General features: G+C 36.0%; 3 protein-coding genes across 3 annotated transcripts; all 3 read right to left on the bottom strand.

Annotated features, from left to right (window-relative positions):
* Positions 1-13,338: 13,338 nt before the first annotated feature.
* On the bottom strand, positions 13,339-20,985 carry LOC149803636 (uncharacterized). Its single transcript, XM_089951430.1, has 2 exons — positions 20,803-20,985; positions 13,339-13,791 (listed from the first exon to the last, which is right to left on the bottom strand). The coding sequence occupies exons 1-2, from the start codon at positions 20,865-20,867 to the stop codon at positions 13,488-13,490; spliced, it is 369 nt and encodes a 122-aa protein (XP_089807556.1). The 5' UTR covers positions 20,868-20,985; the 3' UTR covers positions 13,339-13,487.
* A 15,878-nt stretch (positions 20,986-36,863) lies between these two features.
* Positions 36,864-44,455, bottom strand: LOC149803635 (uncharacterized). Its single transcript, XM_089951429.1, has 2 exons — positions 44,297-44,455; positions 36,864-37,312 (listed from the first exon to the last, which is right to left on the bottom strand). The coding sequence occupies exons 1-2, from the start codon at positions 44,359-44,361 to the stop codon at positions 37,009-37,011; spliced, it is 369 nt and encodes a 122-aa protein (XP_089807555.1). The 5' UTR covers positions 44,362-44,455; the 3' UTR covers positions 36,864-37,008.
* A 15,910-nt stretch (positions 44,456-60,365) lies between these two features.
* LOC149803634 (uncharacterized) lies at positions 60,366-67,951 on the bottom strand. The gene is made up of 2 exons (XM_089953387.1): positions 67,793-67,951; positions 60,366-60,814 (listed from the first exon to the last, which is right to left on the bottom strand). The coding sequence occupies exons 1-2, from the start codon at positions 67,855-67,857 to the stop codon at positions 60,511-60,513; spliced, it is 369 nt and encodes a 122-aa protein (XP_089809513.1). The 5' UTR covers positions 67,858-67,951; the 3' UTR covers positions 60,366-60,510.
* Between the last annotated feature and the right edge of the window lie 4,138 nt (positions 67,952-72,089).

The raw sequence follows: 72,089 nt of genomic DNA, 5'->3' as shown, positions 1-72,089 counted from the left end.
ATTAATTAGTAGTCTTTTTCTAGCTCTGAAATGAAATTTAAAAATTGAAATTGAAAACCAGGCAGAAATAGGAATAAGAAATCTTCAGCTTCAAAAAGAAGAAAAAGAAATGAAAATGCAAATGCAGAAAGAAAAAAGAGAGATGCAGATGAAATTGCAAATGCAAAAAGAAGAAAGAGAAGTGGAATTGCAATTGAAATGAAAAGAATTAGAACTGGCAAGCAAAATGCATTCCACTCAGGAAAATACAGTTTTTTATGTTACAAAAAATATTAGATTTGTAGACTTTTAGAGAAAAAGATGCTCATCAATATTTTTCATATTTTTTAAAATGTAGCCGAGAATTTCAAATGACCAATGAGCATTGGTGCTTGTTATTACAGAGCGTACTTACTGGCAAAGCTCGTGAAGTTTATACTTCACTTAAGAAGAAGCAAGCGCTGTTTATGATTTGGTCAAATATTGTATCTTGAAAGGTTATGAGTTGGTACCTGAGGTATATCGATAGAGGTTTCGGAATTGCAAGAAAGAAAATAGCCAAACCTATGTCGAGTTTTCGAGGGAAAAGGAACAACTATTAGACAGGTGATGTGCATCTGCAACGATTGATATGAGTTAAGACAAACTTAGACAACTCATATTTGTCGAAGAGTTCAAGACCTGCGTAGATAGTGAAGTCACGACTTACCTTGATGAACAGCATGTAGACACTTTGCAAAACGCTGTTCGTACATTTGATGACCATTCCTTGACTCAAAAAATTTCATTTGTCAGCGAGTACTTACAAATATCATTCTGGTTCAACTTATAAGAATCAAATGTCTGATAAGACTGACTAGAAATACTTATCTCTTCCATCATGCACTTATTGCAAGAAACTATGGCACGGTATTTATGTTGTTTTAAGTTACAAAAATAAGCAACAGAATAAAGACAGAACTGTTCCAAATGCTACTGTTCTCAGAAGCCAGATCATGGTTATATATTGGAAACAATAAATTTTGGGTTAAACAAACACCAGTCTAGTTTTATTATGGAAAATTATGAACCATTCATGTCGAAAGGTTCTATATAACTTACTGATGATTCGTCCAATCATATTCCGATTAAAATACTAAGGGATACAGGAGCTTCTCAGAGTCTTTAATTATTATGCACTTTGCCTATGTCTAAGCGGTCTTCTTCATTTGAACGTGTTCTTGTTTAGGGAGTAGAGTGCGGTTTGATTCAAATTTCACTTATTAATCTTAATTTAACATCAGCTTTAGTTTCTGGACCAGTAGCTATCGGTGCTATGAATTCTTTGCCCATTGAGAGTGTTCATTTATTGCCAGGAAATGACTTAGCTGAATATAAGGTTGTGGTCAATCTACTTGTAACTGACAAGCCTTGTTTAGATCAAAAGGTCGATCATATTGAAAATGAAATCCCTGATTTATACCCTGCTTGTGAGGTTACTAGAGGTATTGCATAAAAGCTCTTAAGAATGAAGTTGATCAAGACATTCTTCCTTTGGCTGAGGCAAAATCCTCAAACATCTTTCAACAATTGAAAGAAAATATTAGCAGCATGTCCCGTGTGTAAAAGTAAGTTTAAATCACTTATGAACATTTTGCACACTGTCCTTAAATATGAGGACATTTGTCGTACAGAATGCATTTTCGCATACAGGGTCGTGGTGACCTTAACATTTAGATGCCAAAAATAAATAGATCTTTGTCTCCTATGGTATTCTACTTATAGTGATGTATATATATATTATGTGCTTCACATTTATCCATGATTGAAGCTAACGTGAAGGTATCTTTCATCTTGGATATGAGTGAGCCTCACAAATCTCAATAGGACAATCAAAACTAATCGAGTGTCAATCCTTGTTGTGTACAGTGTTATGGACAGAAATAAATTAATACCAGTAACTGTATGATTTTTTTTAATTAAAAAAACAATTCAGGTTGCAAAAAATTGTTTTAAGAAACGTCAACAAAACGTTTTAAATAATTCATAAAAGAGACCGCTCTGGTGGCCTATGTGGTTAGAGCGTCCGCCGTGAATACGGGAGGATGCGGGTTAGAACCCCGGCCGAGTAATAAAATAGACTCATAAAAATGGCACTAGCAGCTGCCTCGCTAGGCTTTCAGTATTAAGAGGTTAGTGTTAAGACTGGTCGGACTGGTGTCAGGATAATGTGACTGGGTGAGTCATGATGCTACATGTCTGTGACATGATGCCCCAGTGCTAGGCATCACTATAACCTGCCACATTGCAGACATAGTAGGTATATGACTGAATAATTGTTAAACCTACGTCAAAAATCCACATCACACATTCACACATTCAGAAAAGTTTTAAAAAATATATTTGTTCATCATTTTGGGTTTATAAGGTAGCTTTTTAAAATAATCAGCATTACCGCTACGATATCTGCAGTATGACAGTTTATTGTTAAGCATCATACCGCAGACATGTAGCATGATGTCCCACCCACTCACGTTATCCTGACACCAGGCCGACCAGTCCTAGCACTAACCTCTTGATGCTGAGCGCCTAGCGAGGCAGCTGCTAGTACCGTTTTTATAAGTACTTGGTATGACTCGGCTGGAGTTCGAACCCACGACCTCCCGCATCCGATGCGGGCGCTCTAACCACTAGGCCACCGGACAGGTCCACAATTAAAATGGCATAGCAAATTAATGTATATAATGTATATAGAATTAGTTATTATTACTAAAGGATAGATATCGGACTCTGCTCTCACAATTAAGCCTCTGCAATGTGAGCAATTAGTCAATATCTTGAACTAAATGTTGGATACGTGACCACATTCGGCTGATCAACAAATAACTGCATAGCTCCACAACGCTGCTCAAATGTTAATATACCAAAATCATAGGTTAAAAAAATTCACGTTTTATTTAAACAAATAGCTCAAACAAAATTCCCTTTTTAGCTTAATTACTCTGTTACTAACTAACACTTCATTGGCATAAAGCATCACACAGGTCTAGTAATAATCCATTCTTAGCGTACATACTTTATACCCATATCATTTAAGACAAATCAATTCCAAAACTTATCTAAGATCCATTCCAACGATAAATTATGTATGAAATTAAGACTTTGTTGAGGCTACGACATCGTAACTAAGAACAACTAAAGTTCGTTTTGCACAGCATCGCGAATTATATCCACGTCTGTAGCTCAGTGTAGCATCATTAAACGTAGCTAAAAGTAACTAGTTCGTTTCGCACAAGTATTTCAACACCATTCGAATCGACATAGAGAGTAATGTATCTCATTAAATACATACGAAGCCAGGGTGGTCTGTTTACATCAACAGCTTTCGATGCCGCCATGATTTCTTTGCAGAATAACAAATGGACACTTCCAGAACTCAGAACGAACATGGCGGATTACATTTGCACAGACCAGTCTTTTTCAACATGTATCCAATGTGATGGTGATGCGCTGCGTGTCAGTATGAATTATGCTGAAATCATTCATGCACGAAACGAATTTGGTAATTTTAGTTGCAGATTGAGACGATGACGTACAAATTCAAGGAGAAGAGACGCGGATATAATTCTCCAGTCTGTATGGAACGAACTATACTGACATCATTCCTTCTGAAAAACTATAGATCCGACATTACAATGAACCCATACCCAAATGTTCACTTCACTGACTCATGGCATAATGTTTTTGTACCCATAACCCATAACTCTGTACACATTAGTCTAACGCCTTATCAATAAAATATGAACAAACATTTGTGACAACACGAAATAACTTTATATGTATAATAAATGTACACAAGTTGTACACGTTCAAACGAGACACCACACCGCAGCATCCGTCTTGTCCTTGATAATTTGTAGTTCGATGGTGTCCCCAATCGCCCTTTCTATTATCAGAATTTTAACGAAATTTTCCTCTTCTGGAAATTTTTTAAAAAGTCTTATATGATAAAATCTGAAATAAAAAGTAAGGTAAATATTTTATTTTGTAATATTACTTTCAAGTGTTATTCGACCCGTAGTAAAATTGGCTACTTTCACCTAATCGAGTCCTGTAGAAAGACATTATGATGTGTAATGCTGAAAGGTTGATTCGCCATATTAGTATTCATGTGAAGTTCGCCAGAGAGTTATGCGTAGATAAGTTTGTGCCATTGAATGGAAATGTGTAGATTTTTCAATCTTTTTGCAATTCTGAGGCGAGAAAAAGACACACGAGACGAGAGTCGAATTGAGTGGTGACGGGGGCTCGCTTGTACTCATTGTGTACAGATACGGTTTTTCGTGTTGTCACAAACTATCTTCGTATTTTATTGATAAAACGGCCGACTCATGTGCTCTGTACGAGCACATGCCACCACATTTCTGCATCGTCCTGAGATTTCATATGTTCTTACGTTGCGAATAAAGATAAGCATTACTATGCCCCTTTAAATCCGAGGCAGTCATTATTTATATAGAGATGGACAATTAGAAACAAATCGTGTGTTAATTAGCACTTGTTTTGTAAAAATCAGCTTTTAACATTTCTCAGCTTATCTCTTTTGCCAAATTGTGGCTACAGGAACGTATCGATTAAGTCGCGTCAAAATGTAGAACGCTGATTACGTCACTGTGGTTCAACTAAAGTAACTTCGATCACGATTTAGTTTAATATTACTAACTATAGTCATTACTCGATCTTACTGAATTATTGTATTCAGAAAATAAAACAAGCTGTGATTGGTGCATTGTGTAAGAGTTACAGTTATGTTAATTCCTATCTAGATCATATTTTGCATTTTACTTTTTTTTAATGTGATCCACATCACTGCAATTGCATCTGTTGTGCCTGGATAACTCTTAGCCCTGTTTAGTTCCAGCAGAGTTATCTCTCTTAAATGAAATGGCTGGAGTACCTGGTTCTGTCCTTAGCAAATTGACAATCTATCATTGTTCCCTATGACAGTGTATGACGCGCATGCTAAAGTAGGATAGCATATTTATTTCACAAAGCGTTGGCATCGAGGTCTATGCAAAAGCAATTGGTACTAAAATACCAGAACAGTGACGTAATCAAGATGGCTTCTACAACGTGCTCGTGCAGCACTTGCAGAGCCTATTTTTTCACCCGAGCAACGGGGTAAGGAGCATCAATTACTGTCATTTTATCTTTGAAGATTTCTATGATGGCAGATTTGTGCCAACCATTTGCCACTTGTCCCCTTAAAAACGACGATATATTCATTCAAATATGTTAACATAACTATAAATAATTCGTCTTAAGACGAGAACTAAATCAGTCTTTGTATAATCTAAGTCGACATATCCACTTATTTATGTCGACTTGATAAGTGCATAATTTGACCAATGACCACGACCATGACAATGCCCACTTATGCCATCTCTGGTTGCATATTTTTGCCACTTATCCACTTAAAAAAGCCAACTTAATAATTTGTGTCTGAGGTGCGAACAGCACGCTTGGTAACGCCGCCACGGTGTTAATTTCGAGGATCTAGTGGTATCACAATAAACGTTTAGCTGACATAGATCAAAACTTTGTATACCCCATAATTTTACGACTTTCACCCCGATCGTCACGCAGGAGTGTATGCGCTATGGGGCAATACAAACTAGTTCTAACGCAATCGTGAAATATGTTTGCGTAGCAAAAGTCGGCTAGCATAAAAGTATGTAACTGTTATGAATATGTTGGAAACACAATAATTAACTTGTCGAACCTTATGCTACATTTAATTGAATGGTTCCAGTCCAATATACCTATCTGACTTCACCCATGTGTAGACTCCATCTAGAAACTTACGCTCCTCTTCCGACACGCGTATTCTCATTCTAAAACGCTTTTTTATGATACTACTGGGGTTCGGCTCGCCCTTCAAACACAATAATACAATTTCGTCATTGTATATACGGTGTCGTTGTTGTCGCCGTTTATATTTGTAAAAACATACGCTTTGCAAACACACTGGATACTATTCGCTCACGTTCATGGTTCTTACGCAGTAAAAATCTGCTAGCGTGTTGATTTTACCCACTGGCCATGTATACGATTTTGCACAGCAATATTTGCTGGCTAACAATTACTCGACTTTTACTGTATGTAAATCAGTTAACTGTTTTGGGTCACTGAAGCCTCGGCTTCATACCTGTTCGATGAGACGTCGATGGTCTTCCTTTCCCGCCAACATGGCAATGCTAATTATTTTATCGACAATAGCCATCGAGTTGTTTATTATTTGTACTAAAGCTACTGTGTGCTGCCGGGGTCCCCGAGTTGCCGAGTGGTCTAAAGCACTCACCGTTACGGATTACTGCCGTCTCACCTCTGTCTGCGTGGGTTCGAGTCTCTGGTTCGGCCAATGTTATTACGTGAGAAAGCTTGTCATTAGCTTCTCGTGGATCGGTGGTTATTTCTGGGGTTTTCCCGGCTTCTTACTCCACCCCATTTATACTGCCTGCCATGTATAGCCTATCTTGTGCCGAAAAATGGCTTTAAACCCTATAAAAACAACAAATTTGTGCTCCCGCGAGAGCATTTGAATAGACACGCATTCCATAATATAATCGAATTGAAATTATTTTACCAGCATTAATGCCAACCGCACTGGATATATTAATAAACCTCAGACAACAAATCCTATTGGTGCACCTGTAATAATAGTTTCAATTCCAGAAACACCAAGCCCATAGTGGTCGCGGTCGCATGTCCATTAATAGCATCTACAGTGTTACACATATGCTTGTATTTCACGAGGCGTATGGTTTTCTTGATGGCGTCATCTTGTAGGTATTGTTTCGCTTCGACTGTTTTCTCAGATCGGTAACATTGAGATCTTTTATAGTTCTTCCGTTAATAATGTTATCGCTAAGCATAATTGATTGACAGGTTGGCTTTGATCAGGTGACGCATGCACATGCACTTCTAACCAATTGCCCACTTTTACTTGTACAACAGTCATACATCATACAGTCATAGAAAATATGTACTTGGAGAATATTTAAGTCTCCGGCAACTATGCGTTCTGGGACACCACATTCACTTAAAATCATATTGCTTACATCCAAGGCTTTCATGGCTGAAACGACTCTACTCGTCTTCGCCAAAGAACGGCATCACGGACAAGTGCATCCGAAATCTTTCACTTCTTGGTTGAGTGAATGTGGTTTTAACATAGTCAACAGTGAATGGTGGTCGAATATCAATTTATTAACAGTCTGTCCACTGAGTCCTAGCTACAGTCTGAAATGCCTTGAACAAATGTCTTGTTGTGCTGATACCTTGTTGGGTAGTTATTTGCTATGATAGCTGCTGAACGTTGCCTTCATAAACGTCTGCGGTAAGTGGGTAAAATGACTGTGGCAATATACCCAAAGAATTCATAAACGACAACGAATGTGTTTCTACAGCCACAGAAGGGATTATCACGGACAACAACAATGCTAATTTCAACAATACAAACTTGCCATCAAAACCTCCATGACGCCAAATTGCAGTACTGTCGGTGGGAGTTCGTTACAATGTAAATGTGTCTTGCTCCGAAAGTTACATGAAAACAATAATGAACTTTTATGAAGTTGTCCTCGGTGATGTGCGAATCCAAGCGCGTTTCTGACGTTTCCAATCGAATACGGGTTTCTACGGGGGTTTTGTGGTCACGAATTGAAGCGAGGGCTTGCAACACATTCTTTGCTTGACTTGCAACAGTGGCCTTGATAGAGTCCATGGCATGCGGGGTCAAATTGTTTGATGTGACTTCGATGAAATCTCCCAGTGTCTTACCACAGTGTACACGAAAAACTGGCCAATGGGTGCCAACGACTCCTACTGATAATATGAGTTGTATAGTTATCATTGCCAAATAATGTTCCCCATGCAAAGGAGGTTTGAAAGCCTTTAACGTACTTAAAACGAAGGACAATCTTAGAAACAGAGGCCAATGGTGAAAGGAAGTCGAACAGGTTGTCATTCTAGTCGGTCAGCATAAAGAGCAGATGTGGGGATTTTCGTATGGCTTGATTACAGGCAAGACTGGTGCAAATGCCAAGAGCCAGCATGGACTCTGATCAAGATTAACTCTACAGAGCACGCAGGGAGAACTAGCCTCATCACTGGTTATCGAGTCTATGTAAGACTGGCCATCCCAACAGCTGGTACTGGTTTGAGTTTGCTATGCCAACGCGATAGGAGGCTCAGCTGACTTCTACTTGCTGTCGAAAGAGGTGGCTCGTTGGCAACGATGCTAATTATTGTGCCGTCCCCTTTCAGGATTGCAATCTGCCTCTGGATTTCCTGTTTAATGGCTTCTACTTCGTAGGCATCTGCTAGCACTTGTACAGTATTTGGGTGGCCATTATGTCGGAGGAAAACGCCAGAAGACCAGAAACAGATATTGGTTTAACTGTAATAGACTCGGACAGACACCAACAAAATCTCAATATCGCACCCCACGTTGCCCGAAAGATGCAGCAAACGTCTTCTATATTCCAGGCTATGAGAAATGTTACTTTATCAATGTGTGTGCAGTTGTATGCTGCCATTATTCCGCTAAAGTCAAAATGATACATTTAGATCACTAATGATTTTTCTGTCTCTAATATCAGGACATAATTTGTCGAAATTCTGATTTGGCGCGCTCGATTGTTATTAGATATCCTGGCCTGCGAGCAGTGTGTGTGTGTGTGTGTGTGTGTGTGCCCAAGTCCGCGAGTAAACGGCACCCATCGCCTTGCCTGCACGCACGAGTGCACAGAACACCGATTTAGTAGCATCATTTTTTGGTGATGTGTGCTTAGTCATCATGGAATATGGACTTGTGTGTGCAGGCAAGACGATGGGTGCCGTTTACCCGTTGACCTGGGTTCGAATCTCCGTAGAGTACGAATTATAGATTCTCCATCCCGTATAACAGTAATATTTGTATTAAATATTAATGTGGCTAGGTTTTATAAAGCATTCTCCTTTAGAATGAAGTGATAGTACTTTGTTGTATATTTGTAATTTAATACTATCATACAGGTTAGAGTTTTTTAAATCGTGCTCTACGGAGGTTTCAGCGGGTAAATAATAATTCTGCCTAGTATTATCATGCATTCTCCTGTAGAATCCAGAGACAGCACTATCCGTTTTGTTTTGTGTATATTTGAAATTCTCTCTCTGGGTGAAAGTCGTAAAATTATGGGGTATACAAAGTTTTGATCTATGAATGAATCTCTCTCTCTCTCTCTCTCTCTCACACACACACACTACCAACAACAACACCAAATGCAGATCTAAACACTTTTTGTCATCTCAGTTCTGTAGATTACTCCTGAAATCATTACAGTGTTGCAACTTGTCTGAGCTGTCAAGGGTACATTGTGTGTGGATCTGTCCCCTTATAATGATCTAGATATATAGCAACTTGTTAAATTTAGGGGTACATTGGCAAACCGGGCGTGGAAAAAAATGCCCCCTGTGTTCACTCAAGTTGCAACACTATATCGGGGTGGCCATAATCATCTAATACCACTTAATAAAATCCTTCATTAAAAGAACATGTGCCTTATATCGGGCTGCCTAGATTGTTCCAAAATACATAATACAAACATTAATATCAGTAAAGAACTTAGCCCGACAGGGATGAGTCCGGATTTTTTTTCTTTTTCTTAGAAGGTACGAGTTGTCAGACAGTTGTTCGCTCTGCATAAATGACAAAAATTCTTGTACACATACAATTAAACATTATTTTAAAAATTCAACCCGACCCGACCCTATATCCCGCAGAAGCCCTTCTCCTCCGTAGCCTTGTATAAAAATACATTATAATGGCACTTGCATGGGAAGTAACTGCACTTGGTCGTTTAGACGATAGCGTGTGTATTATCTCCCTTTCCCTAGATGCAAGAAACAAACGTCAAATCAATAATAGTTTTTTTCCACGTTGTTTCCATTTCTCTGGTAATTTTAAAATTATCGATTTCTGATTGGTTTGTAACAAACATGACGTTCATAATATCTCTGTCATTGGCTTCTACGGCACATTCAAGACATTATTGGCTATATCCTGCCAAGGCAATCAAAGCAAACTTGCTTTCGTAAAGACACATAGTTTCCCACCCGGACTGTCCTGGGCAGGTATCGAATTTACGACTTAAAGATTACAAGTCAAATGTTCTATCAGCTGATAACATATTAGATAATTGTGTGATTATGCATTACTGAACGAAAGATTTAACGTGAATTTGGCGTATCAGAGCACGTATAGCAGTGTTTTCAAAGACTCATGCTTAATACTGATAGAAAAGTCAATCCTTATTGTAAAAACGTCTGCGGTTCCTAATCACATAGCATATGGATACAACATTAAATCTGTACCGTGTATAATTCATTCGTTCTAAAGATATTTAATTTATAATCAAAACGCCATCCGAATGCCAACGGCGGTAATTGAATGAATTGTGTTTTTCCCATTTGCAATTATGTTCTGGTCAACGTAGATATCGACACTTCAAGCAAACTGGAGAAATCAAAAGAAGTGTTGAACTGAGTTTAAACTCTTTTATAAAATCATGCATCTTTGAGAATGATTTGTACGAATCTGGATCGCGTCGGTTGCCTAAATGATTAGAGCGTCCACCTCGGAGGCGGGAGGTCACGGGTTCGAACCTCGGCCGAGTCTTACCAAAGACTTAAAGAAATTTACTAGCAGCCGCCTCGCTTGACGCTCAGCATAAAGAGGGTAGTGCTAGGACTTGTCGGCCTGATGTCAGGATAATGTGACTGGATAGTACATCATTCTACATGTATGTGGCCTTTTTTATGCACCAGTGCTAGACATCACTAAAATCTGCCACACTGCAGACATCGCAGCGATATGACTCACATTGTTAAAGCTACGTTAACAAAAACAAAGACACACACTTAAGAATCAGTTATTGAAAGTTATGTTTACGACTTTGGCTAAAAACGACATTACATTAAACTATTAAATAAACTCTACCAGGTGCGAAGTTTATATGTTCATGGGCAAGTTTTTTCTGGACAAGAACACAAAATATAATCAAAAACACCAGCGGTATCTATTACTTAACTAAATTTGTGTTTTTCCACGTGCAGTAGTAATCTTCTCAGTGACGATATCGATAATTCAAACAGATTGTTTGAGAAAGGGTCGTTGGAGCCGTAAAAGTGCTGCCTAATAAACCCCAGTGTAAGTTTGAGGTATTTGTGGTTTACTGGTGTTTGTTTGAACTGTCTTGAACATTCTCTATTTTCTCTTATTAAATCACCTAAATTTTTAAAATAATATATATGATTTTATAACCAGAAAAAGCTTAATTAGATGTGTATGTATGTATGCATGTATAAACAACATAAAAATTTATTAATAAATAGAGATAAACAGTTTTGGTACCATTTGTATTATGTATAATGCACACTTATTAGAGGTATAGAAAATAAATAAATAGAAAAGAGAAGGAACAAGAAGAAGAAAATAAAGAAAAAACGAAAAAATATTAATACAATAAAAAAAATTAGATAAATATATAAAATATACGTACTACTGTAATTTGTACAGATATTAAATAGGTTATTAGAACTCAATTTATATAATAAAAAATATGGTGTCCATAACGCTTTCTATGAAGTATTTTATAAATAATTAATTATATTTTATCGAAAATTAATGTACAGCTCAATTTCATTTTTAAAGAATTAGTAAACTTATTTTTATGTTATTAGATTATACTTTTACCAATTAAATTTTTTTGTCTAATTGTACACAAGGGACATAATTCAGAAGGAAAATAAATATTAAAAACTTTTTCACTTAATGTCATATAGTGTTTTTGAATTTAGACCTTTTGGATATACCGTATTAAGACGGTGAATCCAATAGGTTTCCTTTAGTAGACGTTCCATTTCAGGATCAGTTTTAACAATAGGTTGGAAGGAGAAATCTTGCAATGTATGGGAATTTTTGTTAAAATGTGCGGCAACATGAGATGAAAATGATTGATCGATATAATTTTTTATATCTGATCTGTGTTGGTTCATACGTTTAGATATTTGTTGACTGGTTTGTCCAACATATTGGATGCCACATTTTTTGCATGTTATCAAATAAATAACATTTGATGTTGCACAATTAATATCACAACGTATATTAAAAGTTTCTTTCGTATTATTACTATTGAAAGAGGCATTTTCATTAATAAATGAACAGTGTGAACATCTAGGTCTATTAGATTTAGTTGATGATCCTATTTTATATGATGGTTTTTCTAATTTAGAATTAGTTAGGAAATCTTTAAGATTTTTTAGTCCTTTTATAAGCAAGTGTAGGTTTGCTTTCGTGTATCGATTTAACACTTGCTTTACATGATAAGTTTAATAAATCCCAATATTTATTGATAATCTTACCTATATTAGGCAAACATGGATTATATTCAATAACAAAAGGAACGATATCTTCATTTCTACTTTTGATATTATATTGCAAAGATTCCAGCTGTGTAAGAGAAGATACTTTTTGGAAAGCAGTATTAATGATGTATAAACAACACATACACGTAGAATGTATGACCGGTTTCGCTCTACTGCTTCATCAGACTGAATGGAAAATGAATTTAATAAAATTGCTTACGTCATTAAATTTATTCTGTTTCTAAGTGATCAATAAGATAAATAATATGACATAAACAAGACGACGTCATAGCTTACATTTTTAACCTAATTTTCCTATTCTGTAACGAGTAATTGACATGGAGATATTCATATATAGCACAGATTGGTGATATTTTAATACATAAAAATATATTAAACTGGATCATACAAATACATATATCTCTATTGATAACTATCACTAAAATTGATATATAAAGCCCTCGCCTTTACCTATCACTGCCATCTCATCTCTCCGCGTGGTTAAAATCTAGGATTCGGCCAATGTGACATATATATATATGTGTGTGTGTGTGTGTGTGTGTGTGTGTGTGTGTGTGTCCGATAGACTGAAGATAGGATAAAGATTGATCGATTGATCAAGGGACCAATACATACATTTTCCTGAAACATCAGAGAACGTCCCTAATCAATGTAAAAACTTTATAAGAAAGATGTTTAGCATGAGTATGACGCCAACATAGTTATTAAACGACTACAATTGCAAGTAATATACTGCTGTTATTATTATTATTATTATTATAGAATTATGGGGAGTATTGTTCAATAAAAAATACCATTTTCATTTTCTTACATCACCTTGTCTATGTGATGCTATGGACCTTGCAATATACTGATTTCTAATGCAAGCCTCGACACAATAAAAAAAAGAAATCGGTATGATCTACTTCTTTAATTATGCAAATATCTTCATGGTTTTAATTTAACCTGACACTGCACGTCTGCAAACAAAATAATTTTTTCCAATTTGTATTTTGTTGTAAGCTTCGTAGTATTTATTGGTGTTTGTTGCCGAACAAGGATCATGTTGGATCAGGTTGTCTTCTGCACAGTGCATCGCCAGAGGCTTTCTTAGCATTTTGGTATTCAGCGGTATTTTTGGATTTAGCAGCTTTCCATGCTGCTTTATCCTGCACGTCATCTAGTGTCTTGTACTTGTAGTGACCACCGTATTTTTGGTACACAACAGAGCTTACAGTATTAGGGTACAGAGGGGAAGCTACGCGATTAACCACTGAGTATGCAACAGCAAGTTGTCCCTGGGCTGGCTCGCCTCTCGCATCGCCAAATACAATTCGAGCCACAATTTCGATGTTTGCATCCGTGCTGCAAAAAAAATAAAAATCAACATTCAGAAGGCTGCAATACCATTAATGCACTTTCACATCACTGCCATTCTCAATAATACAAACATACTGTATAAGCAAATATCCCAGTGTATCGCAGTAATTAACTATCGCAGCTTATCAACAAAATTCCAACACAGGCCAATACCCAGCCAATACTTTCGCTGGCAAAGGTTTGTGACACTGTGTGATTTACAGTGGCACTGGCAGCTTGTCGAACATTTAGGCCTAATGTTCATCAACATTCGACTGGCACTGTATGTCATATACAAATTCTCGTCGTCATGGCTGAACAGTTTAAAAATAGTTTTGATGAAATTTTCAGTATGCACTAAAACTGAACACTAATTCACATAAGTGTCAACATAAAATACTCTTATCTTATATAATGTGCTATGATAACGAATTGGCGTGGTTATCTGTGCTCCTTCGACAGGTTAATTAGGGTTGTTGTTGTTAAGTTTAATTATAATGGCGTGCGCACAATTGTGCATGTGCCACTTTTTTCTGACTGCACCGCAGCCTGCTAGTTGTTCCTGGGGAAGGGAATGGTGCCACCTCCCCCAGGCTTTTATGAATTCAATGAACCCTGATAGTTTGGTCTCAATCTGTGGGTCCATAAAGGTCCCTTACAGTTGAATGGTTGGCTGTCATTAGTGGGAAGGAGAGCTCGGGAACGGTCCTGTTTGCTTTACATAGCTGGTTTCTTGTTGCATTTGCCTGGTGTTTCTTGCGATTTCTTTTTTCGATTTTTTTTTCTTCTTCAAAATGTTCTAAAAGGGTGGGGGGGATGTTCTATGCTGTTTATAGAGGTTCTTAGTAGAAATCATGTATGAAGAGAGATTTTCAAGGTTATTATGGTATTACTAGTCGAGGTGTTTAGGGTGTGCTTCCTACGTTATGTTATTTATAAGTTTTTAGATATTGCCTCTTTAAGTTATTTATTAATTAATGTTTTTAGAGATTGAATGTTATTTATACTTTATTTAGCAAGAGACTGGAGTCCTAGCCAATTACACGGTTCGTTAAGGACATCTAGGACATCCGATTTTGTGGTTTCCTTAGTTTTTTATAGGTGCTTCGTAAGTGAATTATTTAGTAATACTTTTATAAAATTGAATGATATGTTAATGGATTTTATGTGGTGGCTTCTAAATTTATTTAGCTAGTTACTGGGTCTTTTGGTTTTGTGGGGATAGTAATTATATTTTGTTCCTAAGTCCTGCTGAGTCTATGAATTGATTTATATTTTTATATGCTGATTGTTTATTTTTTTATTAGAGTCTATAAGTAACTCTGGGTTTGTGTGTGGTGATCCAATCTCTTTTTGATTTTTGATAAATATTTTCCGAGCGGGTTGATATTTTGGGCATATATTGAATACGTGGTGTAGATCTTCGGTGGTGTGGCAGTTAAAGCAGTTAATGGTTGCTGGTTTGGGTCCTGTAAACCTTCCAAAACTGCTTGCTAGTTTAGTTTTTCCAGTTATTATCCTGTTTATGGTTTTCTGTTCTAAATAGTTACCCTTAGGTAGCTGTATTTTCCTATCTACGTTTTTTTTTTTTTTGGTTTCATGGTGCTTTTTACCTTTTGTGGAGGAGTTCCAAAAATCTTGCCATGTTTGGTCTATATATGTTTGTGCGAAGCTTATTGTTTCTGTAGAGCTATAGTTAAGCTTGATAGAGTTTTGATCTCCTAGTTTGGTTTTTGCAACTTTGTCTGCTGTTTCGTTGCCAGAGATTCCAATGTGCGACAGTATCCACATGAGCTCGACTAATTGATGTGCTGTGGTGATATCGTCGATTAATTGGCATGCTCTCTCCCGGAATTGTTCCCCAGAGTGTGTATTGCGATTTTGGATCGATTTGATAACGCTTAGGGAATCGCTTACAATGACTGCTTTAGGTATTTGGTTGTCTTTGATCCATTGTAGTGATTCAAGTATAGCCCAGAATTCAGTGGTGTAAATGGAGCAATAGTCAGGTAATCTGGATCCCGTTTGTATTTTGAATTCAGGGATGACTATTGCTGCTGTAGTTCTTGGTAGGTTGTTTGTTTTTGATCCATCGGTATATATTTTAACATAGTCCAGGTATTTTTGGTTGATTTCATTTACCAGTGCAGGTTTTAGTAAGTTTTCTTGTCCTTCTTTATTGCCTAATTTGGTAGCTTCAATGTTAATCCTTGGTGGTTTTTGTAACTACGGTGATTTGTTCTGGTCTGTATTGTTTGTTACCTGTTTTTTTAGTAGAGGTATCTTTTCTCTTAGTTCAAGGATTACTTTGACACTTGGTGTGGTGGGTATGATTTTGGGTTTGAAGACAACTTTACACTTATTTATAGCTATTTTGTTGGGACGGTTGTCTGGGTGGGTATCTAATCGAATGGAGTATCGGAGGAGCAGTTCTTGCCTACATAATTTTATGGGTAGTTCTCCTGTTAGTGTTTGTAGTTCTTCTAATGATGTTGAGGGGAGTGTTCCTGTGCATAATAGTAAGGCTTTTCTCTGGATAGTGTCAAGTTTTTGCAGTACCGGCTGCTTAGCTGAGTTATATGCTTGGCAACCGTAATCCAGTTTTGATCTAATTAGGCTTTTATATATCGTGAGGAGGGTTTCCTGGTTGGATCCCCAGTCAGTCCCTGTGATGTTCCTGAGTAAATTGAGATCTTTGTTACAATTCTGGGTGAGTTGTTCAATGTGCTGTTTCCATGTGAGGTGGTTGTCAAAGAACATTCCTAGGAGTTTTACTACTGTTACGTATTTGATTAATTGATTTTATATATAGAAGTTTGGATAGACTAGGTTGTTATTTCGTTTGGGGGTGAATATGATTGCCACAGTTTTTTCATGAGATATTTTGAAACCCCATTTGTCCGCCCATCTTCCTATATTGTCTAGGCTCTGCTGGATTTCTTTAACTACTGTGTTATTGGCAGGATTTCCAGTCCTCCATAGGCCACTATCATCTGCAAATTGTAACAAGTTTATTTTTGCGGAGGCTGCATTGAGGTCAAGGTCGTTTACCATTAGGTTAAATAGTAAGGGACTTATTACACTGCCTTGCGGTGTTCCATTTTCAAGTGAAATTTTTTCCGAATGGGTGTTGCCTATTCTTGTGGTAATTTTCCGGCCTGTGAGGAAATCGCCAATCCAGTTGAATAAGCGTCCAGTTATTCCAAATTGGTTTAATTTGGCCATTAGTCCACTGATCCATACTAGGTCGAACGCTTTTTCTAGGTCTAATAAAAACCGCTATGAGGTTGCGATCGGTTTTCCTATGTGCGTTAAAAGCGTGTTTGATGTCTGTTTCCAGTCTGAAAAGTTGGTCAGTGGTGGACTGTTTGTTCCGAAAGCCACATTGATTTATGGAGAGTAGGTTATTGGTTTCTAGGTGGTGTTTTAACCTATTTGCGATTATTGTCTCCATTATTTTGCAAATATTGTTTGTAAGGGAGATGGGTCGGTACGAATTTATGTTGTTGGGATCTTTACCTAGCTTGGGAATTGGTATTACTATGGCCTTTTTCCATTTGGTGGGTAGTTGGCCTTTATCCCATATCCTGTTAAAGAGTTTGATTATGGTTATTGTTATATTGATAGGTAGTTTTTTGTAGATAATGTAACCTAACTGATCCTTACCAGGGTATGTCTCGTTTTTGGATCGAGGGCTATCTTCCATTCATGTACTGTGATGTCGCTATTTAGGTGAGATTCTTTTGTTCCTTGGTCTTGAAACATTTGAGGTTGGGTTCCCTTCATTAGTTTTTTGTGTTCTTGAAAGTTTCTGGTATGATTATTGTTGCTACTCATGTTCGAGAAATGCTTCGCTAGGAGGTCTGCCTTATCTTTATTTGTTATGACATTTTTAATTTTTGGGGCTGAGGTAGTTGCTTTCCCTTTTATGGCTTTTATCTTGTCCTATATTTGTTTTGAGTTTGATTTTAGACTCAGTTTAGAGCAAAAAGTTTTCCATAGATTAATTTTAGCAGTTTTTATAGTTTGTTTTAGTGCTTTTTCTTTATCTTTATATTGCTGGAAGTAGATAGAATTTTTGGTGCGTTTATATTTATTTAAGACCCTTTTTTGTCTTTATGTGCTATAGTGCACTGTTTAGTCCACCATGGTACAGGGTTTTTATTTTGGATATTAATTGTCTTTGGGATGCATCGGTTAGCTGCTTCTATAATTGTGTATGTTATGTTATCATAATACATGTCAATACTTGGGCTTTCTAAGTTTTCTGGATTTACTCTAGCTAGTAATAATTGGAATTGGTCCCAGTCTGCCTGTTGGTACCTCCATTTAGGTGGGGTTTCGTTTGGAATGTGTTGAGTTTTTGTTTGAATACTGATTGTGATCGTTAATTAGGGGGTAAACCGAAACGTTGATGATTGTGCAGAGTGGGATACAAAACGTTATTTGTGAAAAACTTGTGCAAGCGATCGCAAAGATTTGGATTGGTGCTTCGTAGATTTGCTTAAAATAGCCTTTGAAATTATGCCCATCGCAAAGGTTAATGAAGTGGATAATTTCTTTAACATATCACTTGAATAATGGTTTATCCTGAATAATAATAATAATAATAATAATAATAATAATAATAATAATAATAATAAAATTATTATTATTATTATTATTATTATTATTTAATATGATGATCGAGTTTTGTTTGACCGAGAAGAAACACTAGGGCTGGTTAATCGGACCCCAAATCTGTATCGATTATCTGTTGAGATATATCAAGAAATAATCGAAATTCTATCATTTAATAATCGAACATTAATCGTTTCCGACGAGTTACATAAAAGGATTACAAAGAGCAGAAAAGTATTTGCATTGATAATGCACACTCCAACCAACGATGCTCTAGATAAGCCTTCAATGACATTCCAGGAACTTGATGACATTCCAGGAATTTCGATGACTTTCCAGGAAATCCTTCAATGACATTCCAGAAAACTGGCTTCATAAAAACTCATAGCAATAGCTATTTTAAAAAATATTAATTTTCAATCACACGTCATATTATTACACTGCAAGGGAGATAAATACGCCTAGATGCACATTATTTTCATCTAAGGTAGACTCGAACATAATTTTCAGCCTCACAAAAGCTTCATTCATATTTTTTTCTTCCTGAAATGGACTCAAACAGTGCACTTTGTTGTAATACGTTTGAACGTATATTAGACAATGTGTATATAGCTGAGGTCTGCAGCATGTCAACGCAGGGTGAATGGCATGCTCTGCTTCCTCTGGTCCATTACTGTTGTCACTTCATGTCAGGATCCGTGGATGAGACTGAGCAATTCTAGTTCTTATTTCAACGCGAGAGGATGGTTTTCATGGTCGTAAAATGTCTTAAAAAACATCGTTTACGTACGTTTTGTAACCATAATGATTAACAGATTACTCAGGTAATGGTATCAGTACCGTATAAGTCACATTACTTGGGATTAAATTAATCATGTTTTGCTATTAAGTTTGCATTAATTGGAGACAAATACTTTTTATTTTACCTAAACTTAAAATGACCTTATCGACAATTTTAAAGTTGTATACGGCTGAGTACACATCCATAATCTTGATTCAATTAAAACAATAACTCTTCCATGCTATGTATATTATATACCAAACGGATTCGATTGGAGATGTCTACAATGACACGTCATAACATATAAAGATTGATAATACTTGACGTGTTGTTGTCTTCCTGGTTGAAACTTAGAACAGTGTTATTAATCATATTTTACTTCGAACTTTCATGAGAGACCACCTGTCTTTAGACCATGATCCTATGTATATTATGCATATTTGGATCATTGCCAAGCATCTCATGCATTTGATTACAATATAGTATCGTATCAGCTAAAACATTTCATGTGTTTTGACTCTTTTTCAACCGTTCGTATTCTCTCTTTTCTTCATTCACCTTATCCATTTTTGTCATTGCTATGAGCGTCTACGAGACGGGATTGTCATAAGCTTCAGGTGGAATTACTTTTCTGCAGACGGCGAAACATCATTAAACCTGCCCCTTTACAACCTGGAATCCTCTGCAGATTGGTCAATATTTTATTACCAATAAAACCGTTCTTATGATAATCGAAATCTGTAAACGTGCTACTTTTACTGAACTACCAAATGCTTATGTTCTAACAGTGACAAATATAGGCAAACTTTCCTGTATTTTATTTTCATCCATAGTTCATATGTATTAGGACCTTTTCGGCCCATTAAACGTTGCTGTATTGCGTCCAAGGGAGTAGGAATGACTGAAGAGCCCTGAGTAATTCGTATTTAAGAGTATTTTTGTCGACATCAAACTCTATGAGTAATTCACAGTTGATTTCCAGATGTGTTAACACACACACACGCACACACGATCACACACACTTTGACACAAGCAATATTCAAGTTCATTTCACTGCGCAAATGGATGAGGTCGAACTGCACTTTCAAACGGACAGCTACCTTTACACATTAACTTAGAAAACTAGCGAACGCAATGCTAGTGTTTATAAGTGTTTTAAATATTAACGGTTGAAATATCAAAAATCAATGTCCGGACTGGTATTAAATTGATTTTAAGAAAAAACAATCAGATCCACAAATCAACGTTTTTCAAAGGTAAACAGCAAGTAAGATAAAGAAGAAAATATTGAATCTTGGGAAGGTATGACTACTTAAAACTTGTTGCTTGATATCGGCAATATATCTTATAAAACTGTGCTTCTATCCCCGACAGAACAAAAGTTTTTAATTCGCTATATTACTGAACAGATTGTGACGCCACCAGGTGGTACACAGTAAAACGTAATTGTATATGTTGATAGACAGATAGGAGATTTAACATTAACATTTGATAGCGTGTTCGCCAGGGCAAAACCCATGCATATAGACATCTTTTGTTCAGTGAGTATATAAGAACTATATCATAACTTTGTTTTTACTGTACTGCTAACAACTTTGAAGGAAGGTATGCCTTACCATAAAGTTTCGGCCTTAGCACCAACGAGGAAAACCAACAGGAAAAATACAGGCACTGGCGACATCTTTGAAAGCAGGATGTGATCCGCTCGCTTCAAAATTTATTGTAATATCTATCTACGAACGTGGCCAATTTATATCTTGGAATGTAGACTTTGACGTCAAACCTTCCCGAGTCACATGAGTTGCCTTCGTTTCTATTGGTAGACTATCAATACTGAACATTAAACAATCCATACCTACCAGCTCTTTAACCTATCGTAAACTTCATTTTCACTACAGTAAGTATCACCGTCTACAACACGGCTTGTTTTCTATATAAATAAACGATGACTTGGTTTTATGCTTCACAATTTAATTTGAACGTCACACAATAGGTACAGAAAGAAATACATATAAGGTGCCAGAAAGCTGCGTGGTGAATCTTGCTAAAACTAAGACAACTATGTACCGATTAATACACATTGATAGGTACAAATTAAATTTGCTCTGTTGAGACGTTAACAACTTTAAGTACAAATTATTGTCAGTCTAGGACATTGTTTAGATAAGAAACCAAAGAAAGAAGAAAAACACTTTGGAATATCAACGTTTTCATCTGATGAAATATACTACATTGCAAACTGTCAGGGTAAATTTGTCTTGAAAATCAAATGGACACAAAAGTGACCATTAGAAGTTCTTATCATCTGATTGGATTGCAGGTAGTTGTGTTTTCCGAGAGGAAAACTGATGTAGCGCTTGCTATTCGTGATCATGATCTTTTCCTTTTTATAGTATCTTTATTTAAATGATAAATTGAGTAAACGTTCTTTAAAGTGAGTTTTCAGTTACACAAGAAGAACTCTTCGAAAGAAGGCCTCACAATAGGGTGGTTCTTAGTTAAGTATCACCAAAGAAATTACTAGATATGTACCAGTCAGAGTTTCTGTATCAAAGTTCCTTTTTATCTCCTTCTGAATTCATAATTCTGCATAATTATATATTCTTGGAATCGAAATGGAACAATCGTCTTCCTCTGGAATCAATAATATCTGAACACCAGTTAAATCGCAATCTTTCATCCTGGAAGGAAGGAACATACCAAGGATCGAGAAAAGGAAAGATAGGGAAAGAAAAACATGGACAAAGAACACAAATAAATCATAAAATATATAACAAAATATATCACTTCCACAGAGAAAACATAAAGATGGCATAATACTAGCATTACAACTGTACCTTATTATAGGCAGGTATCAAGACAAACATTAGATATTCAATCCATATCACGGAAAACTATATATATATATATATATATATATATATATATATATATATATATATATATATATATATATATATATATGTGTGTGTGTGTGTGTGTGTGTGTGTGTGTTGACTGTTACTAATAATAAAATTATTAGCAAATATGTTTACTTTTTCCGTGTTTTTTCCCATTGAAGAAGTCAGGCTAGTGGTATCTGAGGAGAATTAAATTGATTCCCAATGGATGGGTTAAATCATGTGTGTTCTTTTACGATGCTGGAAATTTGCAATTAGTCACGTTGGAGTAGTTTTGATATACGTGTCTTTTCGTTTGTATATGATTGCCTCAGACTGGGCTGGATTTTTTGTTCTTATTTCTTGTATTCTTGTTGTAACATCAAGTCTGCAGGCGTATATTATGTTGTATTCAGAAATTATTTTAGAGGAAAAACATTTGTTTCTATTATTCATTGGAAATAGAAAGTCTCATTGGACTATAATATAATTTTGGAACTATGGTAATTTAATTATTCAAAGTAGTCCTGGACAAAGCTATTTTAACATGTCAGGACTGTTGGCGGACAATTACATTTCCGGATCTCAAATTTATATGGAACGTTTCATTCTTGTGGACTTTGATAGAAGATTTTCAGGCTTATTTTCCATTCAATTCATAATACTATGCGTTCTTGTTAAGGTTTCATTTTACAACATTGATAATTAAATAGTTTAAGTTTCACGAATCGTGTTGGTTTTGCTTCTTTCAGTTACTTTTATGACCACACAGTCGTAATTAAGATTGGGGACGTATCTGGGATGCGAAGTTTAGAACTATTTCAAAGATATTACAATTATTTGAAAATATAAATTGATTTTATTTCCGACATTTTTATTCCTGGTCTTTTGATTTAAATAGTGAAACCAAGAAGTTTTCACATTGTTAGCTAGGGTGGAGAGTTTTCTTTCTAATCCGACCCGAGGAGGGTTTGAGTGATTAAGGAAAGATGAATTGCTGGAGATTACCGCCTACTTTTCTCTTTCGGACATAAAATTATCTTTGTTAAAACATGAAATTAAAATTATTTTGGTTAAGTACCTGGTAGGAAATGACAATTTGTTAAAAAAAAACTGTAGTATTAATTAGTAGTCTTTTCCTAGCTCTGAAATGAAATTTAAAAATTGAAATTGAAAACCAGGCAGAAATAGGAAAAAGAAATCTTCAGCTTCAAAAAGAAGAAAAAGAAATAAAAATGCAAATGCAGAAAGAAAAAAGAGAAATGCAGATGAAATTGCAAATGCAAAAAGAAGAAAGAGAAATGGAATTACAATTGAAATGAAAAGAATTAGAACTGGCAAGCAAAATGCATTCCACGCACGAAAATTCAGTTTTTTATGTTACAAAAAATATTAGATTTGTAGACTTTTAGAGAAAAAGATGTTCATCAATATTTTTCATATTTTGTAAAATGTAGCCGAGAATTTCAAATGACCAATGAGCATTGGTGCTTGTTATTACAGAGCGTACTTACTGGCAAAGCTCGTGAAGTTTATACTTCACTTAAGAAGAAGCAAGTGCTGTTTATGATTTGGTCAAATATTGTATCTTGAAAGGTTATGAGTTGGTACCTGAGGTATATCGATAGAGGTTTCGGAATTGCAAGAAAGAAAATAGCCAAACCTATGTCGAGTTTTCGAGGGAAAAGGAACAGCTATTAGACAGGTGATGTGCATCTGCAACGATTGATATGAGTTAAGACAAACTTAGACAACTCATATTTGTCCAAGTGTTCAAGACCTGCGTAGATAGTGAAGTCACGACTTACCTTGATGAACAGCATGTAGACACTTTGCAAAACGCTGTTCGTACATTTGATAACCATTCCTTGACTCAAAAAATTTCATTTGTCAGCGAGTACTTACAAATATCATTCTGATTCAACTTATAAGAATCAAATGTCTGATAAGACTGACTAGAAATACTTATCTCTTCCATCATGCACTTATTGCAAGAAACTATGGCACGGTATTTATGTTGCTTTAAGTTACAAAAATAAGCAACAGAATAAAGACAGAGCTGTTCCAAATGCTACTGTTCTCAGAAGCCAGATCATGGTCATATATTGGAAACAATAAATTTTGGGTTAAACAAACACCAGTCTAGTTTTATTATGGAAAATTATGAACCATTCATGTCGAAAGGTTCTATATAACTTACTGATGATTCGTCCAATCATATTCCGATTAAAATACTAAGGGATACAGGAGCTTCTCAGAGTCTTTAATTATTATGTACTTTGCCTATGTCTAAACTGTCTTCTTCATTTGAACGTGTTCTTGTTTAGGGAGTAGAGTGCGGTTTGATTCAAATTTCACTTATTAATCTTAATTTAACATCAGCTTTAGTTTCTGGACCAGTAGCTATCGGTGCTATGAATTCTTTGCCCATTGAGAGTGTTCATTTATTGCTAGGAAATGACTTAGCTGAATATAAGGTTGTGGTCAATCTACTTGTAACTGACAAGCCTTGTTTAAATCAAAAGGTCGATCATATTGAAAATGAAATCCCTGATTTATACTCTGCTTGTGAGGTTCCTAGAGGTATTGCAAAAAAGCTCTTAAGAATGAAGTTGATCAAGACATTCTTCCTTTGGCTGAGGCAAAATCCTCAAACATCTTTCAACAATTGAAAGAAAATATTAGCATCATGTCCCGTGTGTAAAAGTAAGTTTAAATCAGCTTATTAACATTTTGCACGCTGTCCTTAAATATGAGGACATTTGTCGTACAGAATGCATTTTCGCATACGGGGTCGTGGTGACCTTAACATTTAGATGCCAAATATAAATAGATCTTTGTCTCCCTATGGTATTCTACCTATAGTGATATATATATATATATATATATATATATATATATATATATATATATATATATATATATATATATATATATATATATATATATATATATATATATATATATATATATATATATTATGTGCTTCACATTTATCCATGATTGAAGCTAACGTGAAGGTCTCTTTCATCTTGGATTTGAGTGGGCCTCACAAATCTCAGTAGGACAATCAGAACTAATCGAGTGTCAATCCTTGTTGTGTACAGTGTTATGGACAGAAATAAATTAATACCAGTAACTGTATGATTTTTTTTAATTAAAAAAAACAATTCAGGTTGCAAAAAATTGTTTTAAGAAACGTCAACAAAACGTTTTAAATAATTCAGAAAAGAGACCGCTCTGGTGGCCTATGTGGTTAGAGCGTCCGCCGTGAATACGGGAGGATGCGGGTTAGAACCCCGGCCGAGTAATAAAAAAGACTCATAAAAATGGCACTAGCAGCTGCCTCGCTAGGCGTTCAGTATTAAGAGGTTAGCGTTAAGACTGGTCGGACTGGTGTCAGAATAATGTGACTGGGTGAGTCATGATGCTACATGTCTTCGACATGATGCCCCAGTGCTAGGCATCACTATAACCTGCCACATTGCAGACATAGTAGATATATGACTGAATAATTGTTAAATCTACGTCAAAAATCCACATCACACATTCACACATTCAGAAAAGTTTTAAAAAATATATTTGTTCATCATTTTGGGTTTATAAGGTAGCTTTTTAAAATAATCAGCATTACCGCTACGATATCTGCAGTATGACAGTTTATTGTTAAGCATCATACCGCAGACATGTAACATGATGTCCCACCCACTCACGTTATCCTGACACCAGGCCGACCAGTCCTAGCACTAACCTCTTAATGCTGAGCGCCTAGCAAGGCAGCTGCTAGTACCGTTTTTATAAGTACTTGGTATGACTCGGCCGGGGTTCGAACCCACGACCTCCCGCATCCGATGCGGGCGCTCTAACCACTAGGCCACCGGACAGGTCCACAATTAAAATGGCATAGCAAATTAATGTATATAATGTATATAGAACTAGTTATTATTACTAAAGGATAGATAGCGGACTCTGCTCTCGCAATTAAGCCTCTGCGATGTGAGCAATTAGTCAATATCTTGAACTAAATGTTGGATACGTGACCACATACGGCTGATCAATAAATAACTGCATAGCTCCACAACGCTGCTCAAATGTTAATATACCAAAATCATAGGTTAAAAAAATTCACGTCTTATTTAAACAAATAGCTCAAACAAAATTCCCTTTTTAGCTTAATTACTCTGTTACTAACTAACACTTCATTGGCATAAAGCATCACACAGGTCTAGTAATAATCCATTCTTAGCGTACATACTTTATACCCATATCATTTAAGACAAATCAATTCCAAAACTTATCTAAGATCCATTCCAACGATAAATTACGTATGAAATTAAGACTTTGTTGAGGCTACGACATCGTAACTAAGAACAACTAAAGTTCGTTTTGCACAGCATCGCGAATTATATTCACGTCTGTAGCTCAGTGTAGCATCATTAAACGTAGCTAAAAGTAACTAGTTCGTTTCGCACAAGTATTTCAATACCATTCGAATCGACATAGAGAGTAATGTATCTCATTAAATACATACGAAGCCAGGGTGGTCTGTTTACATCAACAGCTTTCGATACCGCCATGATTTCTTTGCAGAATAACAAATGGACACTTCCAGAACTCAGAACGAACATGGCGGATTACATTTGCACAGACCAGTCTTTTTCAACATGTATCCAATGTGATGGTGATGCGCTGCGTGTAAATATGAATTATGCTGAAATCATTCATGCACGAAACGAATTTGGTAATTTTAGTTGCAGATTGAGACGATGACGTACAAATTCAAGGAGAAGAGACGCGGATATAATTCTCCAGTCTGTATGGAACGAACTATACTGACATCATTCCTTCTGAAAAAGTATAGATCCGACATTACAATGAACCCTATCCCAAATGTTCACTTCACTGACTCATGGCATAATGTTTTTGTACCCATAACTCATAACTCTGTACACATTTGTCTAACGCCTTATCAATAAAATATGAACAAACATTTGTGACAACACGAAATAACTTTATATGTATAATAAATGTACACAAGTTGTACACGTTCAAACGAGACACCACACCGCAGCATCCGTCTTGTCCTTGATAATTTGTAGTTCGATGGTGTCCCCAATCGCCCTTTCTATTATCAGAATTTTAACGAAATTTTCCTCTTCTGGAAATTTTTTAAAAAGTCTTATATGATAAAATCTGAAATAAAAAGCAAGGTAAATATTTTATTTTGTAATATTACTTTCAAGGGTTATTCGGCCCGTAGTAAAATTGGCTACTTTCCCCTGATCGAGTCCTGTAGAAAGACATTATGATGTGTAATGCTGAAAGGTTGATTCGCCATATTAGTATTCATGTGATGTTCGCCAGAGAGTCATGCGTAGATAAGTTTGTGCCATTGAATGGAAATGTGTAGATTTTTCAATCTTTTGCAATTCTGAGGCGAGAAAATGACACACGAGACGAGAGTCGAATTGAGTGGTGACGGGGGCTCACTTGTACTCATTGTGTACAGATACGGTTTTTCGTGTTGTCACAAACTATCTTCGTATTTTATTGATAAAACGGCCGACTCATGTGCTCTGTACGAGCACGTGCCACCACATTTCTGCATCGTCCTGAGATTTCATATGTTCTTACCTTGCGAATAAAGATAAGCATTACTATGCCCCTTTAAAGCCGAGGCAGTCATTATTTATATAGAGATGGACAATTAGAAACAAATCGTGTGTTAATTAGCACTTGTTTTGTAAAAATCAGCTTTTGACATTTCTCAGCTTATCTCTTTTGCCAAATTGTGACTACAGGAACGTATCGATTAAGTCGCGTCGAAATGTAGAACGCTGATTACGTCACTGTGGTTCAACTAAAGTAACTTCGATCACGATTTAGTTTAACATTAATAACTATAGTCATTAATCGATCTCACTGAATTATTGTATTCAGAAAATAAAACAAGCTGTGATTGGTGCATTGTGTAAGAGTTACAGTTATGTCAATTCCTATCTAGATCATATTTTGCATTTTACTTTTTTTTAATGTGATCCACATCACTGCAATTGCATCTGTTGTGCCTGGATAACTCTTAGCCCTGTTTAGTACCAGCAGAGTTATCTCTCTTAAATGAAATGGAGTACCTGGTTCTGTCCTTAGCAAATTGACAATCTATCATTGTTCCCTATGACAGTGTATGACGCGCATGCTAAAGTAGGATAGCATATTTATTTCACAAAGCGTTGGCATCGAGGTCTATGCAAAAGCAATTGGTACTAAAATAAAAGAACAGTGACGTAATCAAGATGGCTTCTACAACGTGCTCGTGCAGCACTTGCAGAGCCTATTTTTTCACCCGAGCAACGGGGTAAGGAGCATCAATTACTGTCATTTTATCTTTGAAGATTTCTATGATGGCAGATTTGTGCCAACCATTTGCCACTTATCCCCTTAAAAACGACGATACATTCATTCAAATATGTTAACATAACTATAAATCATTCGTCTTAAGACGAGAACTAAATGAGTCTTTGTATAATTTAAGTCGACATATCCACTTATTTATGTCGACTTGATAAGTACATAATTTGACCAATGACCACGACCATGACAATGCCCACTTATGCCATCTCTGGTTGCATATTTTTGCCACTTATCCACTTAAAAAAGCCAACTTAATAATTTGTGTCTGAGGTGCGAACAGCACGCTTGGTAACGCCGCCACGGTGTTAGTTTCGAGGATCTAGTGGTATCACAATAAGCGTTTAGCTGACATAGATCAAAACTTTGCATGCCCCATAATTTTACGACTTTCACCCCGATCGGGAGTGTATGCGCTTTGGGGCAATACAAACTAGTTCTAACGCAATCGTGAAATATGTTTGCGTAGCAAAAGTCGGCTAGCATAAAACTATGTAACTGTTATGAATATGTTGGAAACACAATAATTAACTTGTCGAACCTTATGCTACATTAAATTGAATGGTTCCAGTCCAATATACCTATCTGACTTCACCCATGTGTAGACTCCATCTAGAAACTTACGCTCCTCTTCCGACACGCGTATTCTCATTCTAAAACACATTTTTTATGATACTACTGGGGTTCGGCTCGCCCTTCAAACACAATAATACAATTTCGTCATTGTATATACGGTGTCGTTGTTGTCGCCGTTTATATTTGTAAAAACATACGCTTTGCAAACACACTGGATACTATTCGCTCACGTTCATGGTTCTTACGCAGTAAAAATCTGCTAGCGTGTTGATTTTACCCACTGGCCATGTATACGATTTTGCACAGCAATATTTGCTGGCTAACAATTACTCGACTTTTACTGTATGTAAATCAGTTACCTGTTTTGGGTCACTGAAGCCTCGGCTTCATACCTGTTCGATGAGACGTCGATGGTCTTCCTTTCCCGCCAACATGGCAATGCTAATTATTTTATCGACAATAGCCATCGAGTTGTTTATTATTTGTACTAAAACTACTGTGTGCTGCCGGGGTCCCCGAGTTGCCGAGTGGTCTAAAGCACTCACCGTTACGGATTACTGCCGTCTCACCTCTGTCTGCGTGGGTTCGAGTCTCTGGTTCGGCCAATGTTATTACGTGAGAAAGCTTGTCATTAGCTTCTCGTGGATCGGTGGTTATTTCTGGGGTTTTCCCGGCTTCTTACTCCACCCCATTTATACTGCCTGCCATGTATAGCCTATCCTCTGCCGAAAAATGGCGTTAAACCCTATAAAAACAACACATTTGTGCTCCCGCGAGAGCATTTGAATAGACACGCATTCCATAATATAATCGAATTGAAATTATTTTACCAGCATTAATGCCAACCGCACTGGATATATTAATAAACCTCAGACAACAAATCCTATTGGTGCACCTGTAATAATAGTTCAATTCCAGAAACACCAAGCCCATAGTGGCCGCGGTCGCATGTCCATTAATAGCATCTACAATGTTACTCATATGCTTGTATTTCACGAGGCGTATGGTTTTCTTGATGGCGTCATCTTGCAGGTATTGTTTCGCTTCGACTGTTTTCTCAGCTCGGTAACATTGAGGTCTTTTATAGTTCTTCCGTTAATAATGTTATCGCTAAGCATAATTGATTGACAGGTTGGCTTTGATCAGGTGACGCATGCACATGCACTTCTAACCAATTGCCCATTTTTACTTGTACAATAGTCATACATCATACAGTCATAGAAAATATGTACTTGGAGAATATTTAAGTCTCCGGCAACTATGCGTTCTGGGACACCACATTCACTTAAAATCATATTGCTTACATCCAAGGTTTTCATGGCTGAAACGACTCTACTCGTCTTCGCCGAAGAACAGCATCACGGACAAGTGCATCCGAAATCTTTCACTTCTTGGTTGAGTGAATGTAGTTTTAACATAGTCAACAGTGAATGGTGGTCGAATATCAATTTATTAACAGTCTGTCCATTGAGCCCTAGCTACAGTCTGAAATGCCTTGAACAAATGTCTTGTTGCGCTGATACCTTGTTGGGTAGTTATTTGCCATGATAGCTGCTGAACGTTGCCTTCATAAACGTCTGCGGTAAGTGGGTAAAATGACTGTGGCAATATGCCTACAGAACTCATAAACGACAACAAATGTGTTTCTACAGCCACAGAAGGGATTATCACTGACAACAACAATGATAATTTCAACAATACAAACTTGCCATCAAAACCTCCATGACGCCAAATTGCAGTGCTGTCGGTGGGAGTTCGTTATAATGTAGATGTGTTTTCCTCCGGAAATTAGCCTTGTGAACGTCTCTACAAACCATGAATATGTGATTGAGATGAATCGTACACGAAAACAACAATGAACTTTTGTGAAGCTGTCTTCGGTGATGTGCGAATCCAAGCGCGTTTATGACGTTTCCAATCGAATACGGGTTTCTACGGGGATTTTGTGGTCACGAATTGAAGCGAGGGCTTGCAGCACTTTCTTTGCTTGACTTACAACAATGGTCTGATAGCGTTCATGGCATGTGGGGCCAAATCGTTTGCTGTGACTTCGATGAAACCGCCCAGTGTGTTACCACAGCGTACACGAAAAACTGGCCAATGGGCACCAACGACTCCTGCTGATACTATGCGTTGTATAGTCATCATTGCCAAGTAATGTTCCCAATGCAAAGGAGGTTTGAAAGCGTTTAACATACTTAAAACGAAGGACAATCTTAGAAATAGAGGCCAATGGTGAAAGGAAGTCGAACAGGTTGCCATTCTAGTCGGTCAGCATAAAGAGCAGATGTGGGGATTTTCGTACGGCTTGATTACAGGCAAGACTAGTGCAAATGCCAAGAGCCAGCATGGACTCTGATCAAGATCAACTCTACAGAGCATGCAGGGAGAACTAACCGCATCACTGGTTATCGAGTCTATGTAAGACCGGCCATCCCAATAGCTGTTACTGGTTTGAGTTTGTTATGCCAACGCGATAGGAGGCTCAGCTGACATCTACTTGCTGCCGAAAGGGGTGGCTCGTTGGCAACGATGCTAATTATTGTGCCGTCCCCTTTCAGGGTTGTAATCTGCCTCTGGATTTCCTGTTTAATGGCATCTACTTTGTAGGCATCTGATAGCACTTTTGCAGTATTTGGGTGGCCATTCTGTCGGAGGAAAACGCCAGAAGACCAGAAACAAATATTGGGTTAACTGTAATAGACTCGGAGAGACACCAACAAAATCTTAATATCGCACCCCACGTTGTCCGAAAGATGCAGCAAACGTCTTCTATATTCCAGGCTATGAGAAATGTTACTTCATCAATGTGTGTGCAGTTGTATGCTGCCATTATTCCGCTAAAGTCAAAATGATACATTTATATCACTAATGATTTTTCTGTCTCTAATTCAGACACAATTTGTCGAAATTCTGATTTGGCGCGCTCGATTGTTATTAGATATCCTAGCCTGCGAGCAGTTTGTGTGTGTGTGTGTGTGTGTGTGTGTGTGTACCCAGGTCCGCGTGTAAACGGCACCCATCGCCTTGCCTGCACGCACGAGTGCATAGAACACCGATTTAGTAGCATCATTTTTTGGTGATGTGTGCTTAGTCATCATGAAATATGGACTTGTGTGTGCAGGCAAGACGATGAGTGCCGTTTACCCGTTGACCTGGGTTCGAATCTCCGTAGAGTACGAATTATAGATTCTCCATCCCGTATAACAGTAATATTTGTATTAAATATTAATATGGCTAGGTTTTATAAAGCATTCTCCTTTAGAATCAAGTGATAGTACTTTGTTGTATATTTGTAATTTAATACTATCATACAGATTAGAGTTTTTTAAATCGTGCTCTACGGAGGTTTCAGCGGGTAAATAATAATTCTGCCTAGTAGTATCATGCATTCTCCTGTAGAATCCAGAGACACCACTATCCGTTCTGTTTGGTGTATATTTGAAATTCTCTCTCTGGGTGAAAGTCATAAAATTATGGGTATACAAAGTTTTGATCTATGAATGAATCTCTCTCTCTCTCTCTCTCTCTCTCTCTCTCTCTCTCATACACCACACACACACACACACATACATACCATACATACATACATACATACATACATTTGGAGTATATAGCTCTCCATTTTAAGATTTCTTAAGATTTTTGTGATTACTTGTTTGATTATGGGTTCTGTAGATTGCTCCTGAAATCATTACAGTGTTGCAACTTGTCTGAGCTGTCAAGGGTACATTGTGTATGCATCTGTCCCCTTATAATGATCTAGATATATAGCAACTTGTTAAATTTAAAGGTACATTGGCAAACCGGGGGTGCAAAAAATGCCCCCTGTGTTCACTCAAGTTGCAACACTATATCGGGGTGGCCATAATCATCTAATATATATTGAAAAGTTCCATCTTTAGATTGACGATACCACTTAATAAAATCCTTCATTAAAAGAACATGTGCCTTATATCGGGCTGCCTAGAATGTTCCAAAATCAATACTACAAACATTAATATCAGTAAAGAACTTAGCCCGACAGGGTTGAGTCCGGATTTTTTTTCTTTTTCTTAAAAGGTACGAGTTGTCGGACAGTTGTTCGCTCTGCATAAATGACAAAAATTCTTGTACACATACAATTAAACATTACTTTAAAAACTCAACCCGACCCGACCCTATATCCCGCAGAAGATCTTCTCCTCCGTAGCTTGTATAAAATTACACTATAATGGCACTTGCATGGGAAGTAACTGCACTTGGTCGTTTAGACGATAGCGTGTGTATTATCTCCCTTTCCCTAGATGCAAGAAACAGACGTCAAATCAATAGTAGTTTTTTTCCACGTTGTTTCCATTTCTCTGGTAATTTTAAAATTATCGATTTCTGATTGGTTTGTAACAAACATGATGTTCATAATATCTCTGTCATTGGCTTCAACGGCACATTCAGGACATTATTGGCTATATCCTGCCAAGGCAATCAAAGCAAACTTGCTTTCGTAAGGACACATAGTTTCCCACCCGGACTGTCCTGGGCAGGTATCGAATTTACGACTTAAAGATTACAAGTCAAATGTTCTATCAGCTGATAACATATTAGATAATTGTGTGATTATGCATTACTGAACGAAAGATTTAACGTGAATTTGGCGTATCAGAGCACGTATAGCAGTGTTTTCAAAGACTCATGCTTAATACTGATAGAAAAGTCAATCCTTATTGTAAAAGCGTCTGCGGTTCCTAATCACATAGCATATGGATATAGCATTAAATCTGTACCGTGTATAATTCATTCGTTCTAAAGATATTTAATTTATAATCAAAACGCCATCCGAATGCCAACGGCGGTAATTGAATGAATTGTGTTTTTCCCATTTGCAATTATGTTCTGGTCAACGTAGATATCGACACTTCAAGCAAACTGGAGAAATCAAAAGAAGTGTTGAACTGAGTTTAAACTCTTTTATAAAATCATGCATCTTTGAGAATGATTTGTACGAATCTGGATCGCGTCGGTTGCCTAAATGATTAGAGCGTCCACCTCGGAGGCGGGAGGTCACGGGTTCGAACCTCGGCCGAGTCTTACCAAAGACTTAAAGAAATTTACTAGCAGCCGCCTCGCTTGACGCTCAGCATAAAGAGGGTAGTGCTAGGACTTGTCGGCCTGATGTCAGGATAATGTGACTGGATAGTACATCATTCTACATGTATGTGGCCTTTTTTATGCACCAGTGCTAGACATCACTAAAATCTGCCACACTGCAGACATCGCAGCGATATGACTCAGATTGTTAAAGCTACGTTAACAAAAACAAAGACACACACTTAAGAATCAGTTATTGAAAGTTATGTTTACGACTTTGGCTAAAAACGACATTACATTAAACTATTAAATAAACTCTACCAGGTGCGAAGTTTATATGTTCATGGGCAAGTTTTTTCTGGACAAGAACACAAAATATAATCAAAAACACCAGCGGTATCTATTACTTAACTAAATTTGTGTTTTTCCACGTGCAGTAGTAATCTTCTCAGTGATGATATCGATAATTCAAACAGATTGTTTGAGAAAGGGTCGTTGGAGCCGTAAAAGTGCTGCCTAATAAACCCCAGTGTAAGTTTGAGGTATTTGTGGTTTACTGGTGTTTGTTTGAACTGTCTTGAACATTCTCTATTTTCTCTTATTAAATCACCTAAAGTTTTAAAATAATATATATGATTTTATAACCAGAAAAAGCTTAATTAGATGTGTATGTATGTATGCATGTATAAACAACATAAAAATTTATTAATAAATAGAGATAAACAGTTTTGGTACCATTTGTATTATATATAACGCACACTTATTAGAGGTATAGAAAATAAATAAATAGAAAAGAGAAGGAACAAGAAGAAGAAAATAAAGAAAAAACGAAAAAATATTAATACAATAAAAAAAATTAGATAAATATATAAAATATACGTACTACTATAATTTGTACAGATATTAAATAGGTTATTAGAACTCAATTTATATAATAAAAAATATGGTGTCCATAACGCTTGCTATGAAGTATTTTATAAATAATTAATTATATTTTATCGAAAATTAATGTACAGCTCAATTTCATTTTTAAAGAATTAGTAAACTTATTTTTATGTTATTAGATTATACTTTTACCAATTAAATTTTTTTGTCTAATTGTACACAAGGGACATAATTCAGAAGGAAAATAAATATTAAAAACTTTTTCACTTAATGTCATATAGTGTTTTTGAATTTAGACCTTTTGGATATACCGTATTAAGACGGTGAATCCAATAGGTTTCCTTTAGTAGACGTTCCATTTCAGGATCAGTTTTAACAATAGGTTGGAAGGATAAATCTTGCAATGTATGGGAATTTTTGTTAAAATGTGCGGCAACATGAGATGAAAATGATTGATCGATATAATTTTTTATATCTGATCTGTGTTGGTTCATACGTTTAGATATTTGTTGACTGGTTTGTCCAACATATTGGATGCCACATTTTTTGCATGTTATCAAATAAATAACATTTGATGTTGCACAATTAATATCACAACGCATATTAAAAGTTTCTTTCGTATTATTACTATTGAAAGAAGCATTTTCATTAATAAATGAACAGTGTGAACATCTAGGTCTATTACATTTAGTTGATGATCCTATTTTATATGATGGTTTTTCTAATTTAGAATTAGTTAGGAAATCTTTAAGATTTTTAGTCCTTTTATAAGCAAGTGTAGGTTTGCTTTCGTGTAGCGATTTAACACTTGCTTTCCATGATAAGTTTAATAAATCCCAATATTTATTGATAATCTTACCTATATTAGGCAAACTTGGATTATATTCAATAACAAAAGGAACGATATCTTCATTTCTACTTTTGATTTTATATTGTAAAGATTCCAGCTGTGTAAGAGAAGATACTTTTTGGAAAGCAGTATTAATGATGTATAAACAACACATACACGTAGAATGTATGACCGGTTTCGCTCTACTGCTTCATCAGACTGAATGGAAAATGAATTTAATAAAATTGCTTACGTCATTAAATTTATTCTGTTTCTAAGTGATCAATAAAATAAATAAAATGACATAAACAAGACGACGTCATAGCTTACATTTTTAACCTAATTTTCCTATTCTGTAACGAGTAATTGACATGGAGATATTCATATATAGGACAGATTGGTGATATTTTAATACATAAAAATATATTAAACTGGATCATACAAATACATATATCTCTGTTGATAACTATCACTAAAATTGATATATAAAGCCCTCGCCTTTACCTATCACTGCCATCTCATCTCTCCGCGTGGTTAAAATCTAGGACTCGGCCAATGTGACATATATATATATATATATATATATATATATATATATATATATATATATATATATATATATATATATATATATATATATATATATATATGTGTGTGTGTGTGTGTGTGTGTGTGTGTGTGTCCGATAGATTGAAGATAGGATAAAGATTGATCGATTGATCAAGGGACCAATACATACATTTTCCTGAAATATCGGAGAACGTCCCTAATCAATGTAAAAACTTTATAAGAAAGATGTTTAGCATGAGTATGACGCCAACATAGTTATTAAACGACTACAATTACAAGTAATATACTGCTGTTGTTATTATTATTATTATTATTATTATTATTATAGAATTCTGGGGAATATTGTTCAATAAAAAATACCATTTTCATTTTCTTACATCACCTTGTCTATGTGATGCTATGGACCTTGCAATATACTGATTTCTAATGCAAGCCTCGACACAATAAAAAAGAGAAATCGGTATAATCTACTTTTCTTTAATTATGCAAATATCTTCATGGTTTTAATTTAACCTGACACTGCACGTCTGCAAACAAAATAATTTTTTCCAATTTGTATTTTGTTGTAAGCTTCGTAGTATTTATTGGTGTTTGTTGCCGAACAAGGATCATGTTGGATCAGGTTGTCTTCTGCACAGTGCATCGCCAGAGGCTTTCTTAGCATTTTGGTATTCAGCGGTATTTTTGAATTTAGCAGCTTTCCATGCTGCTTTATCCTGCACGTCATCTAGTGTCTTGTACTTGTAGCGACTACCGTATTTTTGGTACACAACAGAGCTTACAGTATTAGGGTACAGAGGGGAAGCTACGCGATTAACCACTGAGTATGCAACAGCAAGTTGTCCCTGGGCTGGCTCGCCTCTCGCATCGCCAAATACAATTCGAGCCACAATTTCGATGTTTGCATCCGTGCTGCAAAAAAAATAAAAATCAACATTCAGAAGGCTGCAATACCATTAATGCACTTTCACATCACTGCCATTCTGAATAATACAAACATATTGTATAAGCAAATATTCCAGTGTATCGGAGTAATTAACTATCGCAGCTTATCAACAAAATCCCAACACAGGCCAATACCCAGCCAATACTTTCGCTGGCAAAGGTTTAAGACATTGTGTGATTTACAGTGGCACTGGCAGCTTGTCGAACATTTAGGCCTAATGTTCATCAACATTCGACTGCCACTGTATGTCATATACAAATTCTCGTCGTCATGGCTGAACAGTTTAAAAATAGTTTTGATGAAATTTTCAGTATGCACTAAAACTGAACACTAATTCATATAAGTGTCAACATAAAATACACTTATTTTATATAATGTGCTATGATAACGAATTGGCGTGGTTATCTGTGCTCCTTCGACAGGTTAATTAGGGTTGTTGTTGTTGTTAAGTTTAATTATAGTGGCGTGCGCACAATTGTGCATGTGCCACTTTTTTCTGACTGCACCGCAGCCTGCTAGTTGTTCCTGGGGAAGGGAATGGTGCCACCTCCCCCAGGCTTTTATGAATTCAAGGAACCCTGATAGTTTGGTCTCAATCTGTGGGTCCATAAAGGTCCCTTACAGTTGAATGGTTGGCTGTCATTAGTGGGAAGGAGAGCTCGGGAACGGTCCTGCTTGCTTTACATAGCTGGTTTCTTGTTGCATTTGCCTGGTGTTTCTTGCGATTTTTTGTTCGATTGTTTTTTCTTCTTCAAAATGTTCTAAAAGGGTGGGGGGTGGATGTTCTATGCTGTTTATAGAGGTTCTTAGTAGAAATCATGTATGAAGAGAGATTTTCAAGGTTATTATGGTATTACTAGTCGAGGTGTTTAGGGTGTGCTTCCTACGTTATGTTATTTATAAGTTTTTAGATATTGCCTCTTTAAGTTATTTATTAATTAATGTTTTTAGAGATTGAATGTTATTTATACATTATTTAGCAAGAGACCGGAGTCCTAGCCAATTACACGGTTCTTTAAGGACATCTAGGACATCCGATTTTGTGGTTTCCTTAGTTTTTTATAGGTGCTTCGTAAGTGAATTGTTTAGTAATACTTTTATAAAATTGAATGCTATGTTAATGGTTTTTATGTGGTGGCTTCTAAATTTATTTAGCTAGTTACTGGGTCTTTTGGTTTTGTGGGGATAGTAATTATATTTTGTTCCTAAGTCCTGCTGAGTCTATGAATTGATTTATATTTTTATATGCTGATTGTTTATTTTTTTATTAGAGTCCATAAGTAACTCTGGGTTTGTGTGTGGTGATCCAATCTCTTTTTGATTTTTGATAAATATTTTCCGAGCGGGTTGATATTTTGGGCATATATTGAATACGTGGTGTAGATCTTCGGTGGTGTGGCAGTTAAAGCAGTTAATGGTTGCTGGTTTGGGTACTATAAACCTTCCAAAACTGCTTGCTAGTTTAGTTTTTCCAGTTATTATCCTGTTTATGGTTTTCTGTTCTAAATAGTTACCCTTAGGTAGCTGTATTTTCCTATCTACGTTTTTGGGGGTTTCATGGTGCTTTTTACTTTTTGTAGAGGAGTTCCAAAAATCTTGCCATGTTTGGTCTATATATGTTTGTGCGAAGCTTATTGCTTCTGTAGAGCTATAGTTAAGCTTGATAGAGTTTTGATCTCCTAGTTTGGTTTTTGCAACTTTGTCTGCTGTTTCGTTGCCAGAGATTCCAATGTGCGACGGTATCCACATGAGCTCGACTAATTGATGTGCTGTGGTGATATCGTCGATTAATTGGCACGCTCTGTCGAGGAATTGTTCCCTAGAGTGTGTAGTGCGATTTTGGATCGATTTGATAACGCTTAGGGAATCGCTTACAATGACTGCTTTAGGTATTTGGTTGTCTTTGATCCATTGTAGTGATTCAAGTATAGCCCAGAATTCAGTGGAGTAAATGGAGCAATAGTCAGGTAATCTGGATTTGTATTTTGAATTCAGGGATGACTATTGCTGCTGTAGTTCTTGGTAGGTTGTTTGTTTTTGATCCATCGGTATATATTTTAACATAGTTCAGGTATTTTTGGTTGATTTCGTTTACGAGTACAGGTTTTAGTAAGTTTTCTTGTCCTTCTTTATTGCCTAATTTGGTAGCTTCAATGTTAATCCTTGGTGGTTTTTGTAACTACGGTGATTTGTTCTGGTCTGTATTGTTTGTTACCTGTTTTTTTAGTAGAGGTATCTTTTCTCTTAGTTCAAGGATTACTTTGCCACTTGGTGTGGTGGGTATGATTTTGGGTTTGAAGACAACTTTACACTTGTTTATAGCTATTTTGGTGGGATGGTTGTCTGGGTGGGTATAATCGAATGGAGTATCGGAGGAGCAGTTCTTGCCTACATAATTTTATGGGTAGTTCTCCTGTTAGTGTTTGTAGTTCTTCTAATGATGTTGAGGGGAGTGTTCCTGTGCATAATAGTAAGGCTTTTCTCTGGATAGTGTCAAGTTTTTGTAGTACAGGTTGCTTAGCCGAGTTATATGCTTGGAAACCGTAATCCAGTTTTGATCTAATTAGGCTTTTATATATCGTGAGGAGGGTTTCCTGGTTGGATCCCCAGTCAGTCCCTGTGATGTTCCTGAGTAAATTGAGATCTTTGTTACAATTCTGGGTGAGTTGTTCAATGTGCTGTTTCCATGTGAGGTGGTTGTCAAAGAACATTCCTAGGAGTTTTACTACTGTTACGTATTTGATTAATTGATTTTATATAGAGAAGTTTGGATAGACTAGGTTGTTATTTCGTTTGGGGGTGAATATGATTGCCACAGTTTTTTCATGAGATATTTTGAAACCCCATTTGTCCGCCCATCTTCCTATATTGTCTAGGCTCTGCTGGATTTCTTTAACTACTGTGTTATTGGCAGGATTTCCATTCCTCCATATGCCACTATCATCTGCAAATTGTGACAAGTTTATTTTTGCGGAGGCTGCATTGAGGTCAAGGTCGTTTACCATTAGGTTAAATAGTAAGGGACTTATTACACTGCCTTGCGGTGTTCCATTTTCAAGTGAAAATTCTTCCGAATGGGTGTTGCCTATTCTTGTGGTAATTTTCCGGCCTGTGAGGAAATCGCCAATCCAGTTGAATAAGCGTCCAGTTATTCCAAATTGGTTTAATTTGGCCATTAGTCCACTGATCCATACTAGGTCGAACGCTTTTTCTAGGTCTAAAAAAGACCGCTATGAGGTTGCGATCATTTTTCCTATGTGCGTTAAAAGCGTGTTTGAATGTCTTTTCCAATCTGAGAAGTTGGTCAGTGGTGGACTGTTTGTTCCGAAAGCCACATTGATTTATGGAGAGTAGGTTATTGGTTTCTAGGTGGTGTTTTAACCTATTTGCGATTATTGTCTCCATTATTTTGCAAATATTGTTTGTAAGGGAGATGGGTCGGTACGAATTTATGTTGTTGGGATCTTTACCTAGCTTGGGAATTGGTATTACTATGGCCTTTTTCCATTTGGTGGGTAGTTGGTCTTTATCCTATATCCTATTAAAGAGTTTGATTATGGTTATTGTTATATTGATAGGTAGTTTTTTGTAGATAATGTAACCTAACTGATCCTTACCAGGGGATGTCTCGTTTTTGGATCGTAGGGCTATCTTCCATTCATGTACTGTGATGTCGCTATTTAGGTGGGATTCTTTTGTTCCTTGGTCTTGAAACATTTGAGGTTGGGTTCCCTCCATTAGTTTTTTGTGTTCTTGAAAGTTTCTGGTGTGATTATTGTTGCTACTCATGTTCGAAAAATGCTTCGCTAGGAGGTCTGCCTTATCTTTATTTGTTATGACATTTTTAATTTTTGGGGCTGAGGTAGTTGCTTTCCCTTTTATGGCTTTTATCTTGTCCCATATTTGTTTTGAGTTTGATTTTAGACTCAGTTTAGAGCAAAAGGTTTTCCATAGATTAATTTTAGCAGTTTTTATAGTTTGTTTTAGTGCTTTTTCTTTATCTTTATATTGCTGGAAGTAGATAGAATTTTTGGTGCGTTTATATTTATTTAAGGCCCTTTTCTACCTTTATGTGCTCTAGTGCACTGTTTAGTCCACCATGGTACAGGGTTTTTATTTTGGATATTAGTTGTCTTTGGGATGCATCGGTTAGCTGCTTCTATAATTGTGTATGTTATCATAATACATGTCAATACTTGGGCTTTCTAAGTTTTCTGGATTTACTCTAGCTAGTAATAATTGGAATTGGTCCCAGTCTGCCTGTTGGTATCTCCATTTAGGTGGGGTTTCGTTTGGAATGTGTTGAGTTTTTGTTTGAATATTGATTGTGATGGTTAATTAGGGGGTAAACCGAAACGTTGATGATTGTGCAGAGTGGGATGCAAAACGTTATTTGTGAAAACCTTGTGAAAGCGATCGCAAAGATTTGGATTGGTGCTTCGTAGATGTGCTTAATAGCCTTTGAAATTATGCCCATCGCAAAGGTTAATGAAGTGGATAATTTCTTTAACATATCACCTGAAGAATGGTTTATCCTGAATAATAATAATAATAATAATAATAAAATTATTATTATTATTATTATTATTATTATTATTATTATTATTTAATATGGTGATCGAGTTTTGTTTTACTGAGGCGAAGCACTAGGGCTGGTTAATCGGACCCCAAATCTTTATCGATTATCTGTTGAGATATATCAAGAAATAATCGAATTTCTATCATTTAATAATCGAATATTAATCGTTTCCGACGAGTTACATAAACGGATTACAAGGAGCAGAAAAGTATTTGCATTGATAATGCACACTCCAACCAACGATGCTCTAGATAAGCCTTCAATGACATTCCAGGAACTTGATGACATTCCAGGAATTTCGATGACTTTCCAGGAAATCCTTCAATGGCATTCCAGAAAACTGGCTTCATAAAAACTCATAGCAATAGCTATTTAAAAAAATATTAATTTTCAATCACACGTCATATTATTACACTGCAAGGGAGATAAATACGCCTAGATGCACATTATTTTCATCTAAGGTAGACTCGAACATAATTTTCAGCCTCACAAAAGCTTCATTCATATTTTTTTCTTCCTGAAATGGACTCAAACAGTGCACTTTGTTGTAATACGTTTGAACGTATATTAGACAATGTGTGTATAGCTGAGGTCTGCAGCATGTCAACGCAGGGTGAATGGCATGCTCTGCTTCCTCTGGTCCATTACTGTTGTCACTTCATGTCAGGATCCGTGGATGAGACTGAGCAATTCTAGTTCTTATTTCAACGCGAGAGGATGGTTTTCATGGACGTAAAATGTCTTAAAAAACATCGTTTACGTACGTTTTGTAACCATAATGATTAACAGATTACTCAGGTAATGGTATCAGTACCGTATAAGTCACATTACTTGGGATTAAATTAATCATGTTTTGCTATTAAGTTTGCATTAATTGGAGACAAATACTTTTTATTTTACCTAAACTTAAAATGACCTTATCGACAATTTTAAAGTTGTATACGGCTGAGTACACAACCATAATCTTGATTCAATTAAAACGATAACTCTTCCATGCTATGTATATTATATACCAAACGGATTCGATTGGAGATGTCTACAATGACACGTCATAACATATAAAGATTGATAATACTTGACGTGTTGTTGTCTTCCTGGTTGAAACTTAGAACAGTGTTATTAATCATATTTTACTTCGAACTTTCATGAGAGACCACCTGTCTTTAGACCATGATCCTATGTATATTATGCATATTTGGATCATTGCCAAGCATCTCATGCATTTGATTACAATATAGTATCGTATCAGCTAAAACATTTCATGTGTTTTGACTCTTTTTCAACCGTTCGTATTCTCTCTTTTCTTCATTCACCTTATCCATTTTTGTCATTGCTATGAGCGTCTACGAGACGGGATTGTCATAAGCTTCAGGTGGAATTACTTTTCTGCAGACGGCGAAACATCATTAAACCTGCCCCTTTACAACCTGGAATCCTCTGCAGATTGGTCAATATTTTATTACCAATAAAACCGTTCTTATGATAATCGAAATCTGTAAACGTGCTACTTTTACTGAACTACCAAATGCTTATGTTCTAACAGTGACAAATATAGGCAAACTTTCCTGTATTTTATTTTCATCCATAGTTCATATGTATTAGGACCTTTTTGGCCCATTAAACGTTGCTGTATTGCGTCTAAGGGAGTAGGAATGACTGAAGAGCCCTGAGTAATTCGTATTTAAGAGTATTTTTGTCGACATCAAACTCTATGAGCAATTCACAGTTGATTTCCAGATGTGTTAACACACACACACGCACACACGATCACACACACTTTGACACAAGCAATATTCAAGTTCATTTCACTGCGCAAATGGATGAGGTCGAACTGCACTTTCAAACGGACAGCTACCTTTACACATTAACTTAGAAAACTAGCGAACGCAATGCTAGTGTTTATAAGTGTTTTAAATATTAACGGTTGAAATATCAAAAATCAATGTCCGGACTGGTATTAAATTGATTTTAAGAAAAAACAATCAGATCCACAAATCAACGTTTTTCAAAGGTAAACAGCAAGTAAGATAAAGAAGAAAATATTGAATCTTGGGAAGGTATGACTACTTAAAACTTGTTGCTTGATATCGGCAATATATCTTATAAAACTGTGCTTCTATCCCCGACAGAACAAAAGTTTTAAATTCGCTATATTACTGAACAGATTGTGACGCCACCAGGTGGTACACAGTAAAACGTAATTGTATATGTTTATAGACAGATAGGAGATTTAACATTAACATTTGATAGCGTGTTCGCCAGGGCAAAACCCATGCATATAGACATCTTTTGTTCAGTGAGTATATAAGAACTATATCATAACTTTGTTTTTACTGTACTGCTAACAACTTTGAAGGAAGGTATGCCTTACCATAAAGTTTCGGCCTTAGCACCAACGAGGAAAACCAACAGGAAAAATACAGGCACTGGCGACATCTTTGAAAGCAGGATGTGATCCGCTCGCTTCAAAATTTATTGTAATATCTATCTACGAACGTGGCCAATTTATATCTTGGAATGTAGACTTTGACGTCAAACCTTCCCGAGTCACATGAGTTGCCTTCGTTTCTATTGGTAGACTATCAATACTGAACATTAAACAATCCATACCTACCAGCTCTTTAACCTATCGTAAACTTCATTTTCACTACAGTAAATATCACCGTCTACAACACGGCTTGTTTTCTATATAAATAAACGATGACTTGGTTTTATGCTTCACAATTTAATTTGAACGTCACACAATAGGTACAGAAAGAAATACATATAAGGTGCCAGAAAGCTGCGTGGTGAATCTTGCTAAAACTAAGACAACTATGTACCGATTAATACACATTGATAGGTACAAATTAAATTTGCTCTGTTGAGACGTTAACAACTTTAAGTACAAATTATTGTCAGTCTAGGACATTGTTTAGATAAGAAACCAAAGAAAGAAGAAAAACACTTTGGAATATCAACGTTTTCATCTGATGAAATATACTACATTGCAAACTGTCAGGGTAAATTTGTCTTGAAAATCAAATGGACACAAAAGTGACCATTAGAAGTTCTTATCATCTGATTGGATTGCAGGTAGTTGTGTTTTCCGAGAGGAAAACTGATGTAGCGCTTGCTATTCGTGATCATGATCTTTTCCTTTTTATAGTATCTTTATTTAAATGATAAATTGACTAAACGTTCTTTAAAGTGAGTTTTCAGTTACACAAGAAGAACTCTTCGAAAGAAGGCCTCACAATAGGGTGGTTCTTAGTTAAGTATCACCAAAGAAATTACTAGATATGTACCAGTCAGAGTTTCTGTATCAAAGTTCCTTTTTACCTCCTTCTGAATTCATAATTCTGCATAATTATATATTCTTGGAATCGAAATGGAACAATCGTCTTCCTCTGGAATCAATAATATCTGAACACCAGTTAAATCGCAATCTTTCATCCTGGAAGGAAGGAACATACCAAGGATCGAGAAAAGGAAAGATAGGGTAAGAAAAACATGGACAAAGAACACACAAATAAATCATAAAATATATAGCAAAATATTCCACTTCCACAGAGAAAACATAAAGATGGCATAATACTAGCATTACAACTGCACCTTATTATAGGCAGGTATCAAGACAAACATTAGATATTCAATCCATATCACGGAAAACTATATATATATATATATATATATATATATATATATATATATATATATATATATATATATATATATATATATATATATATATATATATATAGATATATATATATATATATATATATATATATATATATATATATATATATATATATATATATATATATATATATATATATATATATATATATATATATATATATGTGTGTGTGTGTGTGTGTGTGTGTGTGTGTGTGTGCGCGTGTGTGTGTGTGTGTGTGTGTGTTACTGATAATAAAATTATTAGTAAATATGTTTACTTTTTCCGGGTTTTTTCCCATTGAAGAAGTCAGGCTGGTGGTATCTTAGGAGAATTAAATTGATTCCCAATGGATGGGTTAAATCATGTGTGTTCTTTTACGATGCTGGAAATTAGCAATTAGTCACGTTGGAGTAGTTTTGATATATGTGTCTTTTCGTTTGTATATGATTGTCTCAGACTGGGCTGGATTTTTTTGTTCTTATTTCTTGTATTCTTGTTGTAACATCAAGTCTGCAGGCGTATATTATGTTGTATTCAGAAATTATTTTAGAGGAAAAACATTTGTTTCTATTATTCACTGGAAATAGAAAGTTCTCACTGGACTATAATATAATTTTGGAACTATGGTAATTTAATTATTCAAAGTAGTCCTGGACAAAGCTATTTTAACATGTCAGGACTGTTGGCGGACAATTACATTTCCGGATCTCAAATTTATATGGAACGTTTCATTCTTGTGGACTTTGATAGAAGATTTTCAGGCTTATTTTCCATTCAATTCATAATACTATGCGTTCTTGTTAAGGTTTCATTTTACAACATTGATAATTAAATAGTTTAAGTTTCACGAATCGTGTTGGTTTTGCTTCTTTCAGTTACTTTTATGTCCACACAGTCGCAATCAAGATTGGGGACGTATCTGGGATGCGAAGTTTAGAACTATTTCAAAGATATTACAATTATTTGGAAATATAAATTGATTTTATTTCGGACATTTTTATTCCTGGTCTTTTGATTTAAATAGTGAAACCAAGAAGTTTTCACATTGTTAGCTAGGGTGGAGAGTTTTCTTTCTAATCCGACCCGAGGAGGGTTTGAGTGATTAAGGAAAGATGAATTGCTAGAGATTACCGCCTACTTTTCTCTTTCGGACATAAAATTATCTTTGTTAAAACATGAAATTAAAATTATTTTGGTTAAGTACCTGGTAGGAAATGACAATTTGTTAAAAAAATCTGTAGTGTTAATTAGTAGTCTTTTCCTAGCTCTGAAATGAAATTTAAAAATTGAAATTGAAAACCAGGCAGAAATAGGAATAAGAAATCTTCAGCTTCAAAAAGAAGAAAAAGAAATGAAAATGCAAATGCAGAAAGAATAAAGAGAGATGCAGATGAAATTGCAAATGCAAAAAGAAGAAAGAGAAGTGGAATTGCAATTGAAATGAAAAGAATTAGAACTGGCAAGCAGAATGCATTCCACTCACGAAAATTCAGTTTTTTATGTTACAAAAAATATTAGATTTGTAGACTTTTAGAGAAAAAGATGCTCATCAATATTTTTCATATTTTTTAAAATGTAGCCGAGAATTTCAAATGACCAATGAGCATTGGTGCTTGTTATTACAGAGCGTACTTACTGGCAAAGCTCGTGAAGTTTATACTTCACTTAAGAAGAAGCAAGCGCTGTTTATGATTTGGTCAAATATTGTATCTTGAAAGGTTATGAGTTGGTACCTGAGGTATATCGATAGAGGTTTCGGAATTGCAAGAAAGAAAATAGCCAAACCTATGTCGAGTTTTCGAGGGAAAAGGAACAACTATTAGACAGGTGATGTGCATCTGCAACGATTGATATGAGTTAAGACAAACTTAGACAACTCATATTTGTCGAAGAGTTCAAGACCTGCGTAGATAGTGAAGTCACGACTTACCTTGATGAACAGCATGTAGACACTTTGCAAAACGCTGTTCGTACATTTGATGACCATTCCTTGACTCAAAAAATTTCATTTGTCAGCGAGTACTTACAAATATCATTCTGGTTCAACTTATAAGAATCAAATGTCTGATAAGACTGACTAGAAATACTTATCTCTTCCATCATGCACTTTATTGCAAGAAACTATGGCACGGTATTTATGTTGCTTTAAGTTACAAAAATAAGCAACAGAATAAAGACAGAGCTGTTCCAAATGCTACTGTTCTCAGAAGCCAGATCATGGTCATATATTGGAAACAATAAATTTTGGGTTAAACAAACACCAGTCTATTTTTATTATGGAAAATTATGAACCATTCATGTCGAAAGGTTCTATATAACTTACTGATGATTCGTCCAATCATATTCCGATTAAAATACTAAGGGATACAGGAGCTTCTCAGAGTCTTTAATTATTATGCACTTTCCCTATGTCTAAACTGTCTTCTTCATTTGAACGTGTTCTTGTTTAGGGAGTAGAGTGCGGTTTGATTCAAATTTCACTTATTAATCTTAATTTAACATCAGCTTTAGTTTCTGGACCAGTAGCTATCGGTGCTATGAATTCTTTGCCCATTGAGAGTGTTCATTTATTGCCAGGAAATGACTTAGCTGAATATAAGGTTGTGGTCAATCTACTTGTAACTGACAAGCCTTGTTTAGATCAAAAGGTCGATCATAGTGAAAATGAAATCCCTGATTTATACCCTGCTTATGAGGTTACTAGAGGTATTGCAAAAAAGCTCTTAAGAATGAAGTTGATCAAGACATTCTTCCTTTGGCTGAGGCAAAATCCTCAAACATCTTTCAACAATTGAAAGAAAATATTAGCAGCATGTCCCGTGTGTAAAAGTAAGTTTAAATCAGCTTATGAACATTTTGCACACTGTCCTTAAATATGAGGACATTTGTCGTACAGAATGCATTTTCGCATACGGGGTCGTGGTGACCTTAACATTTAGATGCCAAAAATAAATAGATCTTTGTCTCCCTATGGTATTCTACCTATAGTAATGTATATATATATATATATATATATATATATATATATATATATATATATATATATATATATATATATATATATATATATATATATATATATATATATATATATATATATATATATATAATGTGCTTCACATTTATTCATGATTGAAGCTAACGTGAAGGTCTCTTTTATCTTGGATTTTGAGTGGGCCTCACAAATCACAATAGGACAATCAGAACTAATCGAGTGTCAATCCTTGTTGTGTACAGTGTTATGGACAGAAATAAATTAATACCAGTAACTGTATGATTTTTTTTAATTGAAACAAAAATTCAGGTTGCAAAAAATTGTTTTAAGAAACGTCAACAAAACGTTTTAAATAATTCAGAAAAGAGACCGCTCTGGTGGCCTATGTGGTTAGAGCGTCCGCCGTGAATACGGGAGGATGCGGGTTAGAACCCCGGCCGAGTAATGAAAAAGACTCATAAAAATGGCACTAGCAGCTGCCTCGCTAGGCTTTCAGTATTAAGAGGTTAGTGTTAAGACTGGTCGGACTGGTGTCAGGATAATGTGACTGGGTGAGTCATGATGCTACATGTCTGCGACATGATGCCCCAGTGCTAGGCATCACTATAACCTGCCACATTGCAGACATAGTAGATATATGACTGAATAATTGTTAAATCTACGTCAAAAATCCACATCGCACATTCACACATTCAGAAAAGTTTTAAAAAATATATTTGTTCATCATTTTGGATTTATAAGGTAGCTTTTTAAAATAATCAGCATTACCGCTACGATATCTGCAGTATGACAGTTTATTGTTAAGCATCATACCGCAGACATGTAGCATGATGTCCCACCCACTCACGTTATCCTGACACCAGGCCGACCAATCCTAGCACTAACCTCTTAATGCTGAGCGCCTAGCGAGGCAGCTGCTAGTACCGTTTTTATAAGTACTTGGTATGACTCGGCCGGGGTTCGAACCCACGACCTCCCGCATCCGATGCGGGCGCTCTAACCACTAGGCCACCGGACAGGTCCACAATTAAAATGGCATAGCAAATTAATGTATATAATGTATATAGAACTAGTTATTATTACTAAAGGATAGATAGCGGACTCTGCTCTCGCAATTAAGCCTCTGCAATGTGAGCAATTAGTCAATATCTTGAACTAAATGTTGGATACGTGACCACATTCGGCTGATCAACAAATAACTGCATAGCTCCACAACGCTGCTCAAATGTTAATATACCAAAATCATAGGTTAAAAAAATTCACGTCTTGTTTAAACAAATAGCTCAAACGAAATTCCCTTTTTAGCTTAATTACTCTGTTACTAACTAACACTTCATTGGCATAAAGCATCACACAGGTCTAGTAATAATCCATTCTTAGCGTACATACTTTATACCCATATCATTTAAGACAAATCAATTCCAAAACTTATCTAAGATCCATTCCAGCGATAAATTATGTATGAAATTAAGACTTTGTTGAGGCTACGACATCGTAACTAAGAACAACTAAAGTTCGTTTTGCACAGCATCGCGAATTATATCCACGTCTGTAGCTCAGTGTAGCATCATTAAACGTAGCTAAAAGTAACTAGTTCGTTTCGCACAAGTATTTCAACACCATTCGAATCGACATAGAGAGTAATGTATCTCATTAAATACATACGAAGCCAGGGTGGTCTGTTTACATCAACAGCTTTCGATGCCGCCATGATTTCTTTGCAGAATAACAAATGGGCACTTCCAGAACTCAGAACGAACATGGCGGATTACATTTGCACAGACCAGTCTTTTTCAACATGTATCCAATGTGATGGTGATGCGCTGCGTGTCAATCTGAATTATGCCGAAATCAGTCATGCACGAAACGAATTTGGTAATTTTAGTTGCAGATTGAGACGATGACGTACAGATTCAAGAAGAGACGCGGATATAATTCTCCAGTCTGTATGGAACGAACTATACTGACATCATTCCTTCTGAAAAACTATAGATCCGACATTACAATGAACCCATACCCAAATGTTCACTTCACTGACTCATGGCATAATGTTTTTGTACCCATAACCCATAACTCTGTACACATTAGTCTAACGCCTTATCAATAAAATAGGAATAAACATTTGTGACAACACGAAATAACTTTATATGTACAATAAATGTACACAAGTTGTACACGTTCAAACGAGACACCACACCGCAGCATCCGTCTTGTCCTTGATAATTTGTAGTTCGATGGTGTCCCCAATCGCCCTTTCTATTATCAGAATTTTAACGAAATTTTCCTCTTCTGGAAATTTTTTAAAAAGTCTTATATGATAAAATCTGAAATAAAAAGCAAGGTAAATATTTTATTTTGTAATATTACTTTCAAGGGTTATTCGGCCCGTAGTAAAATTGGCTACTTTCACCTAATCGAGTCCTGTAGAAAGACATTATGATGTGTAATGCTGAAAGGTTGATTCGCCATATTAGTATTCATGTGAAGTTCGCCAGAGAGTTATGCGTAGATAAGTTTGTGCCATTGAATGGAAAAGTGTAGATTTTTCAATCTTTTTGCAATTCTGAGGCGAGAAAAAGACACACGAGACGAGAGTCGAATTGAGTGATGACGGGGGCTCGCTTGTACTCATTGTGTACAGATACGGTTTTTCGTGTTGTCACAAACTATCTTCGTATTTTATTGATAAAACGGCCGACTCATGTGCTCTGTACGAGCACGTGCCACCACATTTCTGCATCGTCCTGAGATTTCATATGTTCTTACCTTGCGAATAAAGATAAGCATTACTATGCCCCTTTAAATCCGAGGCAGTCATTATTTATATAGAGATGGACAATTAGAAACAAATCGTGTGCTAATTAGCACTTGTTTTGTAAAAATCAGCTTTTAACATTTCTCAGCTTATCTCTTTTGCCAAATTGTGGCTACAGGAAGGTATCGATTAAGTCGCGTCAAAATGAAGAACGCTGATTACGTCACTGTGGTTCAACTAAAGTAACTTCGATCACGATTTAGTTTAACATTACTAAATATAGTCATTAATCGATCTCACTGAATTATTGTATTCAGAAAATAAAACAAGCTGTGATTGGTGCATTGTGTAAGAGTTACAGTTATGTTAATTCCTAAATAGATCATATTTTGCATTTTACTTTTTTTTAATGTGATCCACATCACTGCAATTGCATCTGTTGTGCCTGGATAACTCTTAGCCCTGTTTAGTTCCAGCAGAGTTATCTCTCTTAAATGAAATGGAGTACCTGGTTCTGTCCTTAGCAAATTGACAATTTATCATTGTTCCCTATGACAGTGTATGACGCGCATGCTAAAGTAGGATAGCATATTTATTTCACAAAGCGTTGGCATCGAGGTCTATGCAAAAGCAATTGGTACTAAAATACCAGAACAGTGACGTAATCAAGATGGCTTCTACAACGTGCTCGTGCAGCACTTTCAGAGCCTATTTTTTCACCCGAGCAACGGGGTAAGGAGCATCAATTACTGTCATTTTATCTTTGAAGATTTCTATGATGGCAGATTTGTGCCAACCATTTGCCACTTATCCCCTTAAAAACGACGATATATTCATTCAAATATGTTAACATAACTATAAATAATTCGTCTTAAGACGAGAACTAAATGAGTCTTTGTATCATCTAAGTCGACATATCCACTTATTTATGTCGACTTGATAAGTGCATAATTTGACCAATGACCACGACCATGACAATGCCCACTTATGCCATCTCTGGTTGCATATTTTTGCCACTTATCCACTTAAAAAAGCCAACTTAATAATTTGTGTCTGAGGTGCGAACAGCACGCTTGGTAACGCCGCCACGGTGTTAGTTTCGAGGATCTAGTGGTATCACAATAAGCGTTTAGCTGACATAGATCAAAACTTTGTATCCCCATAATTTTACGACTTTCACCCCGATCGTCACGCAGGAGTGTATGCGCTATGGGGCAATACAAACTAGTTCTAACGCAATCGTGAAATATGTTTGCGTAGCAAAAGTCGGCTAGCATAAAACTATGCAACTGTTATGAACATGTTGGAAACACAATAATTAACTTGTCGAACCTTATGCTACATTTAATTGAATGGTTCCAGTCCAATATACCTATCTGACTTCACCCATGTGTAGGCTCCATCTAGAAACTTACGCTCCTCTTCCGACACGCGTATTCTCATTCTAAAACGCTTTTTATGATACTACTGGGGTGCGGCTCGCCCTTCAAACACAATAATACAATTTCGTCATTGTATATACGGTGTCGTTGTTGTCGCCGTTTATATTTGTAAAAACATACGCTTTGCAAACACACTGGATACTATTCGTTGACGTTCATGGTTCTTACGCAGTAAAAATCTGCTAGCGTGTTGATTTTACCCACTGGCCATGTATACGATTTTGCACAGCAATATTTGCTGGCTAACAATTACTCGACTTTTAATGTATGTAAATCAGTTACCTGTTTTGGGTCACTGAAGCCTCGGCTTCATACCTGTTCGATGAGACGTCGATGGTCTTCCTTTCCCGCCAACATGGCAATGCTAATTATTCTATCGACAATAGCCATCGAGTTGTTTATTATTTGTACTAAAACTACTGTGTGCTGCCGGGGTCCCCGAGTTGCCGAGTGGTCTAAAGCACTCACCGTTACGGATTACTGCCGTCTCACCTCTGTCTGCGTGGGTTCGAGTCTCTGGTTCGGCCAATGTTATTACGTGAGAAAGCTTGTCATTAGCTTCTCGTGGATCTGTGGTTATTTCTGGGGTTTTCCCGGCTTCTTACTCCACCCCATTTATACTGCCTGCCATGTATAGCCTATCTTGTGCCGAAAAATGGCGTTAAACCCTATAAAAACAACAAATTTGTGCTCCCGCGAGAGCATTTGAATAGACACGCATTCCATAATATAATCGAATTGAAATTATTTTACCAGCATTAATGCCAACCGCACTGGATATATTAATAAACCTCAGACAACAAATCCTATTGGTGCACCTGTAATAATAGTTCAATTCCAGAAACACCAAGCCCATAGCGGCCGCGGTCGCATGTCCATTAATAGCATCTACAATGTTACTCATATGCTTGTATTTCACGAGGCGTATGGTTTTCTTGATGGCGTCATCTTGCAGGTATTGTTTCGCTTCGACTGTTTTCTCAACTCGATAACATTGAGGTCTTTTATAGTTCTTCCGTTAATAATGTTATCGCTAAGCATAATTGATTGACAGGTTGGCTTTGATCAGGTGACGCATGCACATGCACTTCTAACCAATTGCCCATTTTTACTTGTACAACAGTCATACATCATACAGTCATAGAAAATACGTACTTGGAGAATATTTAAGTCTCCGGCAACTATGCGTTCTGGGACACCACATTCACTTAAAATCATATTGCTTACATCCAAGGCTTTCATGGCTGAAACGACTCTACTCGTCTTCGCCAAAGAACAGCATCACGGACAAGTGCATCCGAAATCTTTCACTTCTTGGTTGAGTGAATGTAGTTTTAACATAGTCAACAGTGAATGGTGGTCGAATATCAATTTATTAACAGTCTGTCCACTGAGTCCTAGCTACAGTCTGAAATGCCTTGAACAAATGTCTTGTTGCGCTGATACCTTGTTGGGTAGTTATTTGCCATGATAGCTGCTGAACGTTGCCTTCATAAACGTCTGCGGTAAGTGGGTAAAATGACTATGGCAATATGCCCATAGAATTCATAAACGACAACGATTGTGTTTCTACAGCCACAGAAGGGATTATCACGGACAACAACAATGCTAATTTCAACAATACAAACTTGCCATCAAAACCTCCATGACCCCAAATTGCAGTGCTGTCGGTGGGAGTTCGTTACAATGTAAATGTGTCTTGCTCCGAAAGTTACACGAAAACAACAATGAACTTTTGTGAAGTTGTCCTCGGTGATGTGCGAATCCAAGCGCGTTTCTGACGTTTCCAATCGAATACGGGTTTCTACGGGGGTTTTGTGGTCACGAGTTGAAGCGAGGGATTGCAGCACATTCTTTGCTTGACTTGCAACAGTGGTCTTAATAGAGTCCATGGCATGCGGGGTCAAATCGTTTGATGTGACTTCGATGAAATCTCCCAGTGTGTTACCACAGTGTACACGAAAAACTGGCCAATGGGCGCCAACGACTCCTACTGATAATATGCGTTGTATAGTTATCATTGCCAAATAATGTTCCCAATGCAAGGGAGGTTTGAAAGCCTTTAACGTACTTAAAACGAAGGACAATCTTAGAAACAGAGGCCAATGGTGAAAGGAAGTCGAATAGGTTGTCATTCTAGTCGGTCAGCATAAAGAGCAGATGTGGGGATTTTCGTACGGCTTGATTACAGGCAAGACTGGTGCAAATGCCAAGAGCCAGCATGGACTCTGATCAAGATTAACTCTACAGAGCACGCAGGGAGAACTAACCTCATCACTGGTTATCGAGTCTATGTAAGACCGGCCATCCCAACAGCTGGTACTGGTTTGAGTTTGCTATGCCAACGCGATAGGAGGCTCAGCTGACATCTACTTGCTGCCGAAAGGGGTGGCTCGTTGGCAACGATGCTAATTATTGTGCCGTCCCCTTTCAGGATTGCAATCTGCCTCTGGATTTCCTGTTTAATGGCTTCTACTTCGTAGGCATCTGCTAGCACTTGTACAGTATTTGGGTGGCCATTATGTCGGAGGAAAACGCCAGAAGACCAGAAACAGATATTGGGTTAACAGTAATAGACTCGGAGAGACACCAACAAAATCTAAATATCGCACCCCACGTTGTCCGAACGGTGCAGCAAACGTCTTCTATATTCCATGCTATGAGAAATGTTACTTTATCAATGTGTGTGCAGTTGTATGCTACCATTATTCCGCTAAAGTCAAAATGATACATTTATATCACTAATGATTTTTCTGTCTCTAATATCAGAACATAATTTGTCGAAATTCTGATTTGGCGCGCTCGATTGTTATTAGATATCCTGGCCTGCGAGCAGTGTGTGTGTGTGTGTGTGCCCAAGTCCGCGAGTAAACGGCACCCATCGCCTTGCCTGCACGCACGAGTGCACAGAACACCGATTTAGTAGCATCATTTTTTGGTGTTGTGTGCTTAGTCATCATGGAATATGGACTTGTGTGTGCAGGCAAGACGATGGGTGCCGTTTACCCGTTGACCTGGGTTCGAATCTCCGTAGAGTACGAATTATAGATTCTCCATCCCGTATAGCAGTAATATTTGTATTAAATATTAATATGGCTGGGTTTTATAAAGCATTCTCCTTTAGAATCAAGTGATAGTACTTTGTTGTATATTTGTAATTTAATATTATCATACAGATTAGAGTTTTTTAATTCGTGCTCTACGGAGGTTTCAGCGGGTAAATAATAATTCTGCCTAGTATTATCATGCATTCTCCTGTAGAATCCAGAGACAGCGCTATCCGTTTTGTTTGGTGTATATTTGAAATTCTCTCTCTGGGTGAAAGTCGTAAAATTATGGGGTATACAAAGTTTTGATCTATGAATGAATCTCTCTCTCTCTCTCTCTCTCTCTCTCTCTCTCTCTCTCTCACACACACACACACACACACACACACACACACACTACCAACAACAATAACAAATGCAGATCTAAACACTTTTTGTCATCTCAATTCTGTAGATTACTCCTGAAATCATTACAGTGTTGCAACTTGTCTGAGCTGTCAAGGGTACATTGTGTGTGGATCTGTCCCCTTATAATGATCTAGATATACAGCAACTTGTTAAATTTAGGGGTACATTGGCAAACCGGGCGTGGAAAAAAATGCCCCCTGTGTTCACTCAAGTTGCAACACTATATCGGGGTGGCCATAATCATCTAATACCACTTAATAAAATCCTTCATTAAAAGAACATGTGCCTTATATCGGGCTGCCTAGATTGTTCCAAAATCAATACTACAAACATTAATATCAGTAAAGAACTTAGCCCGACAGGGATGAGTCCGGATTTTTTTCTTTTTCTTAAAAGGTACGAGTTGTCAGACAGTTGTTCGCTCTGCATAAATGACAAAAATTCTTGTACACATACAATTAAACATTATTTTAAAAACTCAACCAGACCCGACCCTATATCCCGCAGAAGCTCTTCTCCTCCGTAGCCTTGTATAAAAATACACTATAATGGCACTTGCATGGGAAGTAACCGCACTTGGTCGTTTAGACGATAGCGTGTGTATTATCTCCCTTTCCCTAGATGCAAGAAACAGACGTCAAATCAATAGTAGTTTTTTTCTACGTTGTTTCCATTTCTCTGGTAATTTTAAAATTATCGATTTCTGATTGGTTTGTAACAAACATGACGTTCATAATATCTCTGTCATTGGCTTCAACGGCACATTCAGGACATTATTGGCTATATCCTGCCAAGGCAATCAAAGCAAACTTGCTTTCGTAAGGACACATAGTTTCCCACCCGGACTGTCCTGGGCAGGTATCGAATTTACGACTTAAAGATTACAAGTCAAATGTTCTATCAGCTGATAACATATTAGATGATTGTGTGATTATGCTTTACTGAACGAAAGATTTAACGTGAATTTGGCGTATCAGAGCACGTATAGCAGTGTTTTCTAAGACTCATGCTTAATACTGATAGAAAAGTCAATCCTTATTGTAAAAACGTCTGCGGTTCCTAATCACATAGCATATGGATACAACATTAAATCTGTACCGTGTATAATTCATTCGTTCTAAAGATATTTAATTTGTAATCAAAACGCCATCCGAATGCCAACGGCGGTAATTGAATGAATTGTGTTTTTCCCATTTGCAATTATGTTCTGGTCAACGTAGATATCGACACTTCAAGCAAACTGGAGAAATCAAAAGAAGTGTTGAACTGAGTTTAAACTCTTTTATAAAATCATGCATCTTTGAGAATGACTTGTACGAATCTGGATCGCGTCGGTTGCCTAAATGATTAGAGCGTCCACCTCGGAGGCGGGAGGTCACGGGTTCGAACCTCGGCCGAGTCTTACCAAAGACTTAAAGAAATTTACTAGCAGCCGCCTCGCTTGACGCTCAGCATAAAGAGGGTAGTGCTAGGACTTGTCGGCCTGATGTCAGGATAATGTGATTGGATAGTACATCATTCTACATGTATGTGGCCTTTTTTATGCACCAGTGCTAGACATCACTAAAATCTGCCACACTGCAGACATCGCAGCGATATGACTCAGATTGTTAAAGCTACGTTAACAAAAACAAAGACACACACTTAAGAATCAGTTATTGAAAGTTATGTTTACGACTTTGGCTAAAAACGACATTACATTAAACTATTAAATAAACTCTACCAGGTGCGAAGTTTATATGTTCATGGGCAAGTTTTTTCTGGACAAGAACACAAAATATAATCAAAAACACCAGCGGTATCTATTACTTAACTAAATTTGTGTTTTTCCACGTGCAGTAGTAATCTTCTCAGTGACGATATCGATAATTCAAACAGATTGTTTGAGAAAGGGTCGTTGGAGCCGTAAAAGTGCTGCCTAATAAACCCCAGTGTAAGTTTGAGGTATTTGTGGTTTACTGGTGTTTGTTTGAACTGTCTTGAACATTCTCTATTTTCTCTTATTAAATCACCTAAATTTTTAAAATAATATATATGATTTTATAACCAGAAAAAGCTTAATTAGATGTGTATGTATGTATGCATGTATAAACAACATAAAAATTTATTAATAAATAGAGATAAACAGTTTTGGTACCATTTGTATTATGTATAATACACACTTATTAGAGGTATAGAAAATAAATAAATAGAAAAGAGAAGGAACAAGAAGAAGAAAATAAAGAAAAAACGAAAAAATATTAATACAATAAAAAAAAATTAGATAAATATATAAAATATACGTACTACTATAATTTGTACAGATATTAAATAGGTTATTAGAACTCAATTTATATAATAAAAAATATGGTGTCCATAACGCTTTCTATGAAGTATTTTATAAATAATTAATTATATTTTATCGAAAATTAATGTACAGCTCAATTTCATTTTTAAAGAATTAGTAAACTTATTTTTATGTTATTAGATTATACTTTTACCAATTAAATTTTTTTGTCTAATTGTACACAAGGGACATAATTCAGAAGGAAAATAAATATTAAAAACTTTTTCACTTAATGTCATATAGTGTTTTTGAATTTAGACCTTTTGGATATACCGTATTAAGACGGTGAATCCAATAGGTTTCCTTTAGTAGACGTTCCATTTCAGGATCAGTTTTAACAATAGGTTGGAAGGATAAATCTTGCAATGTATGGGAATTTTTGTTAAAATGTGCGGCAACATGAGATGAAAATGATTGATCGATATAATTTTTTATATCTGATCTGTGTTGGTTCATACGTTTAGATATTTGTTGACTGGTTTGTCCAACATATTGGATGCCACATTTTTTGCATGTTATCAAATAAATAACATTTGATGTTGCACAATTAATATCACAACGCATATTAAAAGTTTCTTTCGTATTATTACTATTGAAAGAAGCATTTTCATTAATAAATGAACAGTGTGAACATCTAGGTCTATTACATTTAGTTGATGATCCTATTTTATATGATGGTTTTTCTAATTTAGAATTAGTTAGGAAATCTTTAAGATTTTTAGTCCTTTTATAAGCAAGTGTAGGTTTGCTTTCGTGTAGCGATTTAACACTTGCTTTCCATGATAAGTTTAATAAATCCCAATATTTATTGATAATCTTACCTATATTAGGCAAACTTGGATTATATTCAATAACAAAAGGAACGATATCTTCATTTCTACTTTTGATTTTATATTGTAAAGATTCAAGCTGTGTAAGAGAAGATACCTTTTGGAAAGCAGTATTAATGATGTATAAACAACACATACACGTAGAATGTATGACCGGTTTCGCTCTACTGCTTCATCAGACTGAATGGAAAATGAATTTAATAAAATTGCTTACGTCATTAAATTTATTCTGTTTCTAAGTGATCAATAAGATAAATAATATGACATAAACAAGACGACGTCATAGCTTACATTTTTAACCTAATTTTCCTATTCTGTAACGAGTAATTGACATGGAGATATTCATATATAGCACAGATTGGTGATATTTTAATACATAAAAATATATTAAACTGGATCATACAAATACATATATCTCTATAGATAACTATCACTAAAATTGATATATAAAGCCCTCGCCTTTACCTATCACTGCCATCTCATCTCTCCGCGTGGTTAAAATCTAGGACTCGGCCAATGTGACATATATATATATATATATATATATATATATATATATATATATATATATATATATATATATATATATATATGTGTGTGTGTGTGTGTGTGTGTGTGTCCGATAGATTGAAGATAGGATAAAGATTGATCGATTGATCAAGGGACCAATACATACATTTTCCTGAAATATCGGAGAACGTCCCTAATCAATGTAAAAACTTTATAAGAAAGATGTTTAGCATGAGTATGACGCCAACATAGTTATTAAACGACTACAATTACAAGTAATATACTGCTGTTATTATTATTATTATTATTATTATTATTATTATAATAGAATTCTGGGGAATATTGTTCAATAAAAAATACCATTTTCATTTTCTTACATCACCTTGTCTATGTGATGCTATGGACCTTGCAATATACTGATTTCTAATGCAAGCCTCGACACAATAAAAAAGAGAAATCGGTATAATCTACTTTTCTTTAATTATGCAAATATCTTCATGGTTTTAATTTAACCTGACACTGCACGTCTGCAAACAAAATAATTTTTTCCAATTTGTATTTTGTTGTAAGCTTCGTAGTATTTATTGGTGTTTGTTGCCGAACAAGGATCATGTTGGATCAGGTTGTCTTCTGCACAGTGCATCGCCAGAGGCTTTCTTAGCATTTTGGTATTCAGCGGTATTTTTGAATTTAGCAGCTTTCCATGCTGCTTTATCCTGCACGTCATCTAGTGTCTTGTACTTGTAGCGACTACCGTATTTTTGGTACACAACAGAGCTTACAGTATTAGGGTACAGAGGGGAAGCTACGCGATTAACCACTGAGTATGCAACAGCAAGTTGTCCCTGGGCTGGCTCGCCTCTCGCATCGCCAAATACAATTCGAGCCACAATTTCGATGTTTGCATCCGTGCTGCAAAAAAATAAAAATCAACATTCAGAAGGCTGCAATACCATTAATGCACTTTCACATCACTGCCATTCTGAATAATACAAACATATTGTATAAGCAAATATTCCAGTGTATCGGAGTAATTAACTATCGCAGCTTATCAACAAAATCCCAACACAGGCCAATACCCAGCCAATACTTTCGCTGGCAAAGGTTTGAGACATTGTGTGATTTACAGTGGCACTGGCAGCTTGTCGAACATTTAGGCCTAATGTTCATCAACATTCGACTGCCACTGTATGTCATATACAAATTCTCGTCGTCATGGCTGAACAGTTTAAAAATAGTTTTGATGAAATTTTCAGTATGCACTAAAACTGAACACTAATTCATATAAGTGTCAACATAAAATACTCTTATTTTATATAATGTGCTATGATAACGAATTGGCGTGGTTATCTGTGCTCCTTCGACAGGTTAATTAGGGTTGTTGTTGTTGTTAAGTTTAATTATAGTGGCGTGCGCACAATTGTGCATGTGCCACTTTTTTCTGACTGCACCGCAGCCTGCTAGTTGTTCCTGGGGAAGGGAATGGTGCCACCTCCCCCAGGCTTTTATGAATTCAAGGAACCCTGATAGTTTGGTCTCAATCTGTGGGTCCATAAAGGTCCCTTACAGTTGAATGGTTGGCTGTCATTAGTGGGAAGGAGAGCTCGGGAACGGTCCTGCTTGCTTTACATAGCTGGTTTCTTGTTGCATTTGCCTGGTGTTTCTTGCGATTTTTTGTTCGATTTTTTTTCTTCTTCAAAATGTTCTAAAAGGGTGGGGGGTGGATGTTCTATGCTGTTTATAGAGGTTCTTAGTAGAAATCATGTATGAAGAGAGATTTTCAAGGTTATTATGGTATTACTAGTCGAGGTGTTTAGGGTGTGCTTCCTACGTTATGTTATTTATAAGTTTTTAGATATTGCCTCTTTAAGTTATTTATTAATTAATGTTTTTAGAGATTGAATGTTATTTATACATTATTTAGCAAGAGACCGGAGTCCTAGCCAATTACACGGTTCTTTAAGGACATCTAGGACATCCGATTTTGTGGTTTCCTTAGTTTTTTATAGGTGCTTCGTAAGTGAATTGTTTAGTAATACTTTTATAAAATTGAATGCTATGTTAATGGTTTTTATGTGGTGGCTTCTAAATTTATTTAGCTAGTTACTGGGTCTTTTGGTTTTGTGGGGATAGTAATTATATTTTGTTCCTAAGTCCTGCTGAGTCTATGAATTGATTTATATTTTTATATGCTGATTGTTTATTTTTTTATTAGAGTCCATAAGTAACTCTGGGTTTGTGTGTGGTGATCCAATCTCTTTTTGATTTTTGATAAATATTTTCCGAGCGGGTTGATATTTTGGGCATATATTGAATACGTGGTGTAGATCTTCGGTGGTGTGGCAGTTAAAGCAGTTAATGGTTGCTGGTTTGGGTACTATAAACCTTCCAAAACTGCTTGCTAGTTTAGTTTTTCCAGTTATTATCCTGTTTATGGTTTTCTGTTCTAAATAGTTACCCTTAGGTAGCTGTATTTTCCTATCTACGTTTTTGGGGGTTTCATGGTGCTTTTTACTTTTTGTAGAGGAGTTCCAAAAATCTTGCCATGTTTGGTCTATATATGTTTGTGCGAAGCTTATTGCTTCTGTAGAGCTATAGTTAAGCTTGATAGAGTTTTGATCTCCTAGTTTGGTTTTTGCAACTTTGTCTGCTGTTTCGTTGCCAGAGATTCCAATGTGCGACGGTATCCACATGAGCTCGACTAATTGATGTGCTGTGGTGATATCGTCGATTAATTGGCACGCTCTGTCGAGGAATTGTTCCCTAGAGTGTGTAGTGCGATTTTGGATCGATTTGATAACGCTTAGGGAATCGCTTACAATGACTGCTTTAGGTATTTGGTTGTCTTTGATCCATTGTAGTGATTCAAGTATAGCCCAGAATTCAGTGGAGTAAATGGAGCAATAGTCAGGTAATCTGGATTTGTATTTCGAATTCAGGGATGACTATTGCTGCTGTAGTTCTTGGTAGGTTGTTTGTTTTTGATCCATCGGTATATATTTTAACATAGTCCAGGTATTTTTGGTTGATTTCGTTTACGAGTACAGGTTTTAGTAAGTTTTCTTGTCCTTCTTTATTGCCTAATTTGGTAGCTTCAATGTTAATCCTTGGTGGTTTTTGTAACTACGGTGATTTGTTCTGGTCTGTATTGTTTGTTACCTGTTTTTTTAGTAGAGGTATCTTTTCTCTTAGTTCAAGGATTTCTTTGCCACTTGGTGTGGTGGGTATGATTTTGGGTTTGAAGACAACTTTACACTTGTTTATAGCTATTTTGGTGGGATGGTTGTCTGGGTGGGTATCTAATCGAATGGAGTATCGGAGGAGCAGTTCTTGCCTACATAATTTTATGGGTAGTTCTCCTGTTAGTGTTTGTAGTTCTTCTAATGATGTTGAGGGGAGTGTTCCTGTGCATAATAGTAAGGCTTTTCTCTGGATAGTGTCAAGTTTTTGTAGTACAGGTTGCTTAGCCGAGTTATATGCTTGGCAACCGTAATCCAGTTTTGATCTAATTAGGCTTTTATATATCGTGAGGAGGGTTTCCTGGTTGGATCCCCAGTCAGTCCCTGTGATGTTCCTGAGTAAATTGAGATCTTGGTTACAATTCTGGGTGAGTTGTTCAATGTGCTGTTTCCATGTGAGGTGGTTGTCAAAGAACATTCCTAGGAGTTTTACTACTGTTACGTATTTGATTAATTGATTTTATATAGAGAAGTTTGGATAGACTAGGTTGTTATTTCGTTTGGGGGTGAATATGATTGCCACAGTTTTTTCATGAGATATTTTGAAACCCCATTTGTCCGCCCATCTTCCTATATTGTCTACGCTCTGCTGGATTTCTTTAACTACTGTGTTATTGGCAGGATTTCCATTCCTCCATATGCCACTATCATCTGCAAATTGTGACAAGTTTATTTTTGCGGAGGCTGCATTGAGGTCAAGGTCGTTTACCATTAGGTTAAATAGTACGGGACTTATTACACTGCCTTGCGGTGTACCATTTTCAAGTGAAAATTTTTCCGAATGGGTGTTGCCTATTCTTGTGGTAATTTTCCGGCCTGTGAGGAAATCGCCAATCCAGTTGAATAAGCGTCCAGTTATTCCAAATTGGTTTAATTTGGCCATTAGTCCACTGATCCATACTAGGTCGAACGCTTTTTCTAGGTCTAAAATAAACCGCTATGAGGTTGCGATCATTTTTCCTATGTGTGTTAAAAGCGTGTTTGAAAGTCTGTTTCCAATCTGAGAAGTTGGTCAGTGGTGGACTGTTTGTTCCGAAAGCCACATTGATTTATGGAGAGTAGGTTATTGGTTTCTAGGTGGTGTTTTAACCTATTTGCGATTATTGTCTCCATTATTTTGCAAATATTGTTTGTAAGGGAGATGGGTCGGTACGAATTTATGTTGTTGGGATCTTTACCTAGCTTGGGAATTGGTATTACTATGGCCTTTTTCCATTTGGTGGGTAGTTGGTCTTTATCCCATATCCTATTAAAGAGTTTGATTATGGTTATTGTTATATTGATAGGTAGTTTTTTGTAGATAATGTAACCTAACTGATCCTTACCAGGGGATGTCTCGTTTTTGGATCGTAGGGCTATCTTCCATTCATGTACTGTGATGTCGCTATTTAGGTGGGATTCTTTTGTTCCTTGGTCTTGAAACATTTGAGGCTGGGTTCCCTCCATTAGTTTTTTGTGTTCTTGAAAGTTTCTGGTGTGATTATTGTTGCTACTCATGTTCGAAAAATGCTTCGCTAGGAGGTCTGCCTTATCTTTATTTGTTATGACATTTTTAATTTTTGGGGCTGAGGTAGTTGCTTTCCCTTTTATGGCTTTTATCTTGTCCCATATTTGTTTTGAGTTTGATTTTAGACTCAGTTTAGAGCAAAAGGTTTTCCATAGATTAATTTTAGCAGTTTTTATAGTTTGTTTTAGTGCTTTTTCTTTATCTTTATATTGCTGGAAGTAGATAGAATTTTTGGTGCGTTTATATTTATTTAAGGCCCTTTTCTGTCTTTATGTGCTCTAGTGCACTGTTTAGTCCACCATGGTACAGGGTTTTTATTTTGGATATTAGTTGTCTTTGGGATGCATCGGTTAGCTGCTTCTATAATTGTGTATGTTATCATAATACATGTCAATACTTGGGCTTTCTAAGTTTTCTGGATTTACTCTAGCTAGTAATAATTGGAATTGGTCCCAGTCTGCCTGTTGGTATCTCCATTTAGGTGGGGTTTCGTTTGGAATGTGTTGAGTTTTTGTTTGAATATTGATTGTGATGGTTAATTAGGGGGTAAACCGAAACGTTGATGATTGTGCAGAGTGGGATACAAAACGTTATTTGTGAAAACCTTGTGAAAGCGATCGCAAAGATTTGGATTGGTGCTTCGTAGATGTGCTTAATAGCCTTTGAAATTATGCCCATCGCAAAGGTTAATGAAGTGGATAATTTCTTTAACATATCAACTGAAGAATGGTTTATCCTGAATAATAATAATAATAATAATAATAATAATAAAATTATTATTATTATTATTATTATTATTATTTAATATGATGATCGAGTTTTGTTTTACTGAGGCGAAGCACTAGGGCTGGTTAATCGGACCCCAAATCTGTATCGATTATCTGTTGAGATATATCAAGAAATAATCGAATTTCTATCATTTAATAATCGAATATTAATCGTTTCCGACGACTTACATAAACGGATTACAAGGAGCAGAAAAGTATTTGCATTGATAATGCACACTCCAACCAACGATGCTCTAGATAAGCCTTGAATGACATTCCAGGAACTTGATGACATTCCAGGAATTTCGATGACTTTCCAGGAAATACTTCAATGACATTCCAGAAAACTGGCTTCATAAAAACTCATAGCAATAGCTATTTAAAAAAATATTAATTTTCAATCACACGTCATATTATTACACTGCAAGGGAGATAAATACGCCTAGATGCACATTATTTTCATCTAAGGTAGACTCGAACATAATTTTCAGCCTCACAAAAGCTTCATTCATATTTTTTTCTTCCTGAAATGGACTCAAACAGTGCACTTTGTTGTAATACGTTTGAACGTATATTTTTCAATGTGTGTATAGCTGAGGTCTGCAGCATGTCAACGCAGGGTGAATGGCATGCTCTGCTTCCTCTGGTCCATTACTGTTGTCACTTCATGTCAGGATCCGTGGATGAGACTGAGCAATTCTAGTTCTTATTTCAACGCGAGAGGATGGTTTTCATGGACGTAAAATGTCTTCAAAAACATCGTTTACGTACGTTTTGTAACCATAATGATTAACAGATTACTCAGGTAATGGTATCAGTACCGTATAAGTCACATTACTTGGGATTAAATTAATCATGTTTTGCTATTAAGTTTGCATTAATTGGAGACAAATACTTTTTATTTTACCTAAACTTAAAATGACCTTATCGACAATTTTAAAGTTGTATACGGCTGAGTACACAGCCATAATCTTGATTCAATTAAAACAATAACTCTTCCATGTTATGTATATTATATACCAAACGGATTCGATTGGAGATGTCTACAATGACACGTCATAACATATAAAGATTGATAATACTTGACGTGTTGTTGTCTTCCTGGTTGAAACTTAGAACAGTGTTATTAATCATATTTTACTTCGAACTTTCATGAGAGACCACCTGTCTTTAGACCATGATCCTATGTATATTATGCATATTTGGATCATTGCCAAGCATCTTATGCATTTGATTACAATATAGTATCGTATCAGCTAAAACATTTCATGTGTTTTGACTCTTTTTCAACCGTTCGTATTCTCTCTTTTCTTCATTCACCTTATCCATTTTTGTCATTGCTATGAGCGTCTACGAGACGGGATTGTCATAAGCTTCAGGTGGAATTACTTTTCTGCAGACGGCGAAACATCATTAAACCTGCCCCTTTACAACCTGGAATCCTCTGCAGATTGGTCAATATTTTATTACCAATAAAACCGTTCTTATGATAATCGAAATCTGTAAACGTGCTACTTTTACTGAACTGCCAAATGCTTATGTTCTAACAGTGACAACTTTAGGCAAACTTTCCTGTATTTTATTTTCATCCATAGTTCATATGTATTAGGACCTTTTTGGCCCATTAAACGTTGCTGTATTGCGTCCAAGGGAGTAGGAATGACTGAAGAGCCCTGAGTAATTCGTATTTAAGAGTATTTTTGTCGACATCAAACTCTATGAGTAATTCACAGTTGATTTCCAGATGTGTTAACACACACACACGCACACACGATCACACACACTTTGACACAAGCAATATTCAAGTTCATTTCACTGCGCAAATGGATGAGGTCGAACTGCACTTTCAAACGGACAGCTACCTTTACACATTAACTTAGAAAACTAGCGAACGCAATGCTAGTGTTTATAAGTGTTTTAAATATTAACGGTTGAAATATCAAAAATCAATGTCCGGACTGGTATTAAATTGATTTTAAGAAAAAACAATCAGATCCACGAATCAACGTTTTTCAAAGGTAAACAGCAAGTAAGATAAAGAAGAAAATATTGAATATTGGGAAGGTATGACTACTTAAAACTTGTTGCTTGATATCGGCAATATATCTTATAAAACTGTGCTTCTATCCCCGACAGAACAAAAGTTTTTAATTCCTATATTACTGAACAGATTGTGACGCCACCAGGTGGTACACAGTAAAACGTAATTGTATATGTTGATAGACAGATAGGAGATTTAACATTAACATTTGATAGCGTGTTCGCCAGGGCAAAACCCATGCATATAGACATCTTTTGTTCAGTGAGTATATAAGAACTATATCATAACTTTGTTTTTACTGTACTGCTAACAACTTTGAAGGAAGGTATGCCTTACCATAAAGTTTCGGCCTTAGCACCAACGAGGAAAACCAACAGGAAAAATACAGGCACTGGCGACATCTTTGAAAGCAGGATGTGATCCGCTCGCTTCAAAATTTATTGTAATATCTATCTACGAACGTGGCCAATTTATATCTTGGAATGTAGACTTTGACGTCAAACCTTCCCGAGTCACATGAGTTGCCTTCGTTTCTATTGGTAGACTATCAATACTGAACATTAAACAATCCATACCTACCAGCTCTTTAACCTATCGTAAACTTCATTTTCACTACAGTAAATATCACCGTCTACAACACGGCTTGTTTTCTATATAAATAAACGATGACTTGGTTTTATGCTTCACAATTTAATTTGAACGTCACACAATAGGTACAGAAAGAAATACATATAAGGTGCCAGAAAGCTGCGTGGTGAATCTTGCTAAAACTAAGACAACTATGTACCGATTAATACACATTGATAGGTACAAATTAAATTTGCTCTGTTGAGACGTTAACAACTTTAAGTACAAATTATTGTCAGTCTAGGACATTGTTTAGATAAGAAACCAAAGAAAGAAGAAAAACACTTTGGAATATCAACGTTTTCATCTGATGAAATATACTACATTGCAAACTGTCAGGGTAAATTTGTCTTGAAAATCAAATGGACACAAAAGTGACCATTAGAAGTTCTTATCATCTGATTGGATTGCAGGTAGTTGTGGTTTCCGAGAGGAAAACTGATGTAGCGCTTGCTATTCATGATCATGATCTTTTCCTTTTTATAGTATCTTTATTTAAATGATAAATTGACTAAACGTTCTTTAGTTTTCAGTAACACAAGAAGAACTCTTCGAAAGAACGCTTCACAATAGGGTGGTTCTTAGTTAAGTATCACCAAAGAAATTACTAGATATGTACCAGTCAGAGTTTCTGTATCAAAGTTCCTTTTTACCTCCTTCTGAATTCATAATTCTGCATAATTATATATTCTTGGAATCGAAATGGAACAATCGTCTTCCTCTGGAATCAATAATATCTGAACACCAGTTAAATCGCAATCTTTCATCCTGGAAGGAAGGAACATACCAAGGATCGAGAAAAGGAAAGATAGGGTAAGAAAAACATGGACAAAGAACACACAACTAAATCATAAAATATATAGCAAAATATTTCACTTCCACAGAGAAAACATAAAGATGGCATAATACTAGCATTACAACTGCACCTTATTATAGGCAGGTATCAAAACGAACATTAGATATTCAATCCATATCACGGAAAACTATATATATATATATATATATATATATATATATATATATATATATATATATATATATATATATATATATATATATATATATATATATATATATATCTGTGTGTGTGTGTGTTGACTGTTACTGATAATAAAATTATTAGTAAATATGTTTACTTTTTCCGGGTTTTTTCCCATTGAAGAAGTCAGGCTGGTGGTATCTTAGGAGAATTAAATTGATTCCCAATGGATGTGTTAAATCATGTGTGTTCTTTTGCGATGCTGGAAATTAGCAATTAGTCACGTTGGAGTAGTTTTGATATACGTGTCTTTTCGTTTGTATATGATTGCCTCAGACTGGGCTGGATTTTTTTGTTCTTATTTCTTGTATTCTTGTTGTAACATCAAGTCTGCAGGCGTATATTATGTTATATTCAGAAATTATTTTAGAGGAAAAACATTTGTTTCTATTATTCATTGGAAATAGAAAGTTCTCATTGGACTATAATATAATTTTGGAACTATGGTAATTTAATTATTCAGAATAGTCCTGGACAAAGCTATTTTAACATGTCAGGACTGTTGGCGGACAATTACATTTCCGGATCTCAAATTTATATGGAACGTTTCATTCTTGTGGACTTTGATAGAAGATTTTCAGGCTTATTTTCCATTCAATTCATAATACTATGCGTTCTTGTTAAGGTTTCATTTTACAACATTGATAATTAAATAGTTTAAGTTTCACGAATCGTGTTGGTTTTGCTTCTTTCAGTTACTTTTATGTCCACACAGTCGCAATCAAGATTGGGGTCGTATCTGGGATGCGAAGTTTAGAACTATTTCAAAGATATTACAATTATTTGGAAATATAAATTGATTTTATTTCGGACATTTTTATTCCTGGTCTTTTGATTTAAATAGTGAAACCAAGAAGTTTTCACATTGTTAGCTAGGGTGGAGAGTTTTCTTTCTAATCCGACCCGAGGAGGGTTTCAGTGATTAAGGAAAGATGAATTGCTAGAGATTACCGCCTACTTTTCTCTTTCGGACATAAAATTATCTTTGTTAAAACATGAAATTAAAATTATTTTGGTTAAGTACCTGGTAGGAAATGACAATTTGTTTAAAAAATCTGTAGTATTAATTAGTAGTCTTTTTCTAGCTCTGAAATGAAATTTAAAAATTGAAATTGAAAACCAGGCAGAAATAGGAATAAGAAATCTTCAGCTTCAAAAAGAAGAAAAAGAAATGAAAATGCAAATGCAGAAAGAAAAAAGAGAGATGCAGATGAAATTGCAAATGCAAAAAGAAGAAAGAGAAGTGGAATTGCAATTGAAATGAAAAGAATTAGAACTGGCAAGCAAAATGCATTCCACTCAGGAAAATACAGTTTTTTATGTTACAAAAAATATTAGATTTGTAGACTTTTAGAGAAAAAGATGCTCATCAATATTTTTCATATTTTTTAAAATGTAGCCGAGAATTTCAAATGACCAATGAGCATTGGTGCTTGTTATTACAGAGCGTACTTACTGGCAAAGCTCGTGAAGTTTATACTTCACTTAAGAAGAAGCAAGCGCTGTTTATGATTTGGTCAAATATTGTATCTTGAAAGGTTATGAGTTGGTACCTGAGGTATATCGATAGAGGTTTCGGAATTGCAAGAAAGAAAATAGCCAAACCTATGTCGAGTTTTCGAGGGAAAAGGAACAACTATTAGACAGGTGATGTGCATCTGCAACGATTGATATGAGTTAAGACAAACTTAGACAACTCATATTTGTCGAAGAGTTCAAGACCTGCGTAGATAGTGAAGTCACGACTTACCTTGATGAACAGCATGTAGACACTTTGCAAAACGCTGTTCGTACATTTGATGACCATTCCTTGACTCAAAAAATTTCATTTGTCAGCGAGTACTTACAAATATCATTCTGGTTCAACTTATAAGAATCAAATGTCTGATAAGACTGACTAGAAATACTTATCTCTTCCATCATGCACTTATTGCAAGAAACTATGGCACGGTATTTATGTTGTTTTAAGTTACAAAAATAAGCAACAGAATAAAGACAGAACTGTTCCAAATGCTACTGTTCTCAGAAGCCAGATCATGGTTATATATTGGAAACAATAAATTTTGGGTTAAACAAACACCAGTCTAGTTTTATTATGGAAAATTATGAACCATTCATGTCGAAAGGTTCTATATAACTTACTGATGATTCGTCCAATCATATTCCGATTAAAATACTAAGGGATACAGGAGCTTCTCAGAGTCTTTAATTATTATGCACTTTGCCTATGTCTAAGCGGTCTTCTTCATTTGAACGTGTTCTTGTTTAGGGAGTAGAGTGCGGTTTGATTCAAATTTCACTTATTAATCTTAATTTAACATCAGCTTTAGTTTCTGGACCAGTAGCTATCGGTGCTATGAATTCTTTGCCCATTGAGAGTGTTCATTTATTGCCAGGAAATGACTTAGCTGAATATAAGGTTGTGGTCAATCTACTTGTAACTGACAAGCCTTGTTTAGATCAAAAGGTCGATCATATTGAAAATGAAATCCCTGATTTATACCCTGCTTGTGAGGTTACTAGAGGTATTGCATAAAAGCTCTTAAGAATGAAGTTGATCAAGACATTCTTCCTTTGGCTGAGGCAAAATCCTCAAACATCTTTCAACAATTGAAAGAAAATATTAGCAGCATGTCCCGTGTGTAAAAGTAAGTTTAAATCACTTATGAACATTTTGCACACTGTCCTTAAATATGAGGACATTTGTCGTACAGAATGCATTTTCGCATACAGGGTCGTGGTGACCTTAACATTTAGATGCCAAAAATAAATAGATCTTTGTCTCCTATGGTATTCTACTTATAGTGATGTATATATATATTATGTGCTTCACATTTATCCATGATTGAAGCTAACGTGAAGGTATCTTTCATCTTGGATATGAGTGGGCCTCACAAATCTCAATAGGACAATCAAAACTAATCGAGTGTCAATCCTTGTTGTGTACAGTGTTATGGACAGAAATAA

The sequence above is a fragment of the Sinohyriopsis cumingii genome, chromosome 3, assembly GCF_028554795.1.
Source record: "Sinohyriopsis cumingii isolate HCF-2022 chromosome 3, ASM2855479v2, whole genome shotgun sequence".
Lineage (NCBI taxonomy): Eukaryota > Metazoa > Mollusca > Bivalvia > Unionida > Unionidae > Sinohyriopsis > Sinohyriopsis cumingii.
Note: the sequence above shows the minus strand (reverse complement) of the source record. Positions and strands in the feature narration are given on the sequence as shown.

Coding starts and splice junctions, on each gene's coding strand:
- LOC149803635 (XM_089951429.1), bottom strand. CDS start 44,361: ATGTCGCCAGTGCCTGTATTTTTCCTGTTGGTTTTCCTCGTTGGTGCT. Junction 37,313..44,296: donor GCTAAGGCCGAAACTTTATG/GTAAGGCATACC, acceptor TTTTTTTTGCAG/CACGGATGCAAACATCGAAA.
- LOC149803634 (XM_089953387.1), bottom strand. CDS start 67,857: ATGTCGCCAGTGCCTGTATTTTTCCTGTTGGTTTTCCTCGTTGGTGCT. Junction 60,815..67,792: donor GCTAAGGCCGAAACTTTATG/GTAAGGCATACC, acceptor ATTTTTTTGCAG/CACGGATGCAAACATCGAAA.
- LOC149803636 (XM_089951430.1), bottom strand. CDS start 20,867: ATGTCGCCAGTGCCTGTATTTTTCCTGTTGGTTTTCCTCGTTGGTGCT. Junction 13,792..20,802: donor GCTAAGGCCGAAACTTTATG/GTAAGGCATACC, acceptor TTTTTTTTGCAG/CACGGATGCAAACATCGAAA.